This window comes from Diadema setosum, chromosome 20 (genome assembly GCF_964275005.1).
Source record: "Diadema setosum chromosome 20, eeDiaSeto1, whole genome shotgun sequence".
Taxonomy (NCBI): Eukaryota; Metazoa; Echinodermata; class Echinoidea; order Diadematoida; family Diadematidae; genus Diadema; species Diadema setosum.
The window spans coordinates 13748687-13809634 of record NC_092704.1 but is presented as its reverse complement, the minus strand read 5'-3'; the positions used below and the strand labels follow the sequence as shown (position 1 = coordinate 13809634).

Here is a 60948-nt window from a genome sequence, read left to right as displayed (position 1 = left end):
TGCAGATATAAAACTTCTGATCAGAGGTTTTTCTTTGCTCGTGTATAGATTTAGAAAATTATGATCATGTTCTTGTGCCTTTCACTCACAAAGTGTTAGTATAGTGGGTTGACAGACTTTTGCAACAGATGGCGTTCTATAGACAGATCCGGTTGGATCAAGGTTTATAAATATTCATAAGCAGATGGCCCCGCCCCCGGTTACTTACTGTACTTCCGTCGTGACCTCCATGACCTCTACCACCCAGCTCGCCCAGCACTTCATAGCAACGGGTCGAGAATGAAGACGCGACATCGGTAGACGACACGACAGATCAAATGACTTCGTCGACTACCGTTTTTTGTTTATCCGAATTAAAGTACCGATCGCAACTTACTCACAGCGTCTTGAAGGTACGTTCGGAATAATAGTGGACACGACTAACCTAGTATTTCACTTTGTTTTTCCTTTTATCCCGTCGCTATCGCTAACCGAACATTTTTGCAATGCAGGGTGGGCCGCCTAGTCCTATGCATTCAATTTTGCGTTGTGTTCTCATTTTACATATAGGCGCCGGGCGGGCGCCTACGGCTACGGTTTACTTTTGACGTTGGAACTGAACTGCCAGTTATTATGTGTTGTAATCAAGGTAATACCATGAATACAGCGTATTCGGCCTAATACTACAAGCTATAGACATGAAAATCTACTTTCAATGTATGCTAAATTTACTCACGAATAAGCGGACCTCGACCGACCAGCAGTATGGCGATGGGGATGATGGTTGAGGGGTCTATATCGCGCACGAAAATTTGTGATGCTCTTTTTAAAGAAATTATTCCACAATCGTACCTGAATTTCTCAATAAATATTACGAAAATGCAGAAAAATCACCTCCCAGAATCTCCTGATGATACAATGTCAATGACGGAGTAGTGCGCTGTCGCCGTTTGTATGTAGGACTTAATTTTATGCGTTCAATTTCTCGGGGTATGTAAAGGTCGCGCAGCTGCATGCCCTATGTAGTGTCATGCGTGAAAGTGTCTGCCCCTCTGCGGCTGTTAACGTGCTTCGGCTTTTGTAGAATATTATAAATGATTGATCGAACGAATTACGAATTCTATCAGCTACGAACGAGACAAGCGAGACGACACGTCTAGGCTACATGGTTACAACATCTTTAAAACAGATTTTAAGCTAAGGTAGGTAAATTACAAGGTGAAAAATGGGAAATTTAGTGAAAAATTTGTCCAAAAAAATTGGAAATTTAGTGAAAAATTTGTTCGAAATCAAAATTTTTTACCTGCTTCCTTCTCATGTTTAGCGGTTGTCAGGTATGTTTATTCCGTGGGCATATGGACAAATTTTGCGCTTAGTCCTACGCGTAATATTGCTTGCTATACGCAGTTTCGCTATGCGTGACCATTAAGTCCCTGCGCGAGATCTAGTACCCTTAGGTCCGGCCTTACTATATTCATTCAGCTGCTGTGGTGGCCCGGCGGCCACTAACCACAGCAGCGACCCCAACATGTACCGTATAAAATTTTCTGGTTACAGCGCCCCGCACCGGGGTAAGGCGGCCACCTGCCAAAAACACAATCTGACAATTGGGTCACTTATTGTGACTTAATCAACAACTTTAACAAGTGAAGTGTTGTTTGCATCTGGAATGGCCTTCCCACAACTGTGGTTTCAGCTCTGTCTCTTGAGACCCTTCGGAGCAGTTTGAAACCACTTAATTTACACTCCGATAACCCTCATACTAAGGAGGTTTTATTACTTGAACCATTAAGTTTATCTTTTTGCACCAGATGTGATGTTTGTTCCTTGAGGAGTATAGTCACACCTATGCTATACGCCTATAGCACCCATTACGATGGTACTCTTTGAGAGTGATGTAGAAACACTTATTGGAAGAAGAAGAAGAAGCCAGCGTCCAGTGATGCAATTGCGATGCAGCATTTATTGTCACAACTGAACACACTAATTGTCATGTGTCATCATTTCACATACTAGCACTGTCGTTCACAACAGTCACTTCCAAATATCCATCAAAACCCCCAAATTTTGCTGTCGGAAATGTAAAATTGGCACAACTTTTCCAAAAGCACATGGCCAGTGGGAATTCAATAGATCTAGTTTAAAGGGAAGGTAAACCTAAAGAACAATGTGGATTGAGTGAAAGCAGCAACATTAGTAGAACACATCAGTGAAAGTTTGAGGAAAATCGGACAATCGATGCAAAAGTTATGAATTTTTAAAGTTTTGGTGTTGGAACCGCTGGAGGAGGAGACTACTAGAGGATATGACGTATGAGTGGACAACAATACAAAGAAAATATAAAGGAAATTCAACAAAAATTCACTTTTCTAGAATTATGAAAGAGCAATGGACCAACCGCTTTCAGAAAGCAGGGGGAATAATTGCTACTCTTAACATATGTCAACATCAAGTTGATGGAATTTGTAATTTTCATGAAAAATGAATTTTTGCAGAATTTTCTTTATATTTTCTTGGTATTGTTGTCCACTCATACGTCATAACCTCTAGTAGTTTCCTCATCCAGCGGTTCCAACATCAAAACTTTAAAAATTCATAACTTTTGCATCGACTGTCCGATTTTCTTCAAACTTTCACTGATATGTTCTACTACTGTTGTTGCTTTCACTCAATCCACATTGCTCTTGGGGTTTATCTTCCCTTTAAATTATCAAAATCAGGGTTGCCAAAAAATGCTGAAAATCAAGAAATACACAATTCTGTTGCAACATTTTTCGCATGTCTCAAGCTCAGAGTGTGATTGTATCTGCAAAAACACTAAAGAAAAACAAAATCTCTAAATTAGACACTCTAGTGCCTACATAAAGAATGTACCAATGCAGTGCCTATGAAAATGTAGAACAGGGGTTGAATGCAAGTGCCGACTTGCCAGAATTCGGCCACCAGTGCAGTGGGTGCTGCAATGTCCCCACAATGCAACTTTACACAAACAAAGTAGATCTATTTTTTTTTTTTTTTTTTTAATGCTGCAGCGCATTTTTCAGTGACCCTGAACGCCAATTGACATTGGACACACAAAGTGCGTAGCTGAATTCTGGCCAGGCCGGACTGATTCTGGTCAGTTGTCAAAGTGATAACTGATGTATTTTGGGATTTTGTGAAATTCTGTGATTTTTTTTTACAAAATCAACATTGTGAATGTTGGGCAATAAACCCCTTTGTTACTAAGGTAGTTGATCCCCTTCTTCACTATGATGAATTATTGCTGCAAATCAAATGGTTGTCACTGCTGTTCCAATCTTGTCACAGTATAATCCACAAGATGTCTACGATCACTGCCAAACTCGGGAAGCTTCCGTATGATGAGCCTCCCATGTACCTGCAGCGCCCCTCCTCGGGGCGATCTCAAGACGTCACACACGTCCTGGCCAAGACCTTCCGTGACATCTTCACTCGAGACTTTGTGGAGCAGGAGACGGTGAGGAACTTAAACAAGTCCAGGAGTGGAGATGACTCTTACCATGAGAAGTATGTGGAGGAGTTGAGAAAGGTATGTGGTTGTTTCTGTTTCTTCTTGTTTCAACCTTGAGTGCAAATAAGTTTTGGATAGGGATGGCTGCATGAATGTGAAAGAGGAAGAGGAAAAGAGAAAGAAGAGATTTCTGAGAAACAAGCCTGTTTTGAAAAAGACATGTTGTTTTCTTTGTTTCATCATGTCTAAACAATCTCTTTAGATTATCACACACATTTAGTCAACATGATGCAACTGTCCTAACAAAATAAGTGATTCTACCAATCGTTACCAAAAGTTCGTACTGAATTAAAAAAAAAGAAGTCTGTTGTTTAGTGGGGTAAGACTTTGGAATAGCTTTACTCACGAATGAGATAAAAGGGCTTGGTTGGAACGACTTCAGGATACAGGTGAATAATTTCATAACGTTAAACATTTGAGTTTAATAAACACTGGAGATTAGTATAAATAAGTGGGCGGGGGGGGGGGGGGGGATCAGTCTGCAGTTAGCTGATTTCATTTGTGTACCTTACAATGACAATTATCTTAAATTTTATATAATCTCTGATGATTTTATTCTGTATATATTTGTAGGTCTTAAGTTTTGTACTTTTGTTATGCTGATTTGTTTTGTTTTATTTTGTTTTGATTTGTTTCTTTACTCATTTTCAGTTATGTAACTTTTGTATTGTACAATTCATTGTGTATCGTGTATTTTTAAATTCACGGACTGGCTGAAAAACAGCCTGCGGCTGAGCCCGGTACCGTGACAAAATAAAATAAATGAATGAATGAATGAATTCTATTTTATATTGCCCAGTCATTCCCATTATTCAAAAGGTACAAAGTATATCACAGATTTCCAAATCGGCATGTATCAACTTGAGCACAGAAAAATAAAACAAAACAAACATTGCCTTAAATCATACACATGAAACAAATTTCCTGTTATGACTGAGGAATTATAGACATTGGGTTGACATGTTGACATGTATGTTGACATTAGGTACTTGTGACAAGAAAATAGACCTGTTGTTCAGGATTTTGCAAGGCTCTAGGTCTTATAGGTCATTCAGGTCCGCAGGTTTTTTTTTTTTTTTTTGTCACTTTGAGTCACATTCTCAACTTGTCAGACAACCTTTGATATCATGGATTTTGTGCTGTTTTCTTCTTTGCTGGACTGCAGGTGCAGGCAGAGCGGGAGCGTCGGATGGCGGAGGCTGCCATGTTGGAGCGGCACATCATGCAGGCTAGGGCCAAGGCCATGGCTAACGATGAAAAGGAGCTGAACAAGGCTGCAGAGGGCTGCGACATCTACCACGAACTTGGCTTGCCACCTGGTATGGCTCCTTTGCTTAGTTTGAAAGCACTGCAAGTGAAATTTGTGTACAGATAAGAGTTAGTTAAAAAGTTTTATGATAAGCCCCTTCTATGTTCCCAATGGAAAAAACAAACAAACAAGCTTAAACCGAAAACCCAAATCAAACTAAGATAAGGGACGAAGTGATTCTTTTATTTCCATTGTTTAAGCTTGAATTCCAATTGAAAATGATGTTTGCTTCTTCGCTATAGAATATATCATGTGGGAAATTATTCTACTGAATAACTCCCTAAATAGTTCTTCAAACTTTTGGTGTTTGTACAAACAGGCAGACACAATTTACAGATGAGATATACCTTGCTTATAGACAAATACATAATTTGTGTTGTGTCATGTAACTTTGATACTTTTGCATTCATTCTTATTTGCCATAGATCTTGCCCTGATTGTGTTTATATCTGCAATGTATTTTTTTTTTCTAAATGAAAGCAGTTTCTTTTCCAGTGCTGTAAAACTCTTATTTGATATGAAATGAAAACTCTTTCCACAAACTCCCTTTCCCCCATCCAAACAAACAGTCCAGTCCCACCTGAATAAGTGTCTGGATAGTGACCTCCTACGAAGCCATGGTCTGATCGTGCCAGACGATTTCAGCACTGCTGAGCCACCTTTAACCCATGCACCACAAGGTACAGTGTGAAGGACTTCTTTGTCTTTTAACATGCCACATTGGCACATTCGACTCAGCTGATGGCGTGTCAAGTTCGCATATTCTGCTCAAACCCACAAACCTGCCCAAACCGATTGATAAATCGCCAAATGCCACAGTACAATAAAAGCGTTTCTCGCGATTCCATTTCTGCCACATGTAGCTTTTGTTTTATGTGGTGATTGACTATCTAGCAGTGTTCTCTAGTGGATTTGCAAGTAAATTCAAAGGTTCTGTCACTTTTTTTTTGTGCAAAAGTCATGCCTCTATTATAATGTACATGTATATTAAGCTACTGGTCATTTGGAAGAGAAACAATTATAGATTTGTCATACAATTTACATCAAAGCAAAGCTTCACATTTTCTCTACAACTTTGTGCATTAAATTACCAGGTTAACAAAAATCTATAAAAGTTACACAGATTTAAAAAACAATGTTTTCCCAAAGCATGACTACGTTGCTGTTTCAGAATTATGTGGCACGCAGGGTGGTTTACACCATGGTACATAAAGAGTTAATGAGAAGGTCCCCATGTTTGAACCTTGTCATATCACTTGTACCCGTGACCAAGACACTTCACCCCCAGTCTTCCTCTCCAGCCAGGGGGACACAAAAACAAACGAACAATACATTTATTGAACCTTTCCTGAATGTATGAGAGTTTCTACATCAAGAGAGCACTTATTCAGGGCTCAACATTAGCGGTGAAGAAGAAGAAGAACTAAGAACATAGTGGGTGCTAGTGCTACCTCCCAAACAACTGTCTTCAATCGAGCTCCAACACTGACGATACCGATTGCAATTATCAATCCCCAACACTACGTGTTCTCATCAAAACCACCATGAAGTCTGTCAGAATTGCATGATGAAAAACGTGATGATGCTTGGTTTGAGTCAATTATTGAAAGATGTAGTCATGTCTGCTTAATTTTAGACATGTAATTAGGAAGATGGATTAAAATGCCATAAATTCTCCCACAAAAGTGGATTAAAATGCCATAAATTCTCCCCCCCAAAAAATACAATAATCTTCATTTTACTCACAGGCTTAGATTTATGTATCCATGTATAGAGTGTTTGTGCTAGTTATGCAGGTGACCATTGCACCAGCATACATACTATAGACATGTACAATGTGTGTCTATTATGGGCATGAATGTGGGTCTCACACAGCGACATTAACACCAGCACCAAACTTGAAATGGTATACAATAATCCCTAGGGGCTAGTGTTGACCAATGTGGAAAAGTACATAAAGCTTGGTGGAGCTTGGTTCAGCAGATAACATTCAACGCCGAGCCCGACACCAACTTCCAGAAATATGTCATACTGTAAAAGTGGTTTCTTTCGCGGTGGTTTTATTTTTGCGCTTTTCGCGCTTTGAGGTTGAACCGCGAATTTAACATCACGCGAAAATGTTTTGAACTCGCCACTTGTTACAACGCTATTGCGCACATGCACACACGAAGATTCCGCGCATATTGATGGTCAACACACATGTAGCGATACCGCGCAATAGGTACAAGCATGTTATAAAGTACTCAAGAGACGGGATTTCAGGTAAACCTTCATTTAATTCTAATTTCTATTCAATAAATAAAAGAATAATTGGATTATAGTTTGGGTTTTCATGTGCAAAATAAAGCAGTTTTTGCTGACTGTGAATTCACGGATTTGGCCGACCGCGAAATTAAACACACGCAAAAAAGTGGGCACCGATGGAAACCGCGAAAGTATCTGTACACGAAAGAAACCACTTTTACAGTAATTTTGAGGTCAACCTTCTAACATTGACTGATTTCAAATTTGGTTTTATGGCCAGTGCTAGTGTTGAGATAGCACTAGCACAAGCACTAGCATTAGCACCAAACTTGAAGTCACCCAATGTTATGAAGATTAAGAAGGCTCATTCATCTTGGTTCACTTTCCATGACCAGCTGGAGTAATGCCTCATTATGCGGAAGCTACAAAGACGTCTACCAAGCATGTTGAAATGGGAGACAAGGGATCCATCCCCCATGCACCAGACAGTCATTCACATAAGAGGCAGAACCGCAGCTCTGTAAGTAATGAGTTCTTATCCCTCTCCTCTATTTGTTCATATACAATGTATATCTAATATATCTATGTTTATATGTGTGATATTTATCCTTCATACTCAATCATTTCTGTTCCTATCTCCTCCCTTTATTTCTTTTTTTTTTAAAAACTTTCCTGTGTCTGTACATTTTCTTCATCTAGTCTATACATACACAGACTCATGTAGGTATCGAAAAATAAATGGTTTTGTTGTTGTAGTTTTTTCTTCTGTACCTACCGTCTGTACTTGATAGTTTTGTTTACTGGAGCCCTCGCCCATTAGTACTACCTCTTTTGAGGTTTGCACCCTTGTACTACGTTACTCTTCTTTATTTCATCCTGCTTGCAGTGATCCTGACTTTTGTGTAATACATTTCTTTTCTAATCTCTTTACAATGAGATTGATTGTAGATGAATGAATTGAATTGAAAATGGAATAGAATTGGTGACAGCCTGTTCTTGTAGAGTACACCGCGATCTGCTCTACTATGGAAAAGTCACTTTATAACTGGAGTGAAGGAAGATACAAGCAATGCACACAAGCAAGACCAGAGCTGTTTTTTTGTTTTGTATTGTTTTTTTCTGCTGGGACACCTCTTTGAAGAAGCTTGACAATTATAAGATGTCCGTGATATTTCAAAGTGATCACTGCCATTGGAGTGCATAGTAGAGCCTCGGTCAATAATACACCTCTCCCATCTCTTGCGCCCACAGAAAAGCGATTCCAAGAACAAGTGGCGAGAGATGACCTCCCCGCAGACGCGGGAGCAGAACCGCAAGGACATGGCCATGGTGTTCAGCAAGTCCAACTTCCTGCGCAACCCGCGTCACCGGCCCCCCTCTGCCCTGGGAGGGGGCCGCACCCTAGTCAAGCCCAACACGGTCACGCATGAACTCGGGGGTGCCAAGTCCACTGTTGTTGATACAGCGTAAGAGAGCACCATTCACAATCTAGGCAAACATGCCGCAAGCCCCCACTTCCCAAACCTGACTCAAAATTCTTTATGAAAACTATAGAATCTTGAAAAGTCTATGTGATGTAGAATCTCTTCCTCTCCCTCTCCCTCTCTCTTCTCTCTCTCTCTCTCATGCTCACTGTCACTATTCACCTGTCTGGTATAGAATTCTTGTTGAATGGAAAGTTGATGTGCACTTTACAAGAAATCACACAGATTCCAATCATAGATTTTACAAAGTTTTATCCAACATCTTCATGTGCAATATCAATACTTGCACCTAATTGCAGTACAAAGCTAGAAATCTTCCTAGTATCCTTCGTATTATCATTTACTTTTTTTTCACATTTGCTGCCTTTGTGTTTTTATCTATTCTTTCTCTCACATTTGTTCAAACAGGAAAAAAGAGCACTCGGTTGTGTTTGTGCCTATGCCTGAGACGGTTGTCTTCAGCGACTACAAAGTAGGTCAGGTCTATGAGATGACCCTTGACCTGAAGAACATCTCTGCAGCCAGCCGCCCACTCCGAGTGATTCCACCCAAGTCGGAATACTTTTCCGTAGGCCTTGGTGAGTTTTGACTGAAGTCACAGTCCAGATGATACATTGGACGGCATTTGTCTCATAATGTGCCAGGTAGACAGGAGTGAAATGCCTAATTATAAAAGTGGCTTTCTTATTCATGGTGCCTGTTTTTTGTTTTTGTCCCCGCCGAACGAGTTCGAGCAGGGGACTATGAAACGGGCTCCGTACGTGTGTGTGTCCGTCCGTCCGTCCGTGCGTCCGTCCGTGCGTCCGTCCGTGCGTCCGTGTGTCCGTGTGTGCGTCCGTGTGTGATCAAAATCTTCAATTTGCTACTTCTCTGTCATTTATGAGCCAATTTTGATTCTGTTTGCTTTATATGATAGCACTACATGGGAGCTTTGAAACTTCTACACAGAATTTCAGTCGTGACCTTTGACCTTGACCTTTGACCTATATTGTACATTTTGCTACAAAATGCTACTCCTTCGCCATTTCTAACCCGATTTCGATTCCGTTTGCTTTATATGATGGCACTAGGTGAGGGCTTCAAAACTTCTACACAGAATTTTGACCTTTGACTTCTTTGACCTTTGACCTTGATTTTTGACCTATATTGTACATTTTGCTACAAAATGCTACTCCTTCGCCATTTCTAACCCGATTTCGATTCCATTTGCTTTATGTGATGGCACTAGGTGAGGGCTTCAAAACTTCTACACAGAATTTTGACCTTTGCCTTCTTTGACCTTTGACCTTGATTTTTGACCTATATTGTACATTTTGCTACAATATGCTACTCCTTTGCCATTTCTAACCCGATTTCGATTCCGTTTGCTTTATGTGGTGGCACTAGGTGAGGGCTTCAAACCTTCTACATAGAATTTTGACCTTTGACTTCTTTGACCTTTGACCTTGATTTTTGACCTATATTGTACATTTTGCTGCAAAATGCTACTCCTTCGCCATTTCTAACCCGATTTCGATTCCGTTTGCTTTATGTGATGGCACTAGGTGAGGGCTTCAAAACGTTACACAGAATTTTGACCTTTGCCTTCTTTGACCTTTGACCTTGATTTTTGACCTACATTTTGCTACAAAATGCTACTCCTTCGCCATTTCTAACCCGATTTCGATTCCGTTTGCTTTATGTGATGGCACTAGGTGAGGGCTTCAAAACTTCTACACAGAATTTTGACCTTTGCCTTCTTTGACCTTTGACCTTGATTTTTGACCTGTATTGTACATTGGCTACAAAATGCTACTCCTTCGCCATTTCTAACCTGATTTCGATTCCGTTTGCTTTATGTGATGGCACTAGGTGAGGGCTTCAAAACGTTACACAGAATTTTGACCTTTGCCTTCTTTGACCTTTGACCTTGATTTTTGACCTGTATTGTACATTGGCTATAAAATGCTACTCCTTTGCCATTTCTAACCCGATTTCGATTCCGTTTACTTTATGTGATGGCACTAGGTGAGGGCTTCAAAACTTTTACACAGAATTTTGACCTTTGACTTCTTTGACCTTTGACCTTGATTTTTTACCTATATTGCACATTTTGCTACAAAATGCTACTTCCGGCGGGGACATATATTACGCACCGCGTAATTTCTACTTTTCCTTGTTTGTTTTGTTTCGCTTGAGGGGGGGGGGGAGGGGGGCTAAGTGAATGGCAATGACATAGCTGCCATGTGCACTACTGATAAGCATTACAGGCATACTCTTTTTTTTACACTAGGAACCCTATGACCATATTGGCTGCATGAATTTGCTCAAACTGATTTTTCACACACCAACTAAACTGACATCTCCTCAGGCCATAACCAAAAATATGACTGTATTCTTTTCCCCCTTCCTAGGTAAATTTCCCGGTGAGGAGGGCATCGTCGCTCCCGGCATGAGCTGCCAGTACAACATCCGCTTCATGCCGGACACTCTCATGGACTTTGAAGACGAGCTGGTCATCAACACGCAGTCCAGCCAGCCGCTCAAGATCAAACTCCTCGGAAGGAGACCCCCACCGCTTCTGTCGTGTGAGTCATGCATCTATATACTGATCGCAGTGCACATGGAAAATGTTTCCTCAAACTGTAAATCCATTTGTGTCCTGAAGCCTCTTTTAAACAAGATACTGGAACATACTGTAAAACCAGAAACATGCGCGGCATCAAAGTTTCGTAAATTGGAGCCAACTGCCTTTTTCGTGGCATGAATGTTTCAGGAATTGCCACTGGCATTCAGTACTTTGAGTAGATAAATTTTTCACGTGGGGAAATCGGGAATCTTAGCTCCTCAGAAAATTTGTGAAAGTGTAATGCACGTGAAAGTTTCTGGGTTTTACAGTAGTAAATGGTAAAATACGAAACCCGAGAAAGGCAGACAAAGTTTGTGCATATGCAAATTACATTGATTGGCAACTATGTAGCCACCAGTACCTCATTCATCACTTTGAAAAGCTTATGTGAATACCTTCTTCAAATTGAAATAGATGCAGCCACAGCCATGTCAGTCAATGAGAAGTGAATCCCTGTCTCGGTTTTACAAAATGAAATAAAGCAAAACAAAATTTTACATAATTTTCAAACTCTCCTGCTAGTTTGTGCAAGTTTTCATGACCTAGCGGGAGGCTCTCCAAAATGCTCTCTTTCCCTGTTGGAATTGGTTCATGGCCCAGATAAAGTAGTTTCAGCTCAGCAAGCCAATTACAGGTCTCCCTTTATCCCTTTCTTTCCACCTGTAGTGTCCCCCGTCATAGACTGTGGCCATTGTCTGGTGGGAGGAGACTCCAGCACCGAGTTCCTTGTCCAGAACCATGGGGGCAGCGGCCGCTTCTGTGCCATGCCCAGAAAGTGTTGGCCAGCGACAAACTTTTCTGTGAGTGATATATCTTATGTCGTCTACAGTTCAGTCTCACTCGTTGTGCTCTATAGTATTGCTGCTGTTGTTGTTACTGTTTTTATTCAAAGCTGATGTTTTTGTCCCGACTGTTGCAGTCACTGATGTTATCGAGGTTGCAGTGATGCTGTTGCTGCTGATGCAATTGTTGCTGTTGTCAATTTTTTTTTTCCTGTCAGATTACTTTTGATATGCGAAAGGGTATCAACAATATTTTTCACAACAGAGCAAATTCAACAGCTCAAATTTCTCATTTATTTTTTAGGCAAAATCTCTTTCTTTTTTTTTTTTCCCCTTTGGGATATGTTGTACAGGTGCAGTTCATTGTGCCAAACTGCATGAGACTGGATTGATCAGAATTTTTCTGTGATAAGAGGTTCTCATTTCAATCTTTTATTCACTTTTGATTTAAAAAAGGAGCTACCAACTTCACATTCAGGATTATCTGTTTGTTTTAAAAATTCTGTTATATTCCTTGGTATCACCTGATATCAAGTATGAATGTTTGCAGTTAACTGCCATTGCATTTCATGCAATTTGTTTGCATCATCAGTTGTTTTCATTTTTTTTTTTTTTTAATGCACAATATCTACCTTTGCCATGTTTTGTGTGGAGCCACATGAAGTTGACATTGCTTCCCATCTGATCCTGTTCGCAGTCCATTAGCACTGGAGACAAGGTGAACGTTCCCCCTTTCCAGCTCTACCCGGCTGTCTTTGAGATCATGGCGGGGCATGCCATTCCTTTACAGGTAAAGCTGACTGTCATTTTGTCAAATAATTTTATTCCCCAGTATAATACTTCCCCTGTCATTGTTTTTGTCTTTGTTTTTGAATGAGTAGATTTTGTGTTGTCTTTATTGTTGCTGTTTGATTTTTTTTTTTTTTTTTTTCTGGGGGGGGGGGGGTGGGGGGTGGTGGTGGTCACAATATGAGCGGTGAACCAAACCCATTCCTTTGCTCGGTTTGCAAAAGTGATTATTGAGTCTTTATGACAATGTTGTCAGTTTCAGATTCATCCTTTTTAACATACAGCGCTGTTGATTGCATTGTTACATTTTTATGGAGGCTGTGCTTGTTTCTTGCTGGAAGCATAGAACACTTTGAAATGTTGTAGCTATGTGTACAGTCCTTGGTTAGATCTCACAATATATGCAATAAGTGATGCTTATATTTACAATGTCATCAGCCAAATTAAATGGCACAAACCTCCAGATGACTTGAGCTTCCAAATCGGAGAAAAAAAAAATACAGTATTTTACCATAATGATATTTTCAGATAACAGACAGCTGATGCAACCAGACAATTTGAAAGCAAGATGTAAGAAATAATGCTGTGGTAATAAAACCTGTCTCCCAGTTCTACAGATGTTGGCAGAGTATAAGTTATACAATTTATTCACTTTGTCAACATTGTCCACAGAAAGAAATTGATGCTGGAGAATTATTCAATGCTCACTGGAGATGCATAACTCATTCTTGATTGGCACATATTCTTGATTGGAATAAGTGTGCAAAAATACCCCCATTTACTCGTTTGGCCACTTTTCAGGTTTGCTTCAGTCCGCCCGGTACAGAGGTTTACGAGCAAGAGATCACGATAGTGTGCGACAACTGTACAGTCAAACACTTCACATTGAAAGGTTTGTACTCATGTTTGTTTGTTTTTTTTTGTTCTGTTTATTTTCCTCTCTAGTGAACACTTGCAGTCATTTTTTGAGACCCAAATATATGCATGTGGACTGACTAAATACAGCAATATCAAGAAATAGATGAACACATCAGCAAAGATAGAGGAAAATGGGATAATCTGTTTAAAATTTATGAATTTTTATAGTTTTAGGGCAGCTGTTGCTGGATGAGAAGACTACAGCACATTGTAATGTCACATAATATGGTAATTAAAGGGATATAAAGAAAAAAAAAAGAATTCCATGTAGTTTGATTTTTATGATGAGAAAACATTCCCTCGATATGTCGCTCACTTATCTGTAGGGTGATATTCCGTCTCCGATCTGGAAGAGGTAAAGTTAGTGCTCATTTATCATGCTAGAAAGGTGATAATGAGTTGAATTTTCTTTATTATTTGTTAATTTCATTTTTCCATATGTGACGTCGCCAAAAAAAAAAGTGTTTTAGTTCTCTCATCAGTTATGGCTGTGCTAATGCTTTAAAAAATTGTAATTTTTAAATGGATTGTCCGATTTTGAAGCATGAAGAGGCTTGTTTAATACATTTTAGAAATAAACTTCAATCTAAAAGCATGAATGTTATGTATACTTGTCAGGTTTAAATGCCATGTGTTGTTGAAGACATAAGTCGTCCATAATTCCAGTTCACATTAGACCTACCTCTATATGATGCTAACTGGATGTTTAGATAATTGGGACCACTGCAGTAATCATGAAATGATAGTTCCTTTTGGATTTACTTGTGTGTTATGGGGACTTGAAATTAATGTACATGTAACAAATTTTAAGGTATGATGGTGATGGTAGGAAGCCAGGCGGGATACACTAATTCCTCTCTCCATCTTTTTTCTTCCCATAATGCTCCAGGTGAGGGCCAGAAGGCTTCAGTGGTCCTGGAATCAGTGTCTGGGGCCCAGAGCCATCCAACGCCAGGTGAGCTGGCCGATGCGACAGCAGAAAACCACCTCAAGTTTGAGGACATCAACCCTATGACTTACGTGACGGAAGAAATCACCGTTCGGAATCTAACGTGAGATGATGCTCTAATGCAAATTTGTCATCAAATTTGTGTGCCTTCTTTTTTTTTTTTGTTGTTGTTGTCATTTCATCCATTTAATTTGTCACTTGGTTTTTATCCAGTGTCAGATGAGTTTATCCAGTCAATTTGTAGCATGGTTCCTTTTATAAGGGATTGACAAGGCATTCAAATACTAGCAGTGTTTTTGAAGTAACCAACCCATGTCAGATCTTTTTCTGTGATTTGTTGCTTGGACCAAATGAGGTCATAAATGGGCACTAAAAACAGAATAAAAGTGGACACTGTAAATTATGTTATGTTTGTACATAGTAGTGTTAATGTCTCTCCACTGTGATATAGGAAATAAAGTTACATCCTGCATGATTTAGCATACATCCAAAGTAACTTCAAGTAATAACTCTTTCTGCACTAGAGTTGTTTTGAGAAGTTACAGACATTTTTATAAACTCTGTTATATTCTCTTCTCATGTGGTCCTCTTGAAGATTTATCGTTTTTTATGTGTTGAAATATTGCTACTAAATAGAATCAGCTTTGTTATGGAGAATTTTGGCACTGTAGATGCACATTTTAAAAACATTTCAGAGAAATTTCTATCATTGTAGAATAGCATCAAGTCTCATGCACAGTTTGATCGTACAATTCTTTCATGGCGAACAGAAATCCTTTGTAAAACAATAGGGCTTTCTGAAAATGCAATCATTTCTGCTCATCGATAGCATTTTATCACTGCAGATATCAAGATACAATATCTTGGAATAGGATGGTGACTATAAATTACTGTCATATTCGAAACAATTCTTTGTGAGCTGATTATGCAGAATGTTCATAATTGAAAAAAAAAATCTTCACTATTTTAAATCTTCTGTACAGCAACGTCGAACTGCCTTTCCAGTGGAAGTTGGTGAGATCGTCACCACAGTGCGGAGCTCCAGGGCAGGAAGAGGAAGAGCGGGATGGGCACCAGATCTCCAGGGTACTCGACAACAGAAACATATTCTGCATCAACATGGAGAGGGGAACGTTACCACCCTCTGGCACAGCGGTCACTAGCGTGGCATTTGCACCACCCAAGGTGAGTTCATAGATATGCTGTCAGGCTTTTCAATTAAAGGAATTGTATAGTTTTGGTTGAGACCTAACTTCGTGTTTCTAGAAAAAAATTTTGGTGAGATAATGAGAAACCTCTTATTAAATATGAAAGAGCATGTAATTCCAAGAGGAATTTAACGTTAATTTGATGAAAATTGATTTTGAAATGGCTGAGACACCCAAAACAGAGCAATCCTAATAAAAGGTGGGACCCACCTTTCATTACGATCGCTTTGTTTTACTTTGTTTGTGATGTCTCAGCCATTCCAAAATCGATTTTCATCAAATAAATGTTAAATTCCTCTTAGAATGGCATGCGCTGTACTATTTCATGAGTTGTTTCTTGATATCTTGCAAAAAGTTAAAAGCCCAATCCGAACCTCCACCAATACTATACCATCCTTTTAACCCCTTCAAGAGAAAACACATCTGGAGGATAGAAGTTGCCATTTATAATTGAGAGCTGCTGTGAAAGCATCAGATTAGCAAACATCCTACGGAATGAAAGCACATTATAACACAGCTATGAGAGTGTGACTGTCAGCATATTTATGACCATGATAGCATCCTGTTGGCCATTGGGACTGCCATTTCGACCACCTGACTACCATAATTATGTTGATCATACCGTAATTACTATTTATTATTTTTTTTTTTTTTTGAGGGGGGGGGGGGGGTGTGTGAATGTTTGAATCAAATAAATAAATAAAAATTGTTTTGAGGAAAAGTGAAAGTCAATAGCGTGTACAACAAGTAAATGACAAGCACTCTGCTCTGAGATTAAATGCAGTGTCCATAAAAATGAAATAGATTTGTGCTCTGTTGTCTCAGATAAAAACAGATTTTACTAGTTGTTTGCAGAAATAAAAATGAAAGATGATGTTTTCTTCAGTTCATACAATTAGCATCTCACTCAAAATATCTTCATAGTCACAAGTTAATAATCTTCTGCAATTATGTATGACCTGGAAATGGAAGGATATAGTTTTCTCTTCTATTTCTTTTTAAATATTTTTGTGTTGTCATGCTACGCTCCATTGCTTTATCTTGACATTCTAATGCTCTGCCAAAACAGGTTGGGGAATTCGAAAGTGTATTGCAGCTGATTCTGAAGAATGTGCCTCGCCCAACCTCGCGATCGAAAAAGAAGAAGACATCACCACCATCCTCCTCCTCAATGTCCGCGTCGCAGTCCGGGAGGAAGACGAGCGCCACGCCCCGCCCCGACCAGCCGGCAGAGCCACCCTCCTCCCTACCAGCCCTGGAGACGATGGAGGAGGTGGGTGGGGACGGGACGGGGGAAGAGGGAGATATGCTGGGCCTGGAGGTGGAGCTCAAGGGACTGTGTAAAGAGTATGAGGTCATCATCGACCCCTACGCCATCTTCGTGCCGGGCCAGATGCTGCACTCGACGGCCGCAAGAAAGAAGTTCACTGTAAGTCTTGGTTTGGTGTTCAGGGAGATAAGTCTGTAAAAAAAAAAAAAAAAAAAAGACTGAATTGACCAGGCCCCATTTCATAGAAAATTGCTGTATTAGCAAGTCTTGTTTGTATGTTTCATGTTCCATCTGAGAAGATGGCTGGATAGTCTATATTAAGCTGCGCTAAGCTGGTCTTCCATGGGGTCCAGTCAGATGAGAGGTGGGACCACTTCATGAGGTTATGCACCCTGCTCTTTTTGCAATGAATGAATTAAGCGGGATCTTTCATGTGCATGAGTTGTGACTCTTTCACACACAGGACTGCCGTTTTATGCCCTATCCGAGGGACAGTGTTTTGCCTCTTACTAGAGGGGACCGTATGATTACACACAACATTGCTCAGTTAGACTCTGGAATCAAACATGGGTCCTTTGGATCTGGAGGCAGATGCGCAATCGAATGAGCCATATCACTGCTTTCCAATGCCCTTGCAATTGCCATTGTCATGGTAACAACAAAAATGCTACTTCATGATTGGCTTTTGCTATGAGTAGCTGCCATTATAGCAAGAATTGCCATCCTGACATCTTTAACCCTAAAGGGGCCGGGCTTTTTTGGCTATGCTCAGGCCGGGGGGGGGGGCGGATTCCGCCCCCCCCTGAGATCTCGGCCATCGATGGCGCGATCGCGATGAAATTTTGCATGCGTGAGACCTGCGTCATAATCTACAAGATTGTGTCATAAGATTTTTTGAAACAATCAATTTCTAATTTTAATTAATTAATTATGCAAATTAAGCTCAAGATCATATTTTAGCCTAATTAAAAGCATTGAGAGTCTAATTTTTGGTCTGTAAATCTGTTGCAGCATATTCAACGATTGTACATCACAAAAACTTCCAAAATTCATTTCAATTCTTATGTATTTTATTGTTTTCAGAATTTCTTATGTATTTCTTTGTTTTTCAACTTTTGTTTTTTCTTTGTTTTTTCATTGGAAATTGTCATTGACCACTTTTCTACCATAATTAGCACAAAACTAATCAATGAAAGTGATTAATTGTAAAAATAATCAGGTTTTTATGACTTTCACGACAGAGCACTGTTTTCCATAGGAAATGTACACAAAATCACAAAATTGTGCCCGTTTTGGGGCGACATTCCGTTACAAAAATGGGCGTGGCTTCGCAAAAGTACGCGCGGACGTCGCAAATTTGGTCTCAAAAGTTGCGCGAGACTTGAACAAACAAAGTCAAGAAGCCTCGCGACGAGGCCTTCTCGCGTAACAGAATTATAGCGCGAAACGTCGAGGGGGGGGCGGATTCCGCCCCCCCCGGCCCTTTTAGGGTTAATGATATGGGACTCTGATGTTCACGTAATCAAATATTTTCATTTTGCCTATTTTTTTTTTTTCCAAAGGTGCAAAGTAAATCGTCATATGCCAAAGTACAATGAAAGCTTCACTCCCAATTCCATTCCTCACACAGATACAGCCTAATTTGCGTTTCGTGGTGATCAAATTATAGTGTTCCGTAGGGGTTTTTATGAGTAAATCCTAATATTCTGTCACAGTTTTGTCTACAAAAGTCATGCCTCCCAGACCGTGACAATAACATTATAGCTACTGGCCATTTGGAAGATGCGTGTAATCATAGCTTTGTTATAAAATGTACGCTACAGCAAATCCTAGATTTTTCATGTACAAATTTGTTTTTGCATGCCTAGCATAAATTTCAAAAAAAATATTACATGGCTTTGAAATAGAGAATGTTTTCCAAAAGCATTCATGCCTTGCAGTCTCATAATACTTCGGCACACAGGGAGCTTACACTGTGGTACACATAGAGTATGATATATAACCCTCCCCTACCCTCTCTCAGATGCTGAATTACAGCAAGTTCCCAGTGGTCTTCCATTGGGACTCCCTCAAGGAGAGCCACATCATCGAGGTGCAGACTCCGGAGGGCCAGATCCCGCCGGAGAGTTCGGTGGAGCTGGAGATGACCATCATAGGGGGCCACCCGGGCCGGATTGACCACACCCTCCAGTGCCGCATCGACTACCAGGAGACCACCATCCCACTCCGCGTCATTGCTGACATCAAGGTACTGTATACACCGAATATTTCACAAGGTTTTTATTTTCACAAATTTCGGATGCTTTTCGTGAAATTAACAACATTTTTTTTGTGAAATTATCAACATGCAAAATAGTGTTATCCAGTTTCAAGTGTGTACGTGTGTGTCACACTCAAACACACTGTTATAGCTTCTGACCATTCGAGCATTGAGAATTTAGGGTTTCTGGGATGAACACTGACCTAGGGCTTTTTATAGCTCAGTCGGTAGAGCACCGGGCTAGCAATCCAGAGGTCTCGGGTTTGAATCCCGATGGAATCCAATTTTCTTTGCTCAGTTTTCCACTAATAAACGTGCAGAATTATTAACTCTCATCCCAACATGAATGTGACGTGCATGCAGACATTTCTATGATCACGACTGTACTCCACAATTTCAAATTCAACCACTCGTGAAATTGTAGGGAAGTCCAGATCCACAAGATATTAGACTCGCTGAATATATGGCATATACAGTATTCAACTGCAAGACTGGTAGTTTATAGACATAGTGATAAATAACATCAAGATAACAGCATGTTGCACATTACCTAAATACACACAAATTATTCTGCATTATTCTGCATTATTTTCACAACATTTAAATACATATCAGCTTTAATATTCCGTGCATATCCTTCAATATTTTGCAGGGTCCTGACGTTTCCATCGAAGCACCATCTTTGGACTTTGGGCTGGTACGGTTTGATCAGTCGGTGAAGAAGACTTTCTTCATCACCAATGAGTCGCAGGTCGTTGCAAAGTGGAGATTACGTGAAGGCGCAGAGTTCTTGCTGACGGATGCTGAATCGGGCCAGGTAACGACCTCACCACAGAGTTTTGTGGAACTCTACCAATATGCACAATCATCTTGCCAGAAGAGTAGTTAACTCCTAGCTTGAAATGCAAATCACAATATCATTATTGAATGACTGACGGAACCAAGCTTCGTGAATATGACAGCAATCACATACGGAGGAGAAGTAGATGACGTGAAATCGAGAAGGGTACAAGAAAGGGGGAAAGAAAAAAAATGCCATGAAATTTCTCTACATACATCCATATGCTATGTTATCAGCCAAGTCTATCTTTCTTCCAGTAACATCAGCCCTACATGTTTAATCCGTGAAGACATTGCAGAGTGCTGTGAGCATCTTGCATTTTTGCACTGATGGTGGAAAGGAAATTTCTACATGTTGGTGGACAGCATAGTTTGATCTACAAATGTGCATCACTGCCAATATCAGGATCTTGTTTCGTTTTTCTCCTGCACATTTCCAGAAGTTTTCAGAGTTCAGCATCACACCATCAGAAGGAGAGCTGGGTCCGCTGCAGTCCGCTCCCATCGAGGTCGTCTTCACCCCCACCTGCTGTCGGCGCCTGGATTCTGTCATCGAGATGAACGTGGAGGGAGGCAAGACAAGGTAAAGGGAACATTTCAGCTTCCACTCAATATATCTGCTTGAGAAGCCACTCATGGTAGTTCAAATACCAGGAATCTTCCTTAAAAATTTGATTCTACTTGTGTGGTCAAGGAGCTAAGTTTTAGAACTGTCAAGTAGTTAAGGAAGTGTTTTCAGCATCATGCCTTGTAAGCCATATATTTTAGCTTCTGAATAATCGTCTAACAAAGAGAAATATGTCTCAGTCAGTCCATGCTTTATTATGGTATGTCACAGAATACAGTTTCTTTGTAACGACATTAATTTTTGCTGTAAAAGAAGAACATTTCATCATACACATGCAATTTTCTGTATATTCTGGCATCTCTATGATGAGTTTCTGTTGTTATGCCGAGGGCACTTTTAAGGGTTAGGGCACATACCACTGGGCCAATAAGCTCACAGCCTGTTAAAGGTAAAACATTCCATATGACTACAGAAACTTGATTTTTGGTGTCAAATGGAGACCTATGCGTAAGAAATGTGTGAAATAACACTGTGATAACACAATTTCAGATGGGTAACAACAAGAATGTGAAATATTACCAAAAATGGAGCATTTCAGAAGTGTTGCAATCTCAGAGCATTCACGATTGCATTAATTTGCTATGTGATGTTTTATAATCAATCCATCAATTACCTGGTACAATATAATGGGCCATAGCAGTATCCATTGTGTGAGAGTAAATCACATGTGCAGTTTGTTAGCTGCATGTGGTTCAATACTAATGCTGTTATAAAGGTATGTTTTGATCATCACATACTAGTGATGTACATGCTACCATTACCCACTACCGAATGGGCAGGGTGCTGCAGAAAGAAAATGAGTACACCTAATCTTATCATTTCACACTTTTGATCTCAAAATACTCGCAAAACAACTAATTTCCTGGCAATCGCGTCAGCCGGACCAACTTCTGGATAGAGCCTTTGGATACTATTGCAAGCAAATGCCAAATGGTGGAAGATGAATTTTGAACCTTCGGGAACGATATTCTAGCTTTAAATCTTTATCTCTTGCCTTGTGTTGCGATGCCAGGTATGTTGGCGTATACGGCGTGATCCAGAGGCCACAGGCATGTCTGCTGTCGTGTTCCCTGGAGCTGCCAGAAGTCTATGTAGGCATTCCAGTCACCAAGACAGTACAGCTGTTCAACCAGTGTCAGCTTCCAGCACACTTTGTGTGGAGCAAGGTAAGATTTGTCATCATTGTCTCCTTACACACCTTTCACCGCTGAGGTCTTGTTTGGGTAGTGTTTTTTTTTTGTTTTTTTGTTTTTTTTTCAAATTCTCAGTTTTATCAGACTATGCCATCTGCTTCTATCATTTACAGCTCCCATGTCGAGATCAAGCCAGCGTTGTAAGTTGTGGATCATGTGCACAGCTATGTATGCATGTACCTCAGATGATGGATCATTTTCCTAGACACCCCATGATTTTTGTTTGATCAAGTGGTATACATGTATTGCCAACCCAAATAACTGTCTATACTTTGGCTATGCAATACCATGTTTCATGTTTTCTCCTTGCAGCCAATTGGAAGGCAAGCCTCATGTTGTGATGTGACCTTTGACCCTGTGGAAGGTGTCCTTGGCGGGCATTTGCAGATTCCAGTGACCGTCACAATCACCGCCAAGGAAGAGGTTTGTACTAGGATACTTTATGGGTATGCCCAAGCATGTAAAGATTTTTGTCAGATTTTAACAATAAAAAGGAGCATGTATTGTTACAATGAACAGATCTGTAGTACCTTGTGGGAATATACATGTATTAATGTTCATTTTTGTATGTCACTTGAGCAAAAGGTTCAAGTAGGCTACTGCCATCATTCATCATCCAGCATAGGGTGTCTGTCTTCCATCATGCGTGGTGCATAAACTCTTTTACATTTTCAACTTCTTCTTGAAAACCCCATGATGGATTTTCACCAAATGTGGCAGTTAACATCTCTAAGGTGAAAGGATCTCAGTTTGTTAAAATGGGCTCTATGCTCCCTGGAGGCTCCCAAATCCCCAAAGTTTGCTGTCTTCTTAGCTATAATAATCTGCAAGAATGCATGGAGGGTGAATTTGTGATACTCATGTGAGTGCCAGACACACTAGAGTCTTTTTTTCTTTTTTCCTGATTCAGAAGCCCAAAGTGTGATGGTCAAATCAGCAGCAAAGCAACATACCACATTGGGGCTAATATCACCCTGACAAAGCTAGCATGATAGAGATTGTTAACCCGTTTAGGACGAGTCCCAAGTATACTCGGGCAGGTGTCTATGAGAAATATGTGTTGTAGCAAAATCAGCCCGTCTTCAACGGGCTAATATGTGTTCACTGCACTTTCTATCTCAGAAGCTTAGTTTTCCAGAAACTGCAAAATTTTCCATAAGAAAATTCTTTCATCTCTATGCTGTTTATAGAGTCATTTAATATGTTTCATGGATAATGGTCGATCAGATTTCTCTTCTTTCATGGATGTCTTAATTCAAGCCACATAGTCACAGTCTTCATATTTCACATTTGAATAGGGTGAGCTGACGGAAGTTTGGGTCCCCTGCGTGGTCAACGGGATGGAGAAGCCCATCTTTCTGGACGTCAAGGCCAATGTCCAGGGCTTGAGAGTGACCTATGCGACACCTGCCACCAGCAGACCGGTCACTTCACCGGACAATCTCCTCGGCCGAGAAGAGTGAGTTAATACGTTCATAGGGCCTGCCTGAAGGATAACTTTACATATAATGAATTGACTTAGACAGATACTCACTAAGCTTTGCATGATAAAAACCCGCATGATACAAAACCCCACTGCATGAAGTACATGTGCTAAAACAAGAGACTTTACGCACATTGATTGTGGGGTACACCGTTGCTCTCTCCTTAATATTGCTCTGCTTGCCTCACTGGCTTCAGGTACCCAATGAGTGAAGGGGAAAAAAGCCGTACACTTTGTGCTGTTTTGTTCTCTCGATGGTGTGAGGTCACACGCACCAAGAAATATGTAAAACACAACGAGACTTGTGCTTAGTGGCACACACACACACACACACACACAAATACCGCACAAATAAATAATAAATACCAATTAGTAACCAAGTAAATACCACACACAATTAAAGGTGCATAGTCCCGGTAGTGTAGAGGGCGCTGTTGATGATACTGCCGATCACCGTTAGCATTGATACGAAGATTACCGAAGTTTAGCTGTCATCAAGAGCAAAGTGCGTAGGTGTTGCTAAGTAACGTTGCCTTTGTTGTCTTCTCTGCGCATCGCGCAGTCTGTAGTAAATGCCAGGGTGCGTGCATATGTGCTTGTTATTATGACATGACAAAAGAAGTTTGCTAAAGCTGTCATCCCCTTCAGCCGAATCATGAGCCGAACTGTGATCCGACCACTGACTACAGTGGATTGGACTTCTTTGGACTCGGGGAAAGTGGGCCAAAGCGTAAGCGCTAAAGAGGAGTCAATAGCGTAGGTCTCTATAGGAAACTTGCGCCGTGCGCCCGTGTACGCATTTGATTAAAACACCGGGACCATGCACCTTTAACAAATGACTTCCTGCAACCAATCCTGAAGCCGATGAACTACATTTTGGCACAATTTCTATCCCATACATGCCAGCTTGCATAACACCTTGACTGCAGGACTATAGCAACCTTTTCACGATCATTTTTGTTGTTGTTGTTGTTGTGTGTGTGTGTGTGTGTGTGTGTGTCTATTCTTCTTCTTCTTCTTTACCTCTCTGTCATTAAGATTCAATGTTCAATCTGTATTTATTAAGCCAAGTACAGAATAAAGGACCCACCCTGGTCAAAAGTGGTCACCTCCTGCTTACTGAGCAGCTGCATCATGCAAATTGTGCTGTAGTGTCCTTCTAGCAGTAACACATGACAGAGTTAGGGTTGCAGTCTCTATTCAAAAATACAATCATCTCTTAACATGACCTTTGTTTTGAAAGACATCAATGTACTCATTTATATGCTCAGAATTGTTGACATTCTGATGATACTATCATTTATACATGTGTCACTATAATCATACAATGTACAATAACTGCAAAGTGCTTTCCACTATTAAACACCCCCTTCTGTCAGAGTGTCAAAGGATGACCAGAAGACACCCCTGGCCCTGGACTTTGGGAGTGAGGTGGAGCTGATGTCCACACCGAGCAGAGTTCTTGTCATCACCAACCACACAGCCATTCCTGCCCCCTTCAACCTGATCGTGGATAAGTTCGCCGCGGGGAAACCTCCCACCCCGCCCCCGAGGGAGAGAACAAGTGCAGAGAGTCAGAGAAGGTACACACACGGTCTTCTCTTTAAAGGGGATGGCTAGTAACCAATCAGTGGGAATCAGTGGGAATGCTGAGGGATGATTGTTCCAATCCCTGTGGGATTCATTTAAGAGTACATTATATATCTACTGTTGTGTGAAAATTATTTGCTTCAGAACGGTCTCATATTCAAGTAATGTGCAGATTAATGCCCCGTCACTGACCAGGTACGCTAACCTGGAAACATTAAACTGCACATTACTTGAATATGAGACCATTCTGAAGCAAATAATTTTCACACAACAATAGATATATAATGTACTCTTAAATGAATCCCACAAGGATTGGAACAATCATCCTCCAGCATTCCCACTGATTCCCACTGATCAGTTACTAGCCATCCCCTTTAACCCTTTCTGCACTTTCCTTGTTGATTTGCACAGATGTCTAGAAACTAATCATCAATGGATAGCAATAACCTAATCCCCTAATCTCTTTTGTATCGCCATGACCTTCTTGTTGGACTGGTATCAGAAGGACATTGCTCTACCCAAGTGGGTTTGCTAATCTACGTCTAGGTCAAGTCTGGATGGATTACCGAATGCTGATGACAAAGTTTGTCAAGTTCAGCTAAATGCCTGCTGGGCACATAAAGGGTTAATCTTCTATGAATTATGAGTAAACTCAGCCTCTTCTGTCTTCAATCTTCCTGGTTAGAAATAGCAAAATAATACACAGCAAACATGCTGTATGTGTAAATCTGCTTTGCGGTGAAACCGCTTTGTTATGAAATTGGTCTTTATGATTTTTGGAGCATTCGTTGTTGTTGTTTGCTTTTTTTTTTTGATAATTGTTTATCCAGTGTCTTCCTCTACCAATTTTTGTTACTGAGTGTGTTATTCCTTAACACTTTTGTCACTTAGCCTGTCGAGGGCGGACTGATTTTGCTATAATACGCATTTCCGATAGACACCTGCCTGAGTATTCTCAGGACTCATCTTCAACAGGTTAAGAACATATTATTGTGATCAAACCCTACAGGTAGCTGTGCATGAGAAATCGGAGCATTCACAATGAAAGATGGCTCAGAGACTGGTGAAGCTGCTAAAAAGAAATAAAAGGCCCATTTTTCAATTATGAATATTAAAAAGGTCCTCAAGTTGATGATTATTCTTATCATAACAGATTATGTCTGTGGGTGGAACTGGGTGGAAATTTTAAAGAAATTGTCAAAAGATTGTGATAAGTTGCATATCGTGGCTGAGATTTGGAAAGTGTGTATTTAGTTCATTGTTTTTCTCTGTCTTCCTTGCACAGACCTGGAGCTCTGCTGAGCCGCACCGCCAACCTGGCAGACCCCCGAAGCAAGTCCTCGGCCAAGAACCAGGCCGACTACATGAAGGCCATACTGCGGGATGGGAGGGGGGCCGCGTTCCTGGTCCAGCCTGCCTCGGGAATCCTGGAACCATTTGCATCTCTGGAGGTGACAGTGACAGCACACAGCGACATGTGGGGCCACTACACTGACCAGCTGATATGCAAGGTAGGGATCACTGTGTGTCCAGTGCCTCAAACTTAAAGGTAAATTGTGGTACCTGCCCCTGGGGGAAGTTGTATTTTTTTCTGATTAATGTCAGAAAACTAGCTGCTGATTGTGATTTGTAAGCTTTTCAATTTAACTTCCGCATTGCTAAAGTGCTCTCACCTTTTACATGACCCCAGCTTTCCATGAACTACAGACGAAACGGGAAAGCACTTATTAAATAATCATCTTATAAGAAGTTATTGACACAAATTCAGAACTGTAGTTTCAATCAAATCAGAGAATCTAGGGGTTAGATACAGTCCATGGATTCAAACAAGCATGAAGTAGGCTTGCCGTGCTCATGTACATGTTCATTATTGGCTCCCTGTTGATGGACAGGACGTGTCATGCACATTTATGCAGTCAAACTTTGCGTAATCCATGGACTCAATTTAAACTACCTTTTCAAATTCTGGCCATTGCGGCTCAAAAGCAGAAAGTGCCGATGACTGGTTATTGCTGACTGACCACCACAGTTGGTGGTTATTCAAATTCATGAAATTCTTCTGTGGAGATGTTTTCATTGCAACTGATTGACGAATTGCCCTACATCGACGTAAATAAGCACTGAATTGATCAGTGTTTTAGTAGTAGCCATGATAAAAAATCATGGGCGTACATACTCGAGCAGGATTCGAACCGACGACCTCCTGATCACCGGACAGGCGTCATCTCCACAAGACCACCGAGCTTTCCCCCGACAGCAAGTGTTGGTTCTAATCCTTATAGCATGCAGCGGGTACTGCTTTATTATTCAACTTCATGAAATTCTTCCGTCGAAATGTTTTCATTGCAACTGATTGTCAATCAGTTGCAATTGGTGGTTGTTGTGTGACTGTCAAAGAGGACCATTAAATGAACATTCAACAGAATTCAGGACATCTCTGTGTTATTCACTTTTCCACGAAGTGCAATATTACTATCAGTTAATAACAAGAATCCATGTTGCTGTCTTATTAAACAAATAATGTACATCATACCATACGGTGTACGTAAAACGCCTGCATTAGGGAACTCTGAATTAGCCCGAGCACACTCAGCCAGGCCCTGTGTATATTAGACAGTTTCAGAAGTTGCATTGCGTTTCTTTCAAACTCTGCAAACAAGCTTTTAGGAAAATCTGTCTACCAGCAACTCAGTGCAAAACTTTTTTTTTTTCCAACAGGTGTCCCACCTGAACCCTGTCCACGTCCCGATCAGCATGGATGTCACCGGCTGCCCGCTCAAATTCCAGATGGCCACCATCAAAGGCCAGATACCCTTTGTGCGATTTGGCACCCACATCTGCGGTGTCCCCGCCATCAACCGACCGCTTAAGATCATGAACAACAGTCCCTGTGGTGAGTACACCTCTCATTTTTGGCATTTGTAAAGAAAAATTGGATGCTACGAGGACCAGTAACTTGGTGAACAGTGAAAATTCATTTAGAATAGACCCTTACTACTCAGGCTTTTTTCACCCGAGGCCCAGTTTGGCTCCTACAATATTTTGGAGGCTCAGTTAGATCGAATAGGATTTTTTTTTCTTTATATTTGGAAGACTTCACAGCCCACCTATAAGAGTTTTGTGGCTCATCAGAGGCACAGGTTTGGACCATTACCTTTGGATCAGGGTATGTCATTGTCTAGCACATGTTGCCGTCATTACTTTGCCACCAGAATTTTCTGCAGCACAGATGCTGGTGTTTCCCTGGTTTAAAAAGCTGTCTGCAGAGTCTTGTAAAAGGGTCTGCTTCCAGCTCATTTCAGGTCAACTTCTACTGCCTCCAACAAGTGGAGTTTACTAATCAAAAACACGTTGTTTGGAACTTGATGAGATGAAAGACATTCCATGGGACCGAAACCGCCTCAGGCATCTTATGCAGATGATGCCATGAAGATGCTGGAGGCTAATTTTAATGGCTCTCCGACTTCATTTTGAGAATTCAGTGATCTCCCTCACACTTCTTTTTCTCTCTCTGTCCCACTCTCTGTCATAAAAGTTTAGTATCTGTTGCTGAAGATTGGTACCAAGGTTAGATTTTTGATCAGTTTGTGAGGACAGCAAGCTCATGCAGTGGTCAAGTTGTGAAGTACTGGTGCACAAGTACTTGGGCCAGGTGCTGGGCAGGGGGGACATGTGGTATGTCTATTCAGAATGTAACATCATGAGGATCATGGTGCAAATGGAATATTGTCAATCGAGTGGTGAAGTGATTTTGCCTAATAGTGATACCACATCAACTATTTTAAGAAGTCAGGCCTTCAGACAACCCATTTCAGGGAAAAGTGAATCATGGTATTGGAAGAGCTCAGTATCTCTCACAGGCCTCTCTCTCTCTCTCTCTCTCTCTCTCTCCCTCTCTCTCACTATTCATCCCACAGAAATCCGGGTTGACTGGCAGATCTTCAACTTGGCGGAAGGTGACCACAAGCTGGTGGACCTGCAGGTCATCTACGGCGATCCCTTTCCCATCAGGGATCCCAGCGGCAAGGAAATCATACCAGCAGCGGACGTCGGCGACCAGGGAAACGGTGGCTTGTCGGAGGAGACGGAAGACTGTGGTGATCCGGAGACCGGTGAGGGGAAGGCATCGACGTCGGGCCTCCTGTCCAAGATCGCCAACGACCTCGAGGCGCGGGAGAAAGGGCGGCCCAAGCTGCTGAGCGTCCGGCTTCGGGAGCACGAAGGGGTGCCGGCCAATGGTCCTTTTACCATCGACCAACACCAAATGGTGAGAGCCAATCCTAGTTTCTAGTGATTCGTCACTAGACTGCTGTTGGATGCGATGGGTCTGTTTTGGTGCGAATTATTTTAATTTGTTTGTCTTAAGAAAAGGATATATGCGGAAGGGCGCCAAATCTGTAACAAGTCGCTGCTGCTGTTGAAAATGCCCCTTCTGTACAATGTACTCACGCAAGAGAACATAATGTCAAATATTTCAGTGGGCAAGAGGAAAAACCTGATGGCTTTGGTAAATGAAAAAAAGAAAGCTAAAGAGATGATGCATTGTGATAGTGATATCTTGAGTAAAAGTCTTGATTCAGTCGGGTATTCTGCTTACACAACTCAAAGCAACTGTTCATCAAAGCTTGAGTAATTGATTATGTTTTATTGAGAGATACCTCAATGTAAAAAAAAAAAAATGCCATTGACCCTTGGCCCCCGATTGCCCCTCAGCCCCCCAACACACACACACAAATGTTCCACAGCCCTGTTATAAAGCTGGCTGCCTGAATGTTAAATTTTGTGTTGGTTGATTTTACTGGATGAACAGAACTCCTGGTATAAAGAGAATTAAAGATTATAGAGACCATACATTTTCCAAAAAGACAAAAACAAAACAGGTAAGTCATGTGATGTACAATCACCATCATGCTGTACAAAGCAGTGTTGCATGTCTCAGCAAGCAGGATTGTTGAGGTGCAGAATTTTGTTGCAATTTGTTTTTCTCCAGGTCATACCTGGGAGGGGAACGGCCAACATTGTCGCCAGCTTCCTTCCCGACGCTAGCTTCCTTCCAGCCCAGGAAGCGGCAGACTGTGTCGGCTATGCACTGGGCTTCCTCAGTCTGGACCGGCCCGAGCTGGTCAGCGAACCGGGTCATGTGACCAGGGGCCAGGGCTACGAGGTGCCACCCCTGCGACTCGACTTCACTGCATTCATCAAGACAGCCTTGTATGTACCCATCATTCTCTCTGAAGTTTCTCTAGTTCACTTCTTGCTATTCGAGATGCTTGCTAAATATGAAATATCCTACAGAAAATAATAGTCTATCTGTACATAAAAATAGACTACTTTCATTCTTTTATTTTGTGTTTTCTTTAAAGGGTGTGTACAGTTCTGGTCGAGGTGAGGATTTAGCATTTAACGTTTTGCGAGATATTCAGAAACCACTCTATGAGATGTCAAAGAGCATTCAATTCTAAGGGGTATCAAAAGTTTATTTGATGAAAATCGGTTTTGAAATGGCCGAGATATCCAAAAACAAGGTGAAACAAAGAGATCCTAATAAAGTTGTGGCCTGTCGCCTTTTATTATTATCGCTTTTTTGGATATCTCAGCCATTTGAAAACCGATTTTCATCAAATAAACAATGAATCCTTCTTAAAATCACATGCTCTTTCATATTTCATAAGAGGTTTCTCATTATCTCACTTAAAAATGTTCAAAACATGAATCCCCACCTCAACCACTACTGTACAGTCCCTTTACTTTCGCAAGAAATCACTTCACAATAAAATCAATCACGATATTCCACGGTATATGAGGATCTTTTGGTCCTCCTTATCTTTTTATGTAAGGGAAACAAGTTGAAAGGACAGATTCAATTTTAAAAAAAAAGTTGTTTTGGGGTCAGAGCAAAATAAGACAACCATGTATGGCTTACCATAATCATGTCGCATGACGAGGATAACTCTTTCGAAGGAATGCTGTAGTAACCTTAGTACAAGATTTCCTGACGTTTAAAGGATCATAACTTTGTTCAGTTGTCATTGGTCCAATGTTTGTCAAATATTTGCCAGTCTTTTGCAAGTCTTTTGCAAAACTGGAAAACAAGCATGGCAAATAGGAATTGCTAAAAGGACAGTCAGATGTTAACAGTGCACATCCTCATGACTTCTCTCTCTGTCGCCCTTGCTTGATGCACAGTGTCACAGTGGAGACATCTGAGGAGGAGGGACTAACTTACCGCACGGCTGCCAGCCAGCTTCTGGACCTGTCCCCTCCCCCACCACCCACCCCGACCCTGAGGGACCGCCCCACCGTGAGAGAGACCGCCCTCCACGCCTGCCACATCACCAGCCTGTCGGCCACGCTGACCAACAACACGCAGACCCCCCTCTCCTTCCAGGCTGTCACCCCGCCCCCTTTTCTGCTCCAGAGGGTGGACCCAGTCAGCAAGAAGGGGGCAAAGGGCACCGTGAAGTCGCAGGTCACTGGAGATGGGATTCTGTACACCCTGCCCACACAGCACAACCTGCAGGTGAATAGCATCTTCGTCAATGTCTTTGTGATATAGACACATTGATCTCCCATGGTTTTCAATGTCACATCCAGATGATGGTTAATGTGAGTGCTCTGACTTAGTGTATAACTGTGCAAAGAGCTTATGAAATCAGAGTTACATATGAATTGTGTACAAGAACCCATCATCAAGAAAGGTGACACTTTTGCATGAATTTCTTTTGCACAAAATGTACAACTTGTATCATAAGCAAAAATGGTTTGAATTAACGAAACCGAAACATATTTGACATCTTAATAGAACTTTACTCTTTGCTCCACACGAACATTAAAGGTTAGTTTTGGACTAAATCTATTTCCTCTGCAATTGTTAGAATAGCTTTTTGATAATTGATTGCGTCTCACAGCTACAATCAGTCCATTATTTACTGGAATCTTGTCATCCACACATGGTCATTTAGCTACATTCAAGCAGTCAGAAGTTTTGTGTTGTTACATTATGATTATTACATAATTATATATTATATTGGATTTCGCTGCTCCTCTGGCATTAAGCCGTTGAGACTCGACTTTGACAGCTCAAGATCTCACCATCTCCCTCCCCCTGATTCTTTCCCAGGTCAAGCTCGGTTTCCAGCTGGACTTGGCTCTCATCATGAACAACCTGGAAGGGCTGTTGGTGGGCCAGACCAAAGAGGGAGTCCTTCTAACGTCGGAGCAAGGGGAGCGTAAGCTGAATATTCACAAGGATCTCCTCCTCTGCTACACAAACAACACAGTGCAGGTACAATATGATGCATCTAAAGGGTTCTTTTTTTTTTTCATTTTCTTCATTCATATCTTTCAAAACAGTGGATGGAAAGCATTTTGTTTTGCTCTACTGTGTGTACCAGGGAGTTTAGGATTTATCATTTTACATTGTTTTGTTCCCATTTTGTTTCATTATTTTGCTTTTATCTTGATACAGTATTATATGCAGTAGTTTTGTACTTGAACACAATTAGATGTATTTCTACAAAAAAAAAAAAAAAAAAAAAACCATCATGTATTAACCCTAAAAGGGCTGGGCTTTTTTGGCTATGCTAAGACCGAGGGGGTGGGGGGCAGATTCCGCCCCCCCCCCCCCCCCCCCCCCCCGAGATCTCTGCCATCGGTGGTGCGATTGCGATGAAATTTTGCATGCGTGAGATCCACGTCATAATCTACAAGATTGTGTCATAAGAATTTTTGAAATAATCAATTTCTAATTTTGATTAATTAATTATGCAAATTAAGCTCAAGATCATATTTTAGCCTAGTTAAAAGCATTGAGAGTCTAATTTTTGATCAGTGTTATCTGTTTAAGCATTTTCAACTATTGTACATCACAAAAACTTTCAAAACTCATTTCAATTCTCATGTATTTTATTGTTTTCAGAATTTCTTATGTATTTCTTTGATTTTTCTTTGTTTTTTCTTATTGGAAATTGTCACTGACCACTTTTCTACCATAATTAGCATAAAATTAATCAATGAAAGTGATTAATTGTAAAAATAATCAGGTTTTTATGACTTTCATGACAGACCACTGTTTTCCATAGAAAATGTACACAAAATCACAAAATTGTGCCTATTTTGGGGCGACATTCTGTTACAAAAATGGGCGTGGCTTTGCACAAGTATGCACGGACGTTGCAAATTTGGTCTCAAAAGTTGGTCGCAACGAGACCTTCCCACGTTACAGAATTTTAGCGCGAAACGTCGAAGGGGGGGGGGGTGGATTCCGCCCCCCCAACCCTAACCCTAACCCCCCCGGCCCTTTTAGGGTTAAAGGGGTCTTATAGTTTTGGTTGAAATTTCAGGTTTCTAACTTCTTTTTGTGAGATAATGAGAAACCTCTTATGAAATATGAAAGAGCCTGTAATTCCAAGAGGAATTCAACACTAATTTGGTGAAAATTGGTTTTGAAATGGACGTGATACGCAAAATAGAGCAATCCTAATAAAAGGTGGGGCCCACCTTTTATTATAATCGCTTTATTTTACTTTATTTTTGGATGTCTCAGCCATCCCAAAACCGATTGTCATCAAATAAACTGTGAATGCATCTTAGGATGGTATGCTCTGTACTATTTCATAAGTGGTTTCATGGTATCTCACGAAAAGTTAAAAGCCTAATCCTCGCCTCCACCAATACTGTACTATCCCTATAAAATGTATTTTGCAGGACCATCTATTGAGATTTTTTTGTTTTGTTTTGTTTTGTATATTCTGACTGTTCTCTCAAAATTTTGGGATATTACCAGAAATACCCAGACGTTCTAATTTTAGAATCCTATTCTTAAGGCAATGTGGCCCAGGATAGCCTGACTGGTAGTCTTGTCAAGTTAAAACATAATCTGCCATGAAAATGAAACATCCTACTCTTCATAATGTCTGTATGTTTGCACGCATGGATGTGTTTGTGTACACGTGGGTGTACATGGAATGCTTTGATGTTTAGGTGGGTTCGACGATCTGTACAACCAAGAATTGATATATCAATGAATTTTTCTATAGAATTTTTTTTTTTTCCAGGCTTGGAGGACTCTTCTTATTACATAGGAGGTGCTTTACCCAGTATTCTCAGGTTGGGGTAAATGGGAAATGTGTGTTACAGGAAAATCAGTTTGTCTAATGGCTTAAACTGCAGCGCTATCACTCTCAAATATACCCACCTCTTTTCTCTCCCTCTAGCGACTGCCTCTCTACGCTGTGGTGGTCCTCCCATCTTTTGAGCTTGCCCCATCGCAACTGGACTTTGGCTCCTGTCTGGTCGGTCAAGAGCGCAGTCTGAGGGTGACCATCACTAACCCCACTAGCTCTGGCTCGTACTGGACGGTGTCCTTTGGTAAGGACTTCTAGAGGAGAGGGTGACCCTCGATACACTTGGTTTGCGGTTCACCATGTATGTATAGTCCTGAGAAGGACTGTTGGAGTGACAGGAGAAGGATAGAAAGAAAAGTTGGATGAGAGGTGAGAATTGAGTAAGAGTATTCTTTCTGGAATGAGTGTAGTCCTGAAAAGGACTGTGAACCAAGGAAGTATAGAACCAAGGAAGTATAGGAGAGTAAGAGGAGACTCAACGTTTCGGACAGTTGACTGTCCGTCCTCAGGAGTGAACCAAGGAAGTATAGGAGAGTAAGAGGAGACTCAACGTTTCGGACAGTCAACTGTCCGAAACGTTGAGTCTCCTCTTACTCTCCTATACTTCCTTGGTTCTATACTTCCTTGGTTCACAGTCCTTTTCAGGACTACACTCATTCCAGAAAGAATACTCTTACTCAATTCTCATCTCTCATCCAACTTTTCTTTCTATCCTTCTCCTGTCACTCCAACAGTCCTTCTCAGGACTATACATACATGGTGAACCGCAAACCAAGTGTATCTAATACCACGCCATGCAAACACCTTCTCTCAAAAATCATCTGAGGGTGACCCTCTTCGCAGATAACTGGATTGCAAGGTGTTTCCTTGCTTTGAAATTATGGAAAACAAGAGAAGTTTTTCTTTTATCCTTAATTCATTGGAGTGGGCTGTTTTACTGTGCATATTTTAGAATTCATGGACTCATTTTCGAGGAGCCCTAGTTGAAAGTTACTATCAAATAGGCAACCAGTTTATACCAAATGGCCCTTCCATACCATGGGATATAGGGGTTCTATTGACATTTGACCTCTGGTGCAAAGGATGCCCCCCCCCCCCCCCCCAGAAACTATCTGTGACCCCCGTTTCCTACAAATATCTGATTTGTTGGTCTGAGCATGTAAATACGGTCCAGAGAGATGGGGGGGGGGGGTGGCTAAGGGAGAATGTTCTACTTCCAGTGACATTTCCACTGTCAAACTTTTATCCTGCTGAGGAAGGTATCTGTGGGAAATGCGTGTTGTAGCAAATTCAGCCTGTCCTCAACGTGTTAATGGATTCCTTCCATCTATTCACACAGGAGAGGAAGCCTCCACTAATCACAGCATAGAGATCTAGTGTCACTCTCTCCCTCTTATGATCAGATGCATAAATTGGTTGATAGTTCAATGTATATGGAGGCTAAACTATACATTGTACACTGCACAGCTAGTGTTTACTCTCCACATCCTGTGTATAACGAGGTTCAATATGACCAACGTTTGCCGTGTATGATGTGTGCAAGATGTATGCCTCTTTGTACACTCTCAGAGTTAGCTGGGAAGTTTAGTATTTTGCTACGTTTTTCAGTCTGGTTGAAATGGACAAAGCAACAAGGGAAATCACGTCATTTGAACCCATAAATCCTCTCATACTGATGATATCTCGTGTGTGTCTGAAATTTGCTAGGTATGTTTAGCGAGTTGTGCCATACATGTGGGTGCTAATAAATCTGTACTGGGAAAATGCATAAATAATATCCTGCTTTATTTCCTTTCATTATGATGGGGTTTGCTTACATAGTGTAGACCTTTGCTGAATTGGTAGCTCATGAGCAGAAGTACGGTATATATCAGGGAAATAAGTTCAGCTTCAAGTATATCATACATTCCTTATTGTCTTCACTCATTTGTAGAGTAGTATAGTTGTCCTCTGGTGAAGTTGAAACAAGAGTTTATTTTTGTGATGCATGTAGTATATCATGTCATGTATCATGCTGTCCCTTCCCCCTCTAGGAATATGTATGCATGGGCCATCACAGAGCAGTTAAGTTACATTAAAAAAAAACCCAACAAAAACAAAAAACAATATCATGCAGCTCATTGAGTTTTGGAGTACATAACAGTATGTTGATCTGTCCAGATGGTTACATTTTCTATTTTCTTTCTTTTTGCATCCATTTCTGTGTGCATGTAGATGCATGGAGTACCACAGCAGATGATGTATTTGAAGTCTCACCCCCAGCAGGCTACCTGGAGCCTCACGTCACACACGTCTCAAATAGCAAGGCCATTCTGACCATCTACTTCAAACCTAGGTATGTGTGAATCACTTTTGTTTTGTTGTATTGTATCACATTTTGTAGCACTTTAGTTTTTGTTGTACTACATTTGATGTATCATATCAAATATTCTCTGACATTTAAAGCAAAACAAATCCTGTGAAGTGGTGAAAACCAAGCAGAACCACCCAAGTTACACACATGCAGTCCACACTCATGCACTCTTGTACATATATTCATCATTGACATTTGCAAGCATTCTATAGCAATTAACCAACATCTTTTAACTTTTTTTTTTCTTTTTTAGCAGTCGAAAGTGGCAATTGAAACAATTTCTGTAATAAGTATACAAGTATGCCTTTTTGTTTACTGCTGTCCTTTACTCTCAGTCTCAAAATTGTGTTGGTTACACCATTTTCCTTTTCATTTTGTACTTTTTTTCAAACAGTACATGTGTTGCAGAAACAATGGACAACATAAAGCCTTTGTTTGAATTTGCTTCATCACATTCCCTAAAGATGGATTCTTTTTTTCTTTTATTTTTTTCTTTTTTGAATGGGGGGGGGGGGAGGAGATTATAATGCCAATATTGGCCATTTTCACTAAATTTTTTAATTTATGTCGATCTTCTGTCATGATGCCAAAAACCTATTCATTGATTTGACAGGCACAACATATCCTACCAAGGGTCATTCATCTTCAAGGGCATGCTGGGAGAAGAGATCAAATTCCTACAGGTCAGAGGTCAAGGCACCTACGACAGCCGACACGAGGCCCTGGTGAACCCCTGAGAGAAGCGATGGCCAGATTGTGACTCGAGAGCAATACTTGTAGAAATCACGTGACTATCACCTCCTCTTGCTTAAGTCAGTCGGGACATCAAGTTTAAAACAAACAAAAACCCAATAACAGCAGCAACAACAAACAATACTTGCTACTATACAAACCTTCCCAACACAAACCTTTCAACGATTTGGTGGATTTTGCTGCCAATGTTTGGTCAGGCAGGCAGTTTACATGAGCACATCATATCTGACACATACTAGCATGCATGAATGGTAGAAGATGTCATGAATAATGCGCTGAGAACACTGCACAACTTGGGACCAGTACTGGGGGGCATTTCATGAAGGAACTTGTCGGATAAAATGTCCGACAAGTCAATTATATCCGACAAGTTCAGAGAAATCAGCCAATCAGACTAAAGAATTTCTCAAAACTTGTCGGATATAATTGACTTGTCAGATATTTTATCCGACAAGTTCCTTCATGAAATGCCCCCCTGGACTTTATTGCTTTAAACTCCTCAAATATCAACAGTGTACATAAGTCAAAACAAGACTTCATAGATTTCTATGTAACTATATACTCATTAAAATTTAACTTCTTTTGAATGAAGTGACAAAGGCAGAATTAGGATGAGAAATGCAGCGGTTCGACTGGAAGCAGTTTGCTCTTTAAATATTTTGTGACACCAAGCACAGAGCATGCCTTTTAATTTAAAATCACGTATGTGCTTTTATAAACTAAAGGCAATGTAATTTGTGGCATCATGATGTCAATGAGCAAGCCTCTGTATATAAACTGCTGTAGGCCTACTCAGCCAAGTTGTTCAGTTTTTCCACTATGTACCTTACCATGTTTTGATGATTAGCATTTTTATCAGTCAATGACAATGTATGCTAATTCTGTTGGAACATCACTGCATCAGTGTCTTTATATAACTAGAAAGGACAAAGTTCCATAACATGGGATTTACTGCTGGATGTGTCTAATTTATACATTCTACATAGCCAATTGTAGTCAAATGAATATCACTAATATGTGAATATTATGTACATAGACTAAACTTCACTGAGAGATAATGTGTGTGATACTACACCCTGCTTCAGGGAGAGAAAGTACAGGCTGTGTAAATATGTATACACAAAGACTGTAAATAAATTGCAGAAATGGGTAATTCCCCATTTTACATTTGCAAATACACTTTAATTTGCTTCAAAGTTTATTTGTGTCAAGTGTCTGATTTTACATGGTGTGGTTTGATGTCCTATACATACATAACGTATCTCCTATCAAAGAGGATCCATAGAGAGCTGTGGATCGGTATCCTAAAGCCATTTCTGGAACATACTTTCACTGACCACTGCAGTCATCAGTCTGCCCTTTTGAGGAAACTGAAAGTAAAGCTCAACTTTATGTCCAGGATAACTTTACTTTTCCATGAAACTACATGCAGGATAATCTCTAACAAACAAATCTTGAAAAGTTCCATTGTATTAGAGGGAAAGAGAACTCTGAGATGGTCACTACCATTAATATAATTCCCCAAACCATCTTATCGTTTATACAATACTCAGATGAACAAATGTACCATCACCCTATGAGTGTCCAGTTCGTTTCCACTCAAACATGAACTTAAATTTCAATTATGAAAGCAATTCAAAATGAAGAAATTATGTTTGACATAAGAAAGTATAGAGTAGTGATAGCTGTGGGTGGAGTGGGAAATAGTTGGTGAAAGAGTACAATCTGATTTGATTAAAAGAACTGGAATCAAAATCGGAAGGTAAAATACCTCAATCACAATGGCAGATGTCCATGCTTTAATTTTTGTCGTCTTTTCTGCCAGAAATGTTTCAGGTAGCTGCAAGGTAGTGCCTATACAGAAAGCTAAATATAACTACATGTACATGTATAGTACAGCTCACACTCTTTACAGTTCCCTGAGTGAGAAAAGAAAATACAGTGTTTTCAATTTTCTTTTCCTCTTTTACAGTCAGTTTACGGTAATACTTGGAGCATTGTGTACAACTGCAGTAGTCCTGATATAAAAGCCACCATCTCTTATTTAAAATGGAAATTTTAAAGTAATGGTAAAATGGTACATGTATACATTACCTATTCAGTCCCACTCATAAGCTGCATGTACTGAATGCATGTATGTACCACATCAGCCTGCAAGCTAAGGTGCTACAATGTACCTAACTACTGTTCTTTGTTGATTTTTTTTTTTTTTTTAACTCCACACCTCCCCAGCCACGCCCACCTATGGGCAACCCATACACACAATTTTTTCCAGTGATAGTAGTCATTCCTTTTCTGTTGATTTTTATTCTGTTTCTTGGGTGGCATGTCCAGCAGAGTACAAAACAATCACCAAAAAAGAAAAACTCTCAAGTCACCATAAAGAAATTTACAAAGCTAACCCTTTTTTCTTTTCTTTTTTTTTTCAGATGAGGAAAGAAACTGCTAGGACCGACTATATTCAAACTAGCAGTACACCAAGACTATGACAAATCATTACAAATGCTGCATCCTAACTGACATCGTAAAAACAAAAGAAACATGCTAAAGCTGAAACACTGTCTCTCACACTTTAATGATTCAAGTGAAAAAGTCAAAATGATTTTAGCCAACATGCTGAGACTTCAGATACAGTTCTTTATATACAATGCCACTTTGAGGAATCAAATCAAACTTGCCATTCCTTTTTTTTTGTAAATTTAAAAGTAGCATTCAGATGCATTTTCAATGTATGATGGTCTTTGATGGGCACATAAGGTTGCAAAGCAGGGCCTACTTGTTGGAGAGCATTCAACATTTTTCCACAAAAAGGAACTTTGCATAGAAAATTTGGATGTGATAATTAACAGAGACGCTTGCATCACACAAACTTGCCTAATCTTTGCTAGATGGCTTTATCGTACCTACGTCACACGGGTCTCGGCAGAAATGGCAAAAAGCGCGAGCGACGTGTTCAAACAAAATCTGGCACAGGGTGGTGCTATTCTTGAACTTCACTAAAATCATTCCCATCCCATCCCATCATGTCACTTAACACGGTCACCGTAGGTAGATCCCCATGTATGTCATCATCTTTATTTGATATGTACATAAAACTCATGCCTTGATTCTTGTGGGCTTCTTCCCAGCAAAGATGGGTGGCGTGCGTACAGTGATGACATGACAGGATTCTCCATAGTGACGATTTGACACTTTCTCCAAGTTTGACACCTCCTGGAAGGAACCCTGGTACACCGTCACAACTGGGTTGTCTGGTAGGTAAAATTCAGCATCCTCGTCGCCATTTGTGGTCACAATGGCTATTCTGTAGTATTTTCCCTTGTGTTGTATTCTTGCTCTGGGGGATTCGTAGTACTGGTACTCCACATTGTATAGACCTTCGCGCAATATGATATTGTACTTCACATGCCATACCTCAACATCATCTGACTTTTGGGACTCTAGCTTCACAGTCATCTCTGAGGAGGTGTGTGTCCATGACCCATTCTTCATCTGGATGCTACACCTTACCTCCGTGACAGAATCTACGGAAATCGATTGAAATTTCTTGTCTTGAGATCCTCTGGAGTGATGACTATGTCTTTGCTGGGTAAATGATGCAGCATTGAGGTATAGTCTTGGTTGAGTATCCTCCTTGCCCAGTGGGAAGCAGTCTCCCTGTCCTGTTGGATCCTCATCATAACCCATCTCGGAAGAGAGAGCGCGGAACTTAAATGCCTTTGAAAGCAGATGTGGGCACTCTCTGTCAACAAACTGGACTAGTGGTGAGGTCTTCGTCAGAGAGACGAGCTTGGCAGCCCCCACCAATGGAAGTCGTATCTTACTGGCCATCTTCTCGTACAACTCCTTGACGCCTTCAGCGTGTTCATGCCCCAGGAGCCAGGCATCCACCTTCTTGATGACGATTTCTTCATCAGCCACAACAAGGTCACTCCTCTCTATGATGGCCAGAACCTCGTCCGCTGAGAGTCCAAGCCATGAGGTCTCGGGTATGTACTCAAAGTACTGAGCCAAGGTTTGGATGCATTGATCCTTCATAGTCTTGAAACAGCCTTCATCTGATTCCCTCAGCCACTTGATGACGCCCACCATACTGTCACCATGCAACGACTCAAACAACCAATCCTGTGCTATTTTGCTCAATTCCTGCAGAGCTAGTTGGTCAGCCCAACTAATCATCAAACAGATGTTCTCTCGTGAAAACGTAATTTCGCCAGTGTACATGTAGCACAACATCCGCTCAAAGACCTCAATCTCACTCTCTGTGGCCTCTGCTTTCAACTGGAGGATTTTTCCAGGATTTTCTTCCATCATCTTTGCGAGGGTTCCACTTGCTGCACCGAGGACCAGGCGATGAGCAGGATACTGTCTTGATCCGACTTTGACAGAGATGTCTGATAGTTCACTATTCTTTAGATATACCTTGAGCTTTTGAGGAAGTGCCCCTTGGCAAGAGTACAATACAAGTACCTCCTGAGCCATCTTGCAGAAATACCTGTGTGTAAAATATTCATTGATTAATTGGATAAGAGGGTGATCTTTAGGTGGGAAACTTTATGAATACAGAAAAAACGCTCTACTGGGGAAAATAATCATTGTACTTCTTGGTCTTCTGTTTCAGAATATTATGCAGTATATGTGCACTCAAAATTATTGGGCCCTATGTTAACATGCACTTTATTAAGTACTACATTGTGTATTAAAAAAAAAAAAAATTAATCCAAATTTGGATGGCTGCTATTTCATATTTGTCAGCTATGGAGAGCTCAGGCAATGGTGGTTGCATGTGAGGAAAGAAGAACTCTTCCTCTTTCCATTGGTACCTAAATGTAATCGTGTCGACAAATGTCATGTGGACTAAGCACATGAACTCTAAAGACACCACTGACAAATTGCACTTTTTCCAAGTTTGAGCATCCCGTGAAGAAAGAATGAATGGCTCACTGAAAGGATGAGATCTGTCATTGAAAGTGGCCATGATAGGCCAGCCCGTACAAATGCAGATTTGTTTAACATTTTTGTATCAGTAGGCCTACATTTTAACCCTAATCAGGCTGGGCTTTTTGGCTATGCTATATCTGGGGGGGGGGGGGGGGGGGGGGGGGGGCGGGCGGATTCCGCCCCCCCTTCAGATCTCGCCTATGGAACGCGTGATCGCGCCGAAAATCGGCACACGCGACGTATACTATCAAAATGTATGGTTGCTTTCTCCGAAAAATTTTTCTTACATTTTATATTAACTATTGTAATTTATGCATAAAATCAGTTTGGGGCTCTAAATCACTTATTAATGCTCTAATTAAGCTAATTTCTTTTTAAAAATGTTTCTTGTATCATTCTCCTGAGACATAGGATAAAAAAAAATCTGTATCTAAATTAATTTCTTATGTATTTGATTGTTTTTTTAATTTCTTATGTATTTCATTGTTTTTCGACCTTTGTTTTTGTTTGTTTTTTGGCCAAAATTTGTCACAGACATCTTTCGAAGCTTTATTATGCTAAAATAAATTAATTTCGTCCATTCTAAGTCAAGATATGAATTTTTATGTGAATTAATTGAAAAAACACAATTTGCATTGGGTTTGTACACAAAATCATGTTTTGGAGCAATTTTGGGGTTGACAAATTTTTTTCGAACGGGCGTCGCGTCAAAACGGTACGTGCGGGCGCAACAATTTTGGTCTCAAAAGTTGCGCGATACTTGAAAGAAAAAAGTCATGAAACATCGCGGCGGGAGCTTATCGCGCTGCGAAGATATTGCGCGAAACGTCGAGGGGGGGCGGATTCTGCCCCCCCCCAGCCTGATTAGGGTTAAGGTCCATAATCTTTTAAATTAGGAGTTGCTACCTGTCCGATAACTTTGTCACTCCTACAAAGGCCAACCCACATAGACACTTTTCTCTGTTTATATTCAACACACAGTGGCGGATCCAGAGGGGGGCGCAACCAGCGTATGCCCCCCCTTTATTTTTTCGTGAAAAACAAAAGAAATAAAAAGAAAAAAAAATGAAATTAAACCCGAAGTGCCACCAGAAATATTAGTCACGCCCCTCCCCCCCCCCCCCCCTTTACAGAATTCCTGGATCCGCCCCTGACACATATAGCTTGCAGTGACAATCCATGTAGTGGGGCAGATATGTGAAAAAAATGCTCACATCCGGCGGGAAAGTATGAAATTTTGCACATAGGGGTTTTTTGGGGTGCTGATTTCAAAATTGCCGGATCCAAGAGATCAGGCCTCAGGGTCGGCCGCCATTTTGAATTCCAATATGGCCGCCGTCAAAGATCCCTATCTTCAGTTCTTAGTGATATAAGCCATTGGAATTTGATACGTAAACGCATGGTGATATGGTAACTTCAATAACAGACTTATTTGAAATGTCTGACAAGCTGCACGGCAGCTAATTTGAATTTTCCTACTAGTTACCATGTTGGAATGCTGAAAATCTCTATCTTGGATTTGTAAATTAGGCTACCTGATTGAGCACGCGTTTGTAACTGATTGAGTGCGCGCTGCTGTATTTACATTGTGACGTCAGCGAAAGGTGCATTATGCTTCATTTTTGCCTGCACTTTTTGGCATGCCCGTGAATGTTAGTCGTGATGTTTGTCTTCGCAACCAGATTGGAATTCAAAATAGCGGGCATTGCGTTTGTCAGACACATCACATTAGTCAATTCTTAAACTCAGTATGTTGATATACTTGTTTGCACCTAATTTCAGCGCCATTCACCACTTAGAACTCGAGATAATGATTTTGAATATTTCGAGGCGGCCATATTGGAATTCAAAATGGCGGCTATTCGATGTTTGTCAGACATTTCAAATTAATCTGTCATCAAATTCAATATATCAAAACGCTCTTGTGTACCAAGTTTTGGTACCACACGTCATTCAGAACTGAAGATAGGGATCTTTAAATTTGTTTTGTGATGGCGGCCATATTGGAATTCAAAATGGCGGCCGATCCCGAGGCCAGATCTCTTGGATCCGGCAATTTTTAAAATCAGCGCCCCAAAATACCCCTATATGCAAAATTTCATACTTTCCGCCGGATGTGAGCATCTCGACCAATTTTTGTTACATATCTGCCCTACTATGTCTTGAATGTGAAGAAAGAAAATGCATAGTGGGTTACAACAGCTTTCTTTGGGAGTGGCCAAGTTATTGACAATTTGTCAATATTTAAGGTTATGTACCATAACATACTAGAGAAAAAAAAAAACACCTAAACACAAACCTGCAGTTGTGCAGCCTGGCCTCTTCGTTTGATCACTTTCATTTGCAGATCTCAATTATGGTTCAGTGAGACATTCATTGTTCCTTCATGATAACACTCAAAATTGGGAAAAAATTGCAATTGGTCAGTGTTGTCTTGCTCAGTTATGCATGATATAAATGTCAGCATAAGGTACAAATGGAAAGAGGAAGAGATCCCTTTCTTCACAACCAACATTGCACTCTCCATATATGACAGATATGAAATAGTAGCCCTCCAAAGTTTGATTACCTTTTTTTCATATGCACTGTAGAGTGACTATGATCTTATAGGATGATTTTATGAGTTGCAGAAGTATTAACTTGGTTCCAGACATGTCATGATAATGGAGTAATTTCTTTGCGATTGATATTCTGTTCTCTTCACTCACATAACATGTTACACTATCAGTGTGTGTTAATACATGTATGAGGCATCGGCTTCTCTCTAGAAATGACACTACAAAAATGGAAGCTCAAGGGAACCATTACCGGTACTATATTACCGGTACTCCAGATTGGCACTCATGCAAGCATCTTCTAAAGGCCCTACATCACTGAAAGATTACAGTCACCAATGATGCACATGAAGAAGGAAAAATACATAGATCTTGAATGGAATGTAAACTTTTCCTCAAACTTCATTGATGTGCTCTACTAATATTGCTGCATCCCCCCCCCAACACACCCTCAGATGGTCAACAATACACATGATAGGCCTACAATTGTTCCAGATTCTTAGAGCTACTCCCTTAGGGATGGAATTGGGCTAGGATTTTGGCCCCTATCACAGGCTTTTAGTAGGGAATCCATCAAAATCACCCCTATAATGTTATGTTTAGTTTTGTGTTGTTGTTGTTTTTTTTTAGGGGGGCCGGGGGTTGAAGGGAAGATATCACAAAATTATCCCTTTAACGAAGAAAGAGTTCAGAGGTGAAGAGTGTTCACAATTTCAGCCCTTGCATTCACAGGAATGTCTTTAGAGACTGCAGTCATGCTTGATATACAACTGTACCAGAGAAGGGTGTACTTTCCTGCAAAAAGAAGGCAATGCAGTATGCACATTCAGGAGAATCGGAGCGAACATGCACTACCGGTAAATCTTTATTTCGGGGGGGGGGGGTGAAACTAACTCTATTCGGGATATTTTAGGATTGTTCGGAAAAAATTAAAAAGCACCCCTAGCTTTTTTTCGGGATTTCCCTGTCCGCATTGGGCCCCTTGAGTAGGCCTATAGACCCCTTTTCCAAAAAATCATGGTGCATTCGATACAAAATGACCACCTCAGTGCATGAGGGGACTGTGTGCTGCATTCACTCATTCCACAATAATATTTGGAAAACTTTCCCTTATATTATAAATTCAATTTTAGTTTTCCTGGACAGGTAGCAGCTGTCTCCCTCACTCCTGATCGCTTCCTACTCAACCCTGCACAAGCTTCTCTCCATCAGATATGTAGAATTTACATCTCGTCGATGAAAATACTAGCTATTGTTACTGTCACAATGTTATTATACTTCATAGTGCGATAATTTTTAATATAGGCATTCTACTGATCTCATGCAGACGATCGAGTTTAAAGGGTGTGTACAGTTCTGGTCGAGGTGTAGATTTAGCTTTTAACGTTTTGCGAGATATCCAGAAACCACTCTATGAGATGTCAAAGAGCATGCAGTTCTAAGGGGTATCAAAAGTTTATTCGATGAAAATCGGTTTTGAAATGGCTGAGATATCCAAAAACAAGATGAAACAAAGTGATCCTAATAAAGTTGTGGCATGTCGCCTTTTATTAATAGCAATTTTTTGGATATCTCAGCCATTTGAAAACCAATTTTCATCAAATAAATGTTGAATCCTTCTTAAAATTACATGCTCTTTCATATTTCATAAGAGGCTTTTCATTATCTCACTTAGGAATGTTCAAAACATGAATTCCTACCTAAACCAGTACTGTACAGTCCCTTTAATGAGCAACACGGCTTATACTATAGTCTTACCAACCGCAGTTTTCGATTTTAGTTCGTCGTAATGCGTCTTCTCATGTCATGCGATTTTATTCTTCTGGAAATTCCGATGTCCTTTCTCTGCTCTGCAAAAACAAGGATTTCCTACGATCTTGCGTGCATGTATGTGGTCTACAACACACAGTAACACAATACATGTAGCAAGCATTAGGAGGGCGCATGGATGTCACTGCACTATATAGGATTCCCTTGCACTCTCTGCTATGTCTTCAGTGTGAACAATATGCAAATTCCCTGCGTGGTTTTCCCCACAGCCTGTTTCCCGCTGTGGAATTCCCCCACATGTCTGGCACAGTGTCTATACAGTAGCAATACGCAACAATAATCGATGGGGTTGTACTTCCCACTGCGTATGAAGATTATAAGGTATATCATTAACGGTCACATATATCATCATGATATCATATGGTATACAAAAGAGTGTGATGGCAATCTTGCTATACATTGTAGAATTATATAGGACCTAGCAATGCTGAAAATGGAACTGTTCTATTTCAAAGAAAAAGAATCCCTTTAAAAAGTCCTCTATCCAGATCCCGTACGTAGGATCACGACTGCCAAAGATATTTTCCTTAGAATGTATCATTATAAAGGCCTCACCTTTTCTTAAAATTTTACTGAAACCCGTTCATAACTTTCAGACAAACAAACGAGCAAGAACACCCACAAAACATAACCTCGGAGAAAGTACAAAAACAGACATGTCGTGATATTTACAACATAATATCATGTGCATAATCTTGTTGAACGACGCGTATCCCATGTCTGTAGGCGCCTACAGGAGATTATGCACAGTGTGATCTATCGGCCTACAGGAAGAAGAAGAAGAAGAAGACGAAGAAGAGAGTGTGCAAGAAAATCATGGGATCCGACACCCTGTCAAACATTTTAGTGGGACTCTGGAATTTCCCATGCACTGCCCATTTCAGTTTGCCAGCTGCCAAATATATATATATATATATATATATATATATATATATATATATTTATGAATAAAAGAAATTTAAAACAATGAATCGCGGAATCCCTCCGTTTGAAAAAAAAAAATAAATAAAAGGAGACTTGTAGTGGCACATTTTTTTTTTTTCTTGTCAGCTAGACGCGGAAGTGGTCCACTTTGTCTACTGAACCCTCCCAGACGGGCCCGATTGCAGGACCCGGCCGTACCGGTTTTTATAGCAAATGAGAGATATCATGGAGAGATCAAGGAGAGATCATTATGGAGATATAAAATTTCTGCTTCTTTGATGTCATGTTCAATGCCACCACTCAAAATAGTTTATGTATCACAAACCTATGTATATCTTGCCCCACAGACGGGAAGACAATGAATTTATGTCTCATCGCATTACTGACCAGCCACTCTCTAAGCAAGATATTGTTTTATTCTTTTAAAAGGCCCCATGTCACAATGGAAATTGACAAAAGTTGCCAAAAATTGACAAAATTGACAAAGATTGCGCAACATTATGCAAAGTTGACATGCAAGTTTAGGCAACTTTGCATTTGCTTGCGCAACTTTGCGCCATTTCCGGCAATTTTGCGCCCATTTCTGGCAATTTTCCGCAACTTCCGGCAATTTTGCGCAACCTTGCGCCATTTCCGGCAATTTTGCGCAACCTTGCGCCATTTCCGGCAATTTTGCGCAACCTTGCGCCATTTCCGGCAATTTTGCGCCCATTCCTGGCAATTTTCCGCAACTTCCGGCAATTTTGTGCCCATTTCTGACAATTTTCCGCAACTTCCGGCAATTTTGCGCAACTTTGCGCCATGTCCAGCAATTTTACGCAACTTCGCGCCATTTTCCGGCATTTCTGTGCAATTTTGCGCCATTTCGGGCAATTTTGCGCAACTTTGCACCATTTCAGGCAATTTTGTACAACTTTGCGCCATTTTAGGCAATTTTGCCCAACTTTGCGCCATTTCCAGCAATTTTGTGCAACTTTGCACATTTTCAGGAAACTTTGGAAAAGTTTGCACAATTTAAGGGAACTTTGCACAATATCAAACATTTTTTAGCAATTTTTAGCACCTGCACACAATACAATGCCACTTTGAGCAGGTTTTCAAAATATATTGACTTTTGGTGCCTGCTCTCTTTCATTCGTCTCAAAATCTTATCTTGTATATGATTTCAAATATCAGGACTTTATAATAATACTATTGCATCTTTCCTGTGGTCATGCACTTCTGCCAAACAATCACATAGTTGAACATCATCTTTGAAACTCTGTATTCATACATGTACTTCAGTCACAGAGTATGAGGACACCAAGAATGGTGCAATGTCAGATGTGCATGTATATAAAAGATTTCTTTAAATATTTTTTATTAATTTTTTAATCCTCTAGCTCTCTATAATATTTTGTTCATATCTAAAGGGATCATGGAGAAAATATTAACATTCATGTGGTTCCAAAATCTCCATATATGCAATACGGTAAAGTGGGGGATGATGCTGTGGAACGGATCACCCACCTTTTAAATTCTTTGGGAGATAATTACATGGAACTCTAGCATTAACTAATTAAATATACTATCGCAAATCTAACGATGACATGCAATGCCTGGAGTATTTTATGTGGCACTAGTGAACAAAATAAAAAGACCTGCTTGCAAAAATATTTTGTAATGGAAGAAACAATTTATTATACTTAAAAATGTGATACATGTGATATGACTGCTGGATTTTGTTTACTACCCTTCCTCTAACTGTATTGAACAGTTCGTCGGCATTGTCTCTTAATGACATAAACCAGTTTTGGCAAAATTGATCATGAAGTATAGTAGGGAGGGGGGGGGGGTCAGGAAAAAGCATTTATCATAGTGAGATATAACTTCCATAATTACACACATTAAGAAGATTTTTGTGGCACTGAAAATGGAGAATTAAATATTGCTGACTTAGAAGGAACTTTTGTCCTGTGGCCATTTTCACCATTAACACTTGTGTAATAAAACACTCGCCATGAGTCCCTTAAACTATGTGCTTCCTTTAACTTAATCATGGTTAAGAGATTCCCTTAACCCTATGTCCACTGGGGGGGGGGGGTCAAATTGACCCCCCCCCCCCGTACAAAATTTTCTGCTGCCGCGCGACCGCCGCTGATCGCGTGATAATTTTTGGTGACTTTTTTTTTCTTTTGAAATAAATTTTGCGAAAATCCGACCACCGGTCGCGAGGTCACGTGACATTTCGTAAGTGCATGTCTGCCCAAAATTTGGCAAAAACCTGCTTTTCCCATACGTTTGTGTGCAAAGCAGCATATTTCATAAATTGCTCTAAAACACAGCTTTTTCAATCTTCTAGGCCATTTAAAAGATGTTATGTGACTTCACATCAACTAATTTTAGATTAGAAAACAAAAAGAATCTTAAAAACAAAGAAATACATAAGAAATAAAAACAATAGAATACATAAGAAATTCGGAAAACAATACAATACAAAGAAAATGTTTTGAAATTTGAAAATATTACCATATAATCTTGTTGACAATGCTTCTGGGATACTTTCTGCAAAGAATTAGAATCCAATTATAATTTTTGAAGGAAATATTGATATATTTGTGAATTTTATGAAATTTGATGCACCTCATTTGCATAAATTATAATAATTAAAAAAATTAAGAACTTTTGCGAAAAAAAATAATGCAGCGACGTTCTTTACACGTGTCTTCACGTGCGTGCAAATTTTCGCGCCGATCGGACCTTCCGCGACCGAGATCTGGGGGGGGGGGGGTCAAATTGACCCCCCCCCCCCAGTAAAAATCTGCTCTGAAATAGCCCAATGGAAATAGGGTTAAGGGTACAGGATGCTTTCTTGGTAGCGCAGCTACAAAAAGACAATTTTCATGGTTTAGAATAGGAGATTAATGACAAATAAACCCTGAATGCTTTTCTTGGTCATGGAATACAAGTCGTACATTTTGTACACTTTAAATAATTTCTTAATGTGGTTTTTCAGTTATGTGTCATTTTATGAAGATGGTCCATTTCAACTCTTTTTACATCAAAATTGAAGAACCACAAGACCCACAAAATTGTAACTGGATATTTGGATTCAGCATCACACCTGATTTAAAATCTTTACAAATTTCACTATAGCCGATTAGGACTCGCAAGTTACGACGAACGACCAAATCTCCTATGTCAAAAGGTCCTGTAGCCTTAAGTTTACCTCAAATTTAATTTTTTTCCATTGTCTTAAGTTATAATAAGCATATTTGGAGCTGGATTTTGCTGTAAACCCAACTAAAATTATTTGAGTTACTGTTGTAATGGTATGGCCAATTTAGTGCAGCTGAAAATAACAAAATACAAAGGGATTTGAACACTGTAACTGGCTATATCTCAAAACCAACACATCTGACAAATTACTGAATTCATTTGATCACATCACCTATTAATGCCTTTATAACCTGAATAAATAGTACAAATGAGTTATTACTGTAAACAGGTACAGGCATGTGACAAATATTGAAACACTTTTGCATTATATCCTAAATTTTCCAGTAGGGATTAACGCACAAAATCTAGTTTAGATCATTAAATCCCCACTCATGTACTTCAGGGTAGGGAAAACAAAACAAAACAAACAAAAAAAATTCCAAAGCTTGTATGTCCCACAGAATTCAAAACTGGCATTGAACTAGTTGTGAATGACCCTAAAGGTCGAATATTGATTCATATGTAGAGTACAAATGCCACTTTTAGGTGCTTTTGGACATTACTTTTTATTATTATATATATATATATATATATATATATATATATATATATATATACAGTGCATCCCAAAAAGAACTATACACTTTTGAAATGGCTACCAAATAAAGGTAATAAGATTCTTGGGTAAAATGTTTATATTTAAAGCTCATATCCTTAACTATCATTATGACACCAAAAATTCTGAAAATAACGCATGCTTCAGTGAGTAATGCCCACTTTTGTATAGGACACAAAAATTACCCTGCGCAGGAATTCACTATTCATTTTGCACGTGGTTATGAAACGCCATGAAGGAGTCAAAATTAATGATGGAATAAATCAGCAAACAGAGTCGAAAATAAACCAAGAGTTAAAAAAAACAATCAATATTATACAAAAATGTAATATTTTACTGTTTTGTTTTCATATCATTGATTTTTGCCTGTACTTCAATTTATTTTTGTCTTTGTTGGCCGATTGATTCCATCATTAATTTTGACTTATCATGGCGTTCCATAACCAGGTGCAAAATGAATAGTGAATTCCTGTGCAGGGTAATTTTTGTGTCCTATACAAAAGTGGGCATTACTCACTGAAGCATGCGTTATTTTTGGATTTTTTTTGTATCATATTGATAGTTGAGGATATGAGCTTTATATACATGTATTTATAAATTTTTTCCCCAATAATCATATATATTCCTATTTGGTAGCTATTTAAAAAGTGTATAGTTCTTTTTGGGACGCACTGTATATATATATATATATATATATATATACCTAATACATAAGATTATTGTTCACTGGTCATATTTACTATCAATCTCACAAACTTGTCACAGGGAAAAAGTTACTAAGCTGAAATGATAGTGCCCTTTTTCTCTGCCCTAAGTCAAATGATAGAACAATTTTTCCCTGTGCATGTTACCATGGCACACGACACTTATGCTTGAAGGGACAGTTGACACTAGAGATGAGTTCATGACACATCAGTCTATCATCACCAACTTTGCATTGACACGTTGAATGGCGGACTAGAAATTCCATACAGCGAAAGATTTATAAACATTTAACAATTAAATTTGAAGTGGGTATGTGCAGGAATACATTTCAGTAAGTTAAGTTTCATTTACTCATTCCAGAAAAATACAGTGCTCAATAAATTTCCTACATAAAATAAATACTAAATCGTTGTGCGATGAAACACCTGTATATTGCAATCCTTTAATTAGCACTATAATCTGTCGCAACAAGGCTTGGCAGTGATGTCAGTGTGTGCTTTATTGCACACAGCTACAAATTACAAGCGTTCACACAATGCACTTGTGCATAATTATATGCGTGTGTTTAAGGATATCGCCTAGATTCACGCAAATATAACTGTCTTTTATTCCAGATTGGGTGGTTTGCTTCCGTTTGTACGTGATCAAATCCTTAGCAGGTTCAATCAATGTATTCAAATTGAGCACCCAAAGCACATAAGGTGACACTTGTATGTATTGAAGGTTAAAGATTGTTTTGCTTGCCTGTGTGCTTAGAAGGAAACATTGGGTGCTTCTCCAAACAATGGTCCCACAAACTCTTAAGCAAGTTTGCTTCATCACGTGCATGTTAGCATTTGTAAACTATTCATGGAAGTTGTAGATAAAATGGCGAGACCCTTTCCTCTGTAACAGTTGTCCCACTTTTATGAATAGCCTGTTGGCAAATCTAAGATCCTTGGTCATACTCATCCACATTGTGAGTCACTTCATTGTGCTGCCACTCAATCATTAAATCTGATAAGTTATAAATGGAGTTTTTAAAGACCCATCTCTTGGCTTTCTTGCTAATTAACAGAATGATGTTTACTGTGAAATACACTAAATGTGTCCATTCTCAACATCATCAAAATTCACACTGATGTTGAATATGCTGATGCCAATTCTTCTTTCCTGAAATCAGTAAGAGTAGCACTTCAAGTTCAAAGGAAGGAAGGGAGGGATAGATTTCATGCTCTAATGCTTGCACAGTGACGTCAGTCCATTCAAATTATGTGAACATGACATCACTATGCTTGCTGCACTAAAGCATGAATAATGATAACATGGTGAGGGTAGACACTTTTTGTGTCTGAGTAGATCACATGGTGAGGGTAGACACTGATTTTGGGTGTTTAATAACTACATTTGTTTGATTTTATGTCTATGATTAATACCATTCTCTTGTTTGCTGTTTTCTTTTCAATGATCGAGGGATGAGTGTTTAATAGTTACATTTAAAGTTCAATTTTATGAGTTACACAGCTCTCTGTTAAATGTCCAATTTCAATTGTGACTTTCATTCATTATCTTCTGCTTCACCTTCATTATGTTCTTCACTTGCTTCGCCTTCATTATGTTCTTCACTTGCTTCGCCTTTATTATTTTCTTCACTTGCTTCACCTTCATTATGTTCTTCACTTGGTTCGCCTTCATTATGTTCTTCACTTGGTTCGCTTTCATTATGTTCTTCACCTCCTTCGCCTTCATTATGTTCTCCTGGCGTGCCTTTTTCATTCTGCCCTGTTTGTACCTCTCTCTCTCCACCTTCCATATCTTCCACTCCGTCTTCATCAGTAAAATTGTAAATGTCATTCTGATCCTGCAGGTTGCCAGTTACTACTGCAGGCAACTCTGTATATACTGACCTGCATGCTGTATCTGGGCTGCGTATCTGCAATGTGGTAGAAAAATAGCTGCGATATTAAAACAGAGTACATTAAAATAAAAGTTTGCCATTGTGACATTTACCTAGCTTCTCCCCATTCCAGAAAAATAACAACAAAAACATTTATACCATAAATAGGCCTACATGACACATGTCTCTCCCCCAATAATTCAATTAGCAGTTATTGGGAATAAAACTTGACATTTCAAATGTCATCAATTTCTAGGTGTTTTTGCACACTGGAACCAGCTGCAAGACTTGGAACGAGACATAATTTCAATTATGTTTGTTGTTGTTGTTGGTTTTATTTTCCAATGTTATAAAAATAATGATAAAAATATGCACAGTTTACAATGCAATCAACAAGTTTTCAAATGCCAAGGCTTGTGCCAAGTCTTTGAATTCTGTGACAAGAATGTGAAAAATATGTGTTTGGGGTGCTTTTTCGCCCACAATTTGAGCAAATTAAAAAAAAAATGTTTTATTCCTACTTTGTTCTAATTAAATTATGATGATATGGAAGTTGTTTGTCAACCACATTGATTAGTGTTTTATTTTTTATGGAGTGGGGGGTAGTGTTTTTTTTTTTTAGTTATACTCTGTATGGAAATAAGATTGTTTCAGTTGTGCTGGGGAGTGTTCACGCACTAAACATTATGTCAGTTCAGTCATATCAACAATTATTATAGGGAATAAAGGTATTGCTTTTAACAGCTGCCTTCAATCTACCATTATTCTTTAACACTGAACAACTCAGCTTCACCTGTTTGTTCTACTTAAAATATTTTACTCTCACAACACTGGTACATGATTAATTACATTCTTAATTTTGAAATGACCATCCCAACCAAAGGCAGATGTTAGTATTGCTCCCCCCCCCCATGATGATTTTTTAGGTGATGAAAAAGAAAAAAAAAAGGAAAGGCAAGGAATGACATTCCTACATAACTACGCATGTGATTTCCATTACAAACTCAAAACTACAATTCTAAACATGATATTGTAATACACTTAACCGGCCCCGGTGGCCCAACCGGCCCTGACAAACAGCCAGCCCATTTCAAAATTTCCCGACCATCAATATGACCAGTCCGACTATGCATTTCAATCAAAAGTACATACAAATCAAACTGGTTTTATTCAGTTTTAAATCTAAGGAATACTTACATCACTTGCCAATGGCACACCCTCTTCATTCAATTCTTGATCTGTGATGAATCGGTCTTCAATCACTCGTTTCCATCGTCTTGCCAGCAATGAGGCTACCTTGTCTCTCTTTGTATGATTCTCCAAGTGGTTTACCAAGGCCGTTATCCCACTGATGTGCGAAAGTGTGACTTTGCCTTTTAAGGATAAAACAAAATAATGGAAAATGTTACAAGAATAAAAAATGGGGATGAATGTATTGCCACTCCTTTCAGGGACACTAGTATGGCCCAGATCCACTGCACATTCTAGAAAAATACTGCATTGATCTTGCTGAATGATACATTAAGCCATTTAAGGGTGATGGAAATTCTTGAAAATACATTTCTTTTCTAACTATTTAATTTGCACTAACTAGCAATTTGAAAAGGAGATATTTCGCACTGACACTTTACACATCTTGTCACAAGACTGCCAATTGCCAGAGGTATATAACTCTTGACTCATCCTTATTACTCCAGACAATTCAACATTTTCTTTTTCAATATTAGGGTGACAAAAAAAAGAGAAATGTTTGCTACAGCTCAAACATACTGAAATTATGTAGTATTGTTCCATCGCAAAGTCAGGTTAAAAAAATTATAGGTCTCGTATATGAGATTTATTGGCAGTTCGTAAAATTAAAAGAATATTATGATGTAAACTTTATCACTTGCAGTGGATTAATAATTGTACACCAGTTGTTTTGAGAGTATTATGAAAAGTCTAAACATTTTTTTCTTTGGAACCAAGGTCAACATCAAAATGTTAAGATATTTCACAATGCCTCCAAAAGACTAATGCAAAGCTCTTCATGTCATTCATAACTGGCACAATTTCATTACAATTAGAGGTTAATAACTGCGCATCAGTTTTTTTCGGGAGGCATTGTGAAAAATCAAAACATTTTCCTTTGGAACCGAGGAATATTCCGAGGGGCGCAGCCCTGAGGGATATTCTCAAGGGCCAAAGCAAAATGTTTTGATTTTTCACAAGGCCCGAAAAAGAACTGATGCAAAGTTATTAACCTCATTCATAACTGTCAAATTATTTTATGATGTAAAATTTACTTTAAAAATTACTTTTTTGAAAGCTTTTCCTCCCCGATTTAAAAATCAGAAAGGCTATGAGGATTTCACCACAGTCAGGAATCATACAATGTCCAAATATGGTGAGTCGCGCCCGCATAAATTTGTTGGCGTACAGAACTTCACAAGCATTATAAGCGTATTGTTGCTTACATCACACGCGTCATTATAAGATATCAATGACCTGCATGTGCGTTAGCGTGTTTACAAATAATAAATTGGATTGGATTGCATGGATCGCGATTATTCACGAGGTTACGAATAACCATTAACCACACATTTTAATAGAAAGTAACATTTTGAAGTCTTCCCTCTCTTTTGAAAGGCAATGACAACAAACAGTCATTCAGTTTTACATGTATTTGTTGATCTAAACCAAAACACTTAAGTTCTTACCAAAGAGCAAGTCACACTGTCTTGTTTTATAATTATGTTTATAATTATGTTGGCAAAATAAGCTAAATCGAATAAATGTGATTTGGATATCACTCAATGTTACTGCATCCCTTTAAGTTTAAGCGTTATTCCTCATTTACCTCCTTCAGAATGTGAAATTTATTTACATTCTTTTGGAACAGTTTCACTCTTTTGGAGTAGTTTTCATGCTTGTTTTTCACTTTCACATTAAGAGAGTACTATGTACGGGAATGAAAGACAGCTTGAATCTCCAATATGTAGCTTCTGGATTTTGCACAGCTCCAACCCCTATCATGCCTACAGGTATGTTGAATATTTACACTGCACTGTGCATTGACACCTTAAGTTATAAATCTTTCTATTTATGCTCTATGAGGTAGGCACAGTGAGTGGCACTGGCACAGGACACATACATACCATCATGACTTCTGGACCTAGATGTAGACCTTGGACTGCTTCTATGTGACTTCTATCCCTCCTTCTGGACCTAGAAGTAGACCTTGGACTGCTTCTATTGTGACTTCTATCCCTCCTTCTGGACCTAGAAGTAGACCTTGGACTGCTTCTATGGTGACTTCTATAAAGTCTATCCCTCCTTCTGGACCTAGAAGTAGACCTTGGACTGCTTCTATGGTGACTTCTATCCCTCCTTCTGGACCTCGAAGTAGACCTTGGACGGCTTCTATGGTGACTTCTATCCCTCCTTCTGGACCTAGATGTAGACCTTGGACTGCTTCTATGGTGACTTGTATCCCTCCTTCTAGACCTCGATGTAGACCTTCGACTGCTTCTATGGCGACTTCTATCCCTACTTCTGGACCTAGATGTAGACCTTTGACTGTTTCTCTGGTGACTTCTATCCCTACTGCCTACAGAATCATACCGGTGATAACTTCTGGAGCGATTGCTACACCTACTGCCTCCAGCGTCATACCGGTGATGACTTCTAGAGGGACTTATGTTATCCATCTAAGTATATACACTAGTCGATCTGAAAAGAAAAAAAAAATACAGAGAAAAGACAATCAATAACCAGATCATGAATATACCTCACTGTTCATTTTTTCTGGGTTACCCAAATTTGAAAAATTGGTAGATCTACTGCAGTCTGAATCACAGTGCACCACACCCATTAATTTCAAAGGCTAACCCTAATGCCCATACGTTTCTGAATGGTCCATTGTTAGTGTGAAATGGTGCTTGGTGCTTGTGCTTGGTGCTTATTTTCCTGCTTTTAACTCCCAGCCAGACGACCATGATCTGATACAGGTTGAAAACCTTGGAGGAAACAAGTCACTAAGGAAGCAGGAGGACTTTTGTGAAGTATAAGAAGGTACAAGAAGAGATATTTGCATCTGATTTTTTTGCTCCTCAAGCCAAGATTTGAACCACCAGACTCATATAGTCCCAGATATCCACATCGAGTGCGGGTTTCTTCATTTGATTGAAGCATCTCATTCTCCAAGTGCAGACAGGATAATCTAGCTTTTGTGTTCCTCCAGCTGAACAGTGCCTTACTCCAGGACAAAGGTGTCACTCTTTCAAAGGAAAGTGTTCAGTGGAGTTAAGCCTTCCTCAATGGCCCTCAATTCACCACCTTCAACCCGACAGTCATCAGCTCTTGTTTGCAGTGTGATAAAGGAACTTCTGAAGAATGGCGACTACATTGAGATGCTCGATGCTGCCATCAGCAAAGCTGTGGACAAGGCTTTTGTCAAGCTCGATGACCGCATTGAAGCTCTTGAAGGTCAGATGCATGACCTTCAAACAGACTGTGACAACAAAGCCCACCAAATAGCTGTCCTAAAGAAAGAGATGAGTAAGCAGGCTGACCGCATTGACACTTTGGTTCAAGCACAGTGGGACATGGAACAATACTCCCGGAGAAACTGCATCCGCATATTTGGAGTGAGAGAAAGAGAAGGGGAAAGCACTGATGACATTCTTTGTGACATCAGCAAGAAAGACCTGGGGCTTGCCATCAATCCTGAAAAGGACATCGACCGTAGCCATCGCACGGGAAGAAAGAAGGCAGATACAGCTGCACCCAGGCCCATCATAGTCAAGTTGACCTCCTACAGAAAGCGACAAGAGATCTTGAAAAGAAGAAGACATTTGAAAGGAAGCGGAGTTTCAATCCATGAGGACCTCACAAAGCGAAACGTTGACCTGTTACGCAAGGCATCCCAGCACGCGAAAGTGAAGGCTGCATGGTCCTCAGATGGCCGCATCATCGCAGAAATACCAGCGACAAACGGAAGGACAGTAAAGAAACTGATCAGATGTGAAAGTGACTTAAAGAACTTGTGATCTACAGTTAATGTTATTCACTAGTGGCCCCAGAATGTAAAAATTTTGATTGTAAACATGTAAACACTGTTACTGCATTGATATGTATCTTCTTTTGCTTCTATGCATTGTAATATAGTATCATCACTGCTGAATTCCTCCTAAAGGTAATAATACATTGTAATCAGGCAATGACTTGTTTCTAAATCTGTTGTTATCAGAAATTTGATTTGGTTATTTTTTTTCTTTTGCTCATTCTAAATTTCAGTGTATAACTGAGATAAGTTATTGTGATAATTGTATGTGAATATATGTTCTCTTTTATGTTTTATATGTTATATCTTAGGATACATGTCTGTAAATAGTAAGTGTGCATTATGTAACAACCAAATACTGCGAGATGGCATTTGTTATACGTGTAAAACCAGTAAGTTAAATCAGAATATGCAAAACACGTTAGATGAGGAATGTGTGACAACTACACGATATTACCTTCCAAGTGAATTTAAGAATGAAATGAAACAATATAATACTCCTGCTATGATGACTTGTGTTCATTTTAATTGTAGAAGCCTTAAAGGAAATTATGATAATTTCGTTTCTTGTTTAAACTCTTTAGATTTAGATTTGTCTGTTATTGGAGTGTCGGAAACGTGGATGCAGGACAATGATAATGTGTTATTTTCGTTACCTCAGTACAATTTTGTTGGAAAGGGGAGGTCAAATAGGAGAGGTGGAGGTGTTGGCCTTTTTGTACATAGTAAATATAGATTTAAACAACGTTTTGATTTTGATGTTTTTAATGAATGTATTGAGTCTGTGTTTATTGAAATAGCCAACTCTCAAAATAATCTTATTGTAGCTACTGTTTATAGACCCCCTAATCAACCAATTCAGTCTTTTATTGATATGCTACAACCTGTACTCCACAAAATATCTCAAGAAAGGAAACAATGTATTATAGTAGGTGATTTTAATGTTGATCTATTGGTTGATAACAATGTGACACATCAATTTTTAGATTTATTCATTTCATCTTCTTTTTCTCCTATGATATTCAAGCCAACAAGAATAACACACTCGTCAGCTAGCTTACTTGATAATGTTTTAATCAACCGCTCAGAAAATGTTGTCACAGCTGGTATTCTCATTTCAGATGTCAGTGATCACTTATCTCCTTTTATTGTGTATAATGGTAGTCGAGTATATAACGATGATGATAAGCATATATACAGAAGAGTTATTAATGAGGTAAATATAGTGAAATTGCTTGGTTTGTTACAGTCTGTTAAATGGAATAATCTTGTGGAAGTTCCTACGGTTGATGAGAAATATGAATATTTTATGCGCACATTTTTAGATACGTATAATGAATGTTTTGTTGTTAAAAAAGTAAATATTAAGAAAAATAATAATTGTCAAACTTGGTTTACTAAAGAACTGAAAAAGATGTGTCATAAAAAGTATATATTGTATAAAAAATATTTGAAAAACCCCACTCAATATCGTAAACACATTTACAAGCAATATAGAAATACTGTTAACAATATGATCCGTGCAGCTAAACGTGCCTATTATCAAAATGTCTTTGACAAAGTGAAGAGTGATTTAAAAGGTACATGGAGAGTAATCAATAATTTGTTGAATAAGAATTGTAAGAAAGATAGTTGTGATTACATTGAGCATAATGGTGTAGCAATTGATGATAAGAAAAGTATTGCTGATACATTTAATGATTATTTCAGTAGTGTTGGAACTAAGTTAATGAATAATCTGCCGCATTCTTCTTTAGATAAAGATTTCTCACACTATATGAAAGATAATTTTTCTCAATCTATGTTTTTTACACCAATTAGTGAAGGAGATATTGTATCTGTTATTATGAGTTTAAGTGCAAACAAATCTCCTGGCCATGATGGCGTTGATTCTTCTGTTTTAAAACGATGTGCCCATCTTATCTCTTTTCCCTTGTCACATATTTTTAATACTTCAGTTGA

The 60948-nt window shown here is 39.6% G+C and overlaps 3 protein-coding genes across 3 annotated transcripts; 2 read left to right on the top strand and 1 right to left on the bottom strand.

Moving 5' to 3' along the window:
* Nucleotides 1-266: 266 nt before the first annotated feature.
* LOC140243284 (deleted in lung and esophageal cancer protein 1-like) lies at nucleotides 267-38487 on the top strand. Its single transcript, XM_072322952.1, has 30 exons — nucleotides 267-392; nucleotides 3289-3529; nucleotides 4677-4830; nucleotides 5390-5500; nucleotides 7460-7584; nucleotides 8316-8530; nucleotides 8957-9126; nucleotides 10942-11115; nucleotides 11823-11956; nucleotides 12636-12728; nucleotides 13529-13619; nucleotides 14535-14697; nucleotides 15578-15779; nucleotides 16872-17231; nucleotides 19096-19320; nucleotides 19985-20149; nucleotides 20613-20755; nucleotides 21813-21966; nucleotides 22306-22416; nucleotides 23292-23452; nucleotides 24856-25059; nucleotides 26352-26577; nucleotides 27785-27959; nucleotides 28984-29333; nucleotides 30057-30277; nucleotides 31253-31586; nucleotides 32187-32351; nucleotides 34282-34435; nucleotides 36406-36526; nucleotides 37158-38487. The coding sequence occupies exons 2-30, from the start codon at nucleotides 3302-3304 to the stop codon at nucleotides 37279-37281; spliced, it is 5253 nt and encodes a 1750-aa protein (XP_072179053.1). The 5' UTR covers nucleotides 267-392; nucleotides 3289-3301; the 3' UTR covers nucleotides 37282-38487.
* Nucleotides 38488-40393: 1906 nt separating this feature from the next.
* Nucleotides 40394-41779, bottom strand: LOC140243237 (kelch-like protein 4). The gene has a single exon (XM_072322908.1). The coding sequence runs from the start codon at nucleotides 41777-41779 to the stop codon at nucleotides 40394-40396; it is 1386 nt and encodes a 461-aa protein (XP_072179009.1).
* A 16461-nt stretch (nucleotides 41780-58240) lies between these two features.
* Nucleotides 58241-58972, top strand: LOC140243444 (uncharacterized). The gene has a single exon (XM_072323121.1). It carries the CDS (start codon nucleotides 58241-58243, stop codon nucleotides 58970-58972), a length of 732 nt encoding a protein of 243 aa, XP_072179222.1.
* Nucleotides 58973-60948: the final 1976 nt, after the last annotated feature.

Coding starts and splice junctions, on each gene's coding strand:
- LOC140243284 (XM_072322952.1), top strand. CDS start 3,302: ATGTCTACGATCACTGCCAAACTCGGGAAGCTTCCGTATGATGAGCCT. Junction 14,698..15,577: donor ATCACCGTTCGGAATCTAAC/GTGAGATGATGC, acceptor TCTTCTGTACAG/CAACGTCGAACTGCCTTTCC. Junction 20,150..20,612: donor CGGATGCTGAATCGGGCCAG/GTAACGACCTCA, acceptor GCACATTTCCAG/AAGTTTTCAGAGTTCAGCAT.
- LOC140243237 (XM_072322908.1), bottom strand. CDS start 41,779: ATGGCTCAGGAGGTACTTGTATTGTACTCTTGCCAAGGGGCACTTCCT.
- LOC140243444 (XM_072323121.1), top strand. CDS start 58,241: ATGGCCCTCAATTCACCACCTTCAACCCGACAGTCATCAGCTCTTGTT.